Here is a 60,948-nt window from a genome sequence, read left to right as displayed (position 1 = left end):
CAAAAACTAGATATATTGTAACAGAGAAGACTATTTAACAGAGGTCCAATAATTAGGAAAAAATTAAGCCAGTATAACAGATTTGTTGATAAATGCCATATAAGTTGTAAACAAAGGCTCAAAATAGTATAAATAAATTACTGAAAAAGCATTTAAAATTGTACCTATCCAAAAAAGTAATCTGCAACAAAATCTTCTATTTTAGCTTTGGCCATGTTTAGAATGAACAAAAATTCTAGTTGAAGAATGGATCTCTCCTTTAAAACCATTAAATATGCCAATAGGCATTATCCTGATCCACTGGCTTACTCTCATACTTAATTATGATGCCCCTGGAATAATCATGGCAATTTGCTATTACAGAGCAGAGAGGGAGATGAGGAAATGTTCCCTTATGAAGTCATAGAGATAATATTTTTCAGTGAGCCAGGTGAGGGAACTTTTAAGAGAATCTACCCTGGTTGAGGCTAGGGTCATTCTTTCAAAAGTCACTTTATCCATCTGCAGCATTTAACATCAAATCCCATAGGGTTAATGGCTTCATTGGAATATTGTCTTTCTATTTTAACATACCTGGTATCAGGCAAATCAATTATCAATATGTTGTAATATAGCAATTACCTATAACCAGAGCAGGTGTCTTGAGGACTAAGGAGAACCAAGAGTGTGCCAAACTGTAATGTGGTATAAGAGATCCAGGGGAAAAAAAATCATAATTCAATTGTTGCTCATGTACCTAAGGACAGTGCTGTAAATGAAAAAGCAATAAATAGATTTTGAGATGTAAAACCAATAATCCTAATTCATATATATATATATATATATATGTAAATCAACTTTTTTGCAATGAACCCATTTAGTTACTGTGTTTCAAATAATTAAACATCTCCTCCTGACTAGGTTACCCATCATCTCCATACTTCTCACATAACAATGGGCTAGAGATTGCCACAGAGAAATCTCATATCATCATTTTTTCTTCCTCATGTTACGTAGGTGCTTTTCCCTCAAAGAACCACAGTTTAGTCCCAGTTTACATATATAGTTAGAAACTTCTACACATAAACTTTCAACTACTTGCCATCTTCAAAAATACAAATTATTACTTTCAGAATTCTTAAAAACCATTAGAACATCTTAGGTAACTTTAAATTTCTATCATGTGTTATTGATTCCAATGTAATAAAACAATAGTAAAAACTACCTGGCATTCAAATCAATTAACAACATGAATTATGCATGAATCCACAGATTTATCCCAGAGGGGAGGGTCATAATTTGTGATATTTCCCTTACCATCCCTTCAAAACAATCACATGTTAATTCTAGGCTTTAACATTATAGTATTCAAATAGCTTACATGTTCACAAGAGAACCAAACACTGTTAATATGATATGATTTCTTTGAAGTTACAAAAGAATATCACATAACTGATATATATATATTATATATATATATATATATATTCCCTTCCATAGACATGTGATGATAGATAAAAGACAAGAATTACAAACTTTCTTCCTTTACCAACAAAAGACACAATTATCAATATTGATTGAACATCAGAATGAATCAGATTTGTACTAAACAAAATTTAGTATAATATTTCTCTTTCCCGTGGGGCAGCTAGGTGGCCCAGTGGATAGAGCACCGGCCTTGGAGTTGGGAGTACCTGAGTTCAAATCCGATCTCAAACACTTTATAATTACCTCTCTGTGTGGCCTTGGGCAAGCCATTAACCCCATTGCCTTGAAAAATCTAAATATATATATATATATATATATATATATCTTTCAAGAAATCAGTAATTCTATGATTGAATATTCCCAAATTCCTTGATATAATTTATCCCAATTATATTTTCCTTCCTAATAACACATATAAATTCTCAAGACTTGCTACAAAACTTTCAAGGGTTACTAAATTACTCTCATTTAGCTCTCAGGTAGTTTCTTTTTAAACCCAAAATGGTTACCTTTTCCTCTCAAGGGCCTTCCTGCTCTCTTTTCAAAACCTCTTGAGGTCAGGGAGTCTACATTTTCTAACCTTAAAGTCTCAATTAACCTTAGTTGAATGCAACCTTCAATCATTATTAGGTTAATAAAAATCTAGCTCACAGCTGAAATCATTTCAAATTTTGCCACTTACAAACTTTCAAATGGTATAAGCAGATAGGCTCAGATCCCAGCTTCATTAATTACTTAATTTTAAATTAGACCTTTTTAAGCAATTAAATTCAAAACCCAAACTAAAAGGAGTAACATTTAACTCAGGTAACTGTAATTATTCCAGATTTGAATTACACACACACACACACACACACACATTAAAAGAAACAACTTTTTTGTATAAAGGTTTCAAAGGTCCAATTGGATACCCTGGCCAGCTTCCAACCTCAGAATACAGAAACATATATTTATTTTTTCAATGTACCAATTAAGACAGTCAGAAAATAAATTTTAGAATCAATCAGAATTTGAAGACCCTCATATATATATATATATATTAAGATCTTGAAATAGCCAATCAATAGTTAAAACTGAATGCATTCTTAAGTAACTTTGTAAAGTTCACAGTTACTCTATTACAGAAATATTAGTTATTAGCACAGGCTTAATTAAAAGATGAAATCTGAATTTCCTAGTCCCAGAAAAAGGTTCTTTTTTTCCTTAACTAATTGACCATGAAGCTTCCCAGTCAATCTACCCATTTCCCCTTCCCCCTCCCAAGGGTGAGGCTTTCTCAGCCCAGCTAATGTCTTTAGGGAACGGGGTTTGGAATTGAAAACGTGGTTGTTTCCCTGCCTCCCCCTCCCTAAACCAAGAAGGGCATTGGGGTCCCTTTTTCCTAAAACAAGTGTTTTGCGGGGGAGGGGTCTTACTCTTCCTGCAGTGAAACATGCATTCCATCTGAAACATAGGTTTCAGTTTCAAAGTTCTAAAAAGGAAGATTTCCTTCTCCCTCCCCACTTGCCGTGTAGAGGATGGGGGCTGCAGAGAATGAGAGAGAACATTTATTTCAAAGAGAAAAAGAGAGAGTTCCACGCAAAAATAATTTCCAGGAACTCAAGTGTTTTGCTTTTGTCATATCTAATTCCTTCCAAGGGGCAAACACACAGCTGGGGGAGGAGTATTATTTTTCCCATATTTTAATTCTCCATCAATTTCTAGGTAGACAAACACATCAATAGGACATAAACCCAACGTCCTTTCTTAACAACCCTCACTCCACAGTGGGGTATAAACCAAACACACCTCAGAACTGCCTTTTCTCTGGTCAGTCTGAAAACGGGGCAGGCCCACACCAGGGCTACTGCAAAACACCATATGGGATCAGCTTAGCTGACTCCCCACAAAACTCAACCTTTTTTCTATTTTCTGGAAAAGGGGAAACACAGAAGGAGGGTTAGTGGTCCAATAATTTTCCTGCTTTATTTTTTATAAAGATTTTATTTATTTTGAGTTTTGCAATTTTCCCCCTATCTTACTTTCCTCCTCCACCCCTCACAGAAGGCAATTTGTCAGTCTTTACATTGTTTCCATGGTATACACTGATTCAAAATGAATTTGATGAGAGAGAAATCACATCCTTAAAGAAGAAACATATAGTATAAGAAATAGAAAGATCAGACAATAAGGTATCAGTTTTTTTCCTACATTAAAGGTAATAGGGGGCAGCTAGGTAGCTTAGTGGATAAAGCACCGGCCTTGGAGTCAATCTCAAATCCAGTCTCAGACACTTAATTATCTAGCTGTGTGGCCTTGGGCAAGCCACTTAACCCCATTTGCCTTGCAAAAACCTAAAAAAAAAATAAAAATAAATTAAAGGTAATAATCCATGGTCTTTGTTCAAACTACACAGTTGTTTTTCTGGTTACAGATGGTATTCTCTATTGCAGACAGCCCCAAATTGTCCCTGATTATTGCACTGATGAAATGAGCAAGTCCATCACGGTTGATCATCTCTCCCATGTTGCTGTTAGGATGTGCAGTGTTTTTCTGGTTCTGCTCATCTCACTCAGCATCAGTTCATGCAAATCCCTCCAGACTTCCCTGAATTCTCATCCCTCCTGCTTTCTAATAGAACAATAGTGTTCTATGACACATATACCACAGTTTGCTAAGCCATTCCCTAATTGAAGGACATTTACTTGATTTCCAATTCTTTGCCACTACAAACAGTGCTGCTATGAATATTTTTGTACAAGTGATGTATTTTCCTACTTTTCTAAAAAATCTAGGATCTAAGGAAAAAAGGGAGTGTTGCTTCTCACCTATGGAGCTCAATCCAATTTCCCAGTCCAGGCAGAGTCCTTGCCATTTATGTAGCTGCTGGCTACTTGAGCTCGGTTCTGCATATGAGGAATCATTATTTAGAATTGGGGAAGCCAGGGTGGAAATAAAACAAAAATTTATTAAAAAGGTTACAAGACATAGGAAGGTCGGGGGGGAGGGAGGGGGGCAGAGAGAGAGAGAGAGAGAGAGAGAGAGAAACAGCCAAGCACTGGGCCATGGTCAGAGAAGACTGGCCCTGAACTAGGGTCCAACCCAGGTTTTTATGTCTTGTCTTTCATCCAGAGGGCAAAAGGTGAACTCCCTTCCCCTATACTGAACCTAGAATTAGGTAGAGGGTAAAACCTAAAGAAATCAGAATACAAATTTTACATTAAACAATGAATCAATGGTACATCAAGAATGGGGGATCTCCATCCAATCTGAGCAGCCTTTAAGATTACAATTGTTTGTAACAATTATAATTCTCTACTTCTAGTCAAATTACATCTCAAGAGTAGGTTTTACTCAATTTACATCTCCTCCCAATTTTGTTACATTCACAATTCTCTTCCTCTTTCCAGTGCATCAGTCAGATATTCTATAATTCTTTCTGGTTTGCATGCCCATGAAACTAAATCAGAACAAAAGATATGTGAGTGGATATTCACATAATCAAATTCCTGCCTTTATTATACATGTCCTTCTGGAACAAAACTCCTTTGCTTTGATGCTCTATTTCGACCAGAGCAAAATTCCACATGCTTCTTTATTTAAAATGATGAGGATGAGGATGACAAAATATTTTAAGGTTTACAATGCAATTTCCCATTAGGAAACCCAAAGTGCTCATATTATTTTGTGTTTGAGGAAACAGAGGTTTCAGAGATATTGTGATTTGCTCATATTTCATATTGGTGTTAGAGTGAGTCCAAATCTTGTGTTTAAGAAAAATTATTCCTTCCATTATATGGTATAAACGTGGATCAAATTGAGAAACTTTTTTGAATAAACATCCAAATTAAAATTTTTTTTTTAGGTTTTTTGTGAGGCAATGGGGTTAAGTGGCTTGCCCAAGGCCATACAGCTAGGTAATTATTAAGTGTCTGAGGCCTGATTTGAACTCAGGTACTCCTAACTCCAGGGCCAGTGCTCTATCCACTGTGCCACCTAGCTGCCCCCCAATTTTTTTAAAGATAAGGTGAAAGGCAAAATGGTATAAGTGGCTAGAGAATTGGCCTTGGAGACAAGAAGACATGAGTTCAACTCCCACTTCTGACACATACTGGCTGTGTGATCCTGAACTAGACATCTCTCTAAGACTATAGATTGCAACAAAGAGTGTCAGTTTACATCAGTAGAGGGAGTTTTTCTATCCATGAGTTCCCTAAACCAATGAAATCAGAGGGACAGTCCTTATCTATTTTCCTTTCTTGATATGGGAGAAAGAATATGGAGTGATAGAGAACCTTGGAGTCAGGAAAACCTGGAGGCTTCTGACTAGTGTACTTTCTCTCTGGACAGCATGGAAAGTGTGTGTCTCTAATCAGTAAGAAACTCCCTCAAATTACTAACCAGCCAGGTGGTGCAATTGGATGCAATATTGGACCTCGAGTTCAAATGCAGCTTCAGACACTCTTTAGCTGTGTGATCCTGGGCAAGTCACTTAACCCTATTTGACTTGATTTTCTCATCTATAAAATGAGAGGAATATTACAAACTACTCCAATGGCCTTGCCAAGAAAACCCAAAAAGTATCATGGAGAATCTGACAGGACTGAAAAAAACCCCACTAAATACAAATTGAACTACTAGATACGGTTTCTCTTACTGGACTAAACTTTAATTTTTTTCCTCTGCTAAGCTTTATGGTTGGGTGGTAGGTAGAGCCCTTTTAGCTCAAAGTTCACCTTTGACTTCTTGACTTTTTCTAACTCTCTTAACTCTTTCTTTTGACAGTCATCCTAGGTAGGGCCAATCATTAGTTGTCTAATTAATCAATTATTCTGTCAATCTGGGGAAGGTATTAATGCTGCTTAAAGAGGATAACAGGGATTTAACACCTTTTGTTGTTCAGTCATTTCAGTCCTGTCCCCATTTGGGGTCTTTTAGGCAAAGATATTAAAGTAGTTTGCCATATCCTCTATCCACTTGCACCTATCTCAAAAATACTTTGATACTTTATCATTTATGATTAAGTCCTGAGATTGTAAACTCTGAGCTAGGGCAGTTGGGGGGTGAGGTTAGAGAGGCAGTACCAAATCCCTCATTCCTTACCAAATTTTTCTCAGATTCTCTCTCCCAAATTCAAATCTCTGTCCTACCTTACAAGTTAAACTAATTCCTCTCAATCATCTACGCGATTTCCTTTTGCTTTTTATTCAGCTCAAGTTTTTTCTCCCTTCCTTTCTTCTACAGAAGGCAGAAGTAGAGAGTTAATAGTTCTAGCTGGACAAGCTTTTATTGAATTCTTGCTTATCAAGGTTGTAAACTCTTTTCCCTAGTTTTGTGTCATCTTCAAATAGGATAAATGTATCTCAATCAACAAGCATTTGTTAAGATCTTGATTATGTTTCAGATATTGTGCTAATTTCTGGGAATACAAAGAAAAAGCAAAAATTATTCTTTATGTCAAAAACTTTACATTCAATAAAAACTTTTTTAAAAGCTTATATTTTAATCAGAGATATGCATACACAATACATATCACTACATCTATAAACATGTATCATACATATAAAGTAACTTTAAAGAGGAAAAGGTGATGAATGTACAGAAATTTTGAAAGAATTCAGGGACAAAGGCAACAAAGTGGCAAAGTGAATAAGGTCCTGGAGTCAAGAGGTCCTGAGTTCAAATCCAGCCTCAGACACTAGCTGTGTGACACCTGGGCAAAGTCACTTAACCCTGACTGCCTCAAAAAAATGAAAAAAGAAAGAAGCTAAAATGGAGAAGAGAAGGGAAAGCATTCCAGGCATAACATAAACCAGCAAAAGACAATAAGATGGAGGACCATGTTGGAGACATAATGACAATGAACATCAGTACCCTGCCCCCAGGCATAAGATTAGTCTTTATCAACAAAATAATAAATCCTTGCCCTAGACTGAAAGAATTAGTTAACTGCTGGTTGTTGTCCTTTAATGGAAGAAAATAATTATTTGATTATAGTGAGGGGGAATGTTGGGCAGACATCCTTCTCACTGCCTTTTCCAGAACAGTCATCACCCCATTACTTCATCCAGTAGGAAATAGGACCTTTGGTGATGGTCTGTATGCTGTGGGAGTTCTTGGCCTTATAAATATGGCTTCCATCCTGTAACATCAAAGCAACTCTGGTATTTCTGACAAAGGACTCATTTCTAAAATATACAGAGAACTGAGTCAAATTTTAAAAAAAAGCCATTCCCCAATTGCCAAATGGTCAAAGGATATGCAAAGGCAATTTGCAGCTGAGGAAATGAAAGCAATCCATTTTCATATGAAAAATTGCTCCAAATCGTTACTTATTAGAGAAATGCAAATTAAAGCATCTCTGAGATACTACCTCACACCTCTCAGATTGGCCAATATGACCAGAAAGGACAATGAGCAATGTTGGAAGGGATGTGGGAAATCTGGGACACTGATACATTGTTGGTGGAGCTGTGAACTCATCCAGCCTTTCTGGAATTATGCCCAAAGGGAAACAAAAATGTGTATACCCTTTGATCCAGCAATACCACTACTGGGTCTATACCCTGAAGAGATGATGAAAAAGGGTAAAAACATCACTTGTACAAAAATATTCATTGCAGCCCTGTTTGTGGTGGCAAAGAACTGGAAATCAAGTGAATGTCCTTCAACTGAGGAATGGCTTAGCAAACTATGGTATATGTATGTCATGGAACACTATTGTTCTATTAGAAACCAAGAGGGATAGGAATTCAGGGAAGCCTGGAGGGATTTGCATGAACTAATGCTGACTGAGATGAGCAGAACCAGAACAACACCGTACATCCTAACAGCAACATGGGAGTGATGATCAACCTTGATGAACTTGCTCATTCCATCAGTGCAACAACCAGGGACAATTTTGGGCTGTCTGCAATGGAAAATATCATCTGTATCGAGAAAGAATTGTGGAGTTTGAACAAATACCAAAGACTATTACCTTCAAATTAGAAAAAAAAATTATATTATTATGTAATTTTACTATCTCATACTTTATTTTTCTTCTTATATGATTTCTGTCTCATCATATTCAACTTAGATCAATGTATACCATGGAAACAATGTAAAGACTAACAGAATGCCTTCTGTGGGGGTTAGGGAGAGGGAAGCAAGAATTGGGGGAAAATTATAAAACTCAAATAAAATGTTTCTAAAAAAAAGAAAAAGAACTAAAAGATGGTTGCCCAGTCATGTTGCCAATTGGTAGTGGATTTATAGTCTGATGGTATCTGATCATCTTTGAACCTTCAACTTTCATTCTTTTTTAAAATTTTTTTAATATTTTATTTTTTGCAAATTACATGTAAAAATAATTTATTTTTAAAAGATTTTATTTATTTTGAGTTTTACAATTTTTTCCCTAATCTTACTTCCCTCCCCCCACCCCCCACAGAAGGCAATTTGCCAGTCTTTACATTGTTTCCATGGTATACATTGATCCAAATTGAATGAGATGAGAGAGAAATCACATCCTTAAGGAAGAAACAAAGTAAAAGAGATAGCAAGATCAGACAATATGATATCAGTGTTTTTTTCTAAATTAAAGGTAATAGTCCTTGGTCTTTGTTCAAACTCCACAGTTCTTTTTCTGGATACAGAGGGTATTCTCCATCTCAGATAACCCCAAATTGTCCCTGATTGCTGCACTGATGGAATGAGCAAGTTCATCAAGGTTGATCATCACTCCCATGTTGCTGTTAGGATGTACAATGTTTTTCTGGTTCTGCTCATCTTGCTCAGCATCAGTTCATGCAAATCCCTCCAGGCTTCCCTGAAATCCTGTCCCTCCTGGTTTCTAATAGAACAATAGTGTTCCATGACATACATATACCACAGTTTGCTAAGCCATTCCCCAATTGAAGGACATTCACTTGATTTCCAGTTTTTTGCCACCACCAACAGGGCTGCTATCAATATTTTTGTACAAGTGATGATTTTACCCTTTTTCATAATCTCTTCAGGGTATAGGCCCAGTAGTGGTATTGCTGGATCAAAGGATATGCATGTTTTTGTTCTCCTTAGGGCATAGTTCCAAATTTCTCTCCAAAAAGGTTGGATGAGTTCACAGCTCTACCAACAATATATTAGTGTCCCAGATTACCCACATCCCTTCCAACAATGATCATCTTCCTTTCTGGTCATATTGGTCAGTCTGAGAGGTATGAGGTGGAACCTCAGAGATGCTTTAATTTGCATTTCTCTGATAAGTAATGATTCAGAGCAATTTTTCATATGACTATGGATTGCTTTGATTTCCTTAGCTGTAAATTGCCTTTGCTTATCCTTTGTCCATTTGTCAATTGGGGAATGGCTTTTTTTTAATTTACTCAGTTCTCTGTATATTTTAGAAATGAATCCTTTGTCAGAAATACTAGTTGTAAAGATCATTTCCCAGTTTACTTCATTTCTTTTGATCTTGGTTACAGTGGTTTTGTCTGTGCAAAAGCTTTTTAATTTAATGTAATCAAAATCATCTAGTGTGTTTTTAGTGATGTCCAACTTTCATTCTTGATTAATAAACATATTCTTGGCAAATGTTTTCCCTCTGGTCCCTCTTGCACTGGTGCAAGAATTTCACCCCTAGCAGCACAATACAAATACATCCCTCTTAATCATGGTCCCAGTTCTAAAAATCAACAAAATGAAACTGGGTCATATTACATTATTACTAGGTGGGGCAATCCTGGGCCTGGCCTGCTTTGAACACTAATTTTTTCAAAGTAAGTGCTTCTCAAACCCCTAGGAACACTCAGCTAAAACCACAGAGGGGGCTGGGAAAGTCAGTGATTGGTCAACTCTAGTCTAAGAGCCAAGTAGAAGGTTTTTAACTGCAGCAACTCCAATATACACTATTAGAGCTGGAATTACCTTGGCTGCTAGCACCAGCCTGAAAAGATTAAGTCTTTGAGTTACTGCCCCTCTTAATTATTATCTTATCTTTGCTCTCTGAACCACCACACGCCCCCTGTCCCCAGCTATGTCTCCCTAATTACCTCCTCTCTGCCCTTTAAAAGCTTACCCTCCTCACCTTAACTGAGCTGCTGTCTGCTCTTGGGGAGTGATTACCCCCAAATAAATACTTTCACTTGAAATTAAAGATAGCCTGAATTGTTGAATTTTTGGGGTCCTACCTCCCTGTACCTCAGCAATGTGGGAGTAACAGCAAGTGGGACAGTGTGTGCTCTATAGAACATATAAAGAGAAGTAATGTCTAAGAAGAGCAGAAAAATAAGAAGGGGCTATTTTTGAAGAGTTTAAAAACTAAATAATTATGTTTATATGAAATCCTAGCAGCTATGGAGAACACTGGGATTTTCAGAGTAGGTGTGTGTAATAGTCACCTACTCTAAGGAAAATCACTTTGGCATCAACATGGAGAATGAAACGAAGTGGTCAGAGATGAGGCAAAGAGATTTAGGACTATTGTTTGTTCTTCCTTCTCAAAGAGGACCAAGACATCAGAGAGGTAATGTCATAACATACAAATGAATTGGATTTAAGTGAGGGGGAGCTGTGCATTAGTCTTACTTTATCCTCCTGAGTCATTTGACTCAAGTATTCAGATATGGATCAAGATAAACTGTAGATGACTCCAGATGCAGTGGGAAAAGTTGGAATTTTTTGAGCTAATTCTTTAACAGGTGTCAGTTCGACTGAAGCAATGCCATTCAGTGATTAAGGCCAGATAAAAAAGATGATTGATGTTTGTCCTTCATTCTTTTTTCTTTTTTTCTTTTAAAGATTTTATTTATTTTGAGTTTTACATTTCCCCCCCAATCTTATTTCCCTCCCCTCAGCCACAAATAGAAAGTAATTTGTCAGTCTTTACATTGCTTCCATGTTGCACATTGATCCAAATTGAGTGTGATGAGAGAGAAATCATATCCTTAAGGAAGAAACATAAAGTATAAGAGATAGCAGGATCAGACAATAAGATCAGGTTTTTTTTTTTTCCTAAATTAAAGGGAATAGTCCTTGTACTTTGTTCAAACACCACGGTCCTTTATCTGGATACAGATGGTATTCTCCATTGCAGACAGCCCAAAATTGTCCCTGATTAAGTCCATCAAGGTTGATCTTCACTCCCACGTTGTTGTTAGGGTGTACAGTGTTTTTCTGGTTCTGCTCATCTCACTCAGCATCAGTTCATGCAAATCCCTCCAGGCTTCCCTGAAATCCTGTCCCTCCTGGTTTCTAATAGAACAATAGTGTTCCATGACATACATATACCACAGTTTGCTAAGCCATTCCCCAATTGAAAGTTTGTTCTTCATTCTTTTTTTTTAGGCTTTTTTCAAGGCAAATGGGGTTAAGTGGCTTGCCCAAGGCCACACAGCTAGGTAATTATTAAGTGTCTGAGGACAGATTTGAACTCAGGTACTCCTGACTCCAGGGCTGGTGCTCTCTATCCACTGTACCACCTAGCCGCCCCTTGTCCTTCATTCTTGAAGAAGACTGACACAGGGCGGTGATGCCATGACAAATACATGGATTAGATTTGAGTGAGGGGATACTGTGCTGAGTCACCAGCCTTACTTTCTCCTCCAGAACCATCTGAGTCCAATGGCCAGATATGGATCAAGATGACTGGAGATGGTCCTGCATTTGAAGCAACCAGAGTTAAGTGACTTGCCCAAGATCTCACACAACTAGTAAGTTAAGGTTGAATTGGAATTTCAGTACTTTGACTCCAAGGGTAGTGCCCTATCCACTGGGTCACCTATAGATAGGAGTAAAAAAAAAATGGCCTCTTTTATCTAATTAAAAAAAAAATCTAGGAGAAGACCCTTCACTTTGAGTCAAACAGGACCCAACAATGACCAACAGGGGCTTGGTCTTGGACATGTTGGCCAATCAACAAAAGTCAGAATGATTTAGGTTTAAGGCATGATCTGTAAGAAAGAAATTTTGAGAGGTTTCTGGGATCAAAAAAATTTTTTTAATCTTTTTAATGTTGCTTTATTCATAATACCTATTTCATCTTTTGAGTATTATGTTTTATTTTTTGAATATAATTTTACTTTTTTCAATTTCATGCAAAGATAGTTTTCAACATTCATCTTTTTGTAAACTTATGAATCCATTTTTCTGTCTCCATTCCCTCAATGCCATGGGGAATGAGCAATCTGATATAGGTTACACATTTGCAATCATGTTTAATATATTTCTATATTAATCTGGTTGTGATAAAAGAATCAGAAATAAAGGGGGCAAAAACCATGAGGAAAAGAAAAACAAAATAAATTTTAAAAAGTGAGAATAGTATGCTGTGGTCTCCACAGTTTTTTCCCCTGGATATGGATAGCATTTTCCATCACAAGTCTTAGAATTGTCCTTGGAATAGCTGAGAGGAGCTAAGTCCATCAAAATTAATGTTCTGTTTCTGCTCATTTCACTCAGCATCAATGCATGCAAGTCTTTCCAGGTTTTTCTAAAGTCTAACTACTCATGATTTCTTACAGAACAATAGCACTCCATAACATTCACATACTATAACTTCTTCAGTCATTTCAGTTGATGAGCATGCTCTCATTTTCCAATTCTTTGCCACTATAAAGAGAGCTGCTATAAATATGTACATGTGAGGTTTTTTTCCCCCTTTTTTTAATGATCTTTTTGGGATACTAGTAGGGGTAATAGGATACTAATAGGGGTAGTTGGAGACCTAGTAATGGTTTTGATGGAACAAAGTGTATGCACAGTTCTATTGCCCTTTGGGCATGGTTCCAAATTGCTCTTCAGAATAGTTGGTTCAGTTCACAACTCCACCAACAATGCATTAGTGTCCCAGTTTTCTGGAATTAAAATTTATATTGAGGAAAGTTCTGAATAGCAACATTTACTATGTGTCAGACATTGTGCTAAGCACTTTTACTATATGCTAAATACTCATTTGATCTTCACAATACCTTGGGAGGTTGGTGTTATTATTGTCCCCATTTTACAGAAAAGAAAACTAAGGGAAACACAGTTTACCCTGGCTCACACAGCTAGTAAGTATTAGATTTGAACTCAGGTATTCCTCATTCTAGGCCTGGAGTTCTATTCCCTAAGCCACCTACCTGTGCACCTAGCTCAGCCCTGAAGTGAGGAGGTTGTTTTTGGGGAAAGATAATGAGTTCTGTTTTGGATATAATGCATCAGTCAGTCAATGAATAAACATTATTTATTAAGCATTAAGCACCTATCGAATGCCAGAAATTCTGGGTGAGATCAATCATTATTTGTCTAATATATTTGATTTAATAAATTGTAGTAACCTATGTTAAGAGCTGAGGATACAAAGGCAAAAGACATTCCCTGTCCTCTGAAAAGCTAGTGAGGAGAGGGAGGACACCCATGGGGGTATGATGAAGTCCTGCAATTACATGGGATGTGATGAAGTATCTCTTCTGGCATCTCTTCTTAAATAGATCTGGGAAGAGCTATCAGATGCCCACCTTGTACTTTCTACAATCAGAGGGAGAGTTACCCAAGGAGGAAGGGGTACTGAGGTGTTAGTCTCAGAGTTGATTTGTTCTTGCTGGAAGAGGATTTCATCTGAGATAACTATTAGATCTCTTAATTCTAAAAGTGTAAATACACAGAATTCATGAAAGAGTCTAGTGCTTAAAGGGAGAAACTAAGGCTGGATAGATATGGATATGGAGTCATTTGCATACAGATGATAATTGAGCTGATGGGAGCTGATGAGATTCACAAGTAAGAGTATAGAGAGAAAAGAGAAGAAGGTCCAGGACAGAGCCTGAAGATCCAAGAGGATAAGGGGACAGCTGGATGGCAAAGTGGATAGAGCATTGGCCCTGGACTCAGGAGGACCTGAGTTCAAATCCAACTCCCAACACTTAATAATTGCCTAGCTGTGTGACCTTGGCCAAGTCACTTGACTCCACTGACTTAAATAGAATTTTTAAAAAGAAAATTGAAAAATAGGAAAAACTAAAAGAAAATCTCACCAAAGAAAAACAACAAACAACAAAAATGTGGTCAGGAGAATATGATCAACAATGTCATATGAAGCAGAAAAATCTATAAAGTTGAAGATTAAGAATAATTCTTTAGATTTAGCAATTAAGAAATTCCTGGTTCTCTTTTCCATGGCATCCAAAGGTGAAGGACTCAATCTTTCCTAGCAAGCACTCAAGTAAGGGAAGAAGGACCTTAGGCTCTGTGGCCATGAGAAACCATCTTGGGATTTTGCTTGTCCTTTTCAGCTGTTTGGGTGCTTGAGCAAGGGGGATCCTACATTTCCCAGGAAATTTCCCAGGATTCCAGACTGGATGTTGTAGTCAGACAAGCAGGGAATCCTTGAAAAGCCAGGGTGCCAGGAAGCAAACAGACTGAGGAAAGGGGATTTTTACATTTGGAATTTGAGAGAACTGACAAAACTAGAGCTAAGCTACCAGATACCTAGGTAAAGGGGAGCAGAGAAAGTCTGGGATTCTTACTTGACTACTTAAATAAGACAGAAATAAAGAAGAAAACCTAAATAATATGATTGAAAGAAGAAATTTAAAAAGGAGCTATTAAGTTGAAAAAATTTAAAAACTAAGGAAAGGGGGGGAAAGAATTGTGGGAAATAGGATTTTTAGAGATAAAATAATATCTTCACTGAGAAAAGGGAAAAATGAAGACAAAACAATAATGAAGGCAAATAGAAGAAAATACAAACTAATTCTCTTAACTTTAAATATGAATAGATTAAAAAATTTAATAAAATATAAAAGAATGATGCACTGAAAAACAAACCCATACAATCTGTTGCTATACCTCAAAACAAAGATACCCAGAATAAAAATGAGAGACTGGAAAAACTATATTTATTATATATCAAGTGAATTTAAAAAATCAGGAGTTGCAATCATGTTATAAAAGCATAAACAGAAATTCACAACATAAAAGGATAAAGAAGGAAACTACATCAGGTTGAAAGGAACTATAGACAACAAACCAGTAACAAAATTAGACTTCTCTAATCCAAGTGCATTAACATACAGACTATAAAGGAAAAATTAATCACAAGAAGATAGTAATACAGTAAGTAGATTTCGGTGTCTCAGTTTTGGATAAATTTAATAGAAAACTAAAAAAGGGAAAATAAAGAATGGAACAAATTACTAGAGAAACTATGTATGTGACAGTAAAGGTTTAACAACTAAGGGGAAGGAACATAATTTAGACACACTTTTAAGTTTTGTGCATTATTAATACTTTGTAGCCTCTGTTCATTTCTGAAGAGGAAATGATCACATTAAAAAATTTTTAATCAATCAGCTCTCTAGCACACTCCTGAAAGAGGGTAATAAGTAGTTTCCTGGAAAGGTAGTAAAAGGACACAATGTAAGGGATTTTAAAAGGGGGGGGGGGAAATTGAGGATTTTATATTTGATCCTGGAGATAATAAAAAGCCACTGAGGTTGATTGATAAGAAGGTGGCATGTTTAGACCTGCATTAGGAAGATCACTATGACAGCTTAGTGGAAAACACAATGGAATGGGAAAACCTGAGGCAGGGAGACCAACCAGAAAGGCTACAACAGTGTCAAAGGAAAAAAAAAGGATTATACAATAGGAATATGGACAGTGAGAATGAGAAGATGAAGATGTTACCTAAAATTGGAAGAGGCTGATAGTGCCCTCTCTAACAATAGCGAAGTTAAGAAGAGGGGTAGGGTGTCTGGGAAAAGATGACTTTAGTTCATAGTGTTATGAACTCAGTCTTTTTACTACAGATAGAAAATCAAGGTAGAAAAAAAAATCAGAAAAAAACATCTAATCATACCATGTGCTCTGCAACCAATAGGCTCATTTTTTAACTGTTCTGGATTTCATTTTATGTAATTCTACAATATTAACATATAGAAGTGTTGACTTATAACTCATCTGTTCAAACCATGGCATATTTGATTTTGACTTTGTAGGGAAGGATCTGTTATGCCTCACAGCATTGTATAACTATTCACTGTAAATAAGTTCTATGAAAAAGTTACAAAATTATTTTGCAGTATCATACTTTGCAAATTCTGGAACTATCACAGATTCTAGAATCTGCAATTCTGGAACTAGAATCAAATAAACCATCACAGATTCTAGAATCTAGATAGAGTGAGTCCTTCATACTCTCTCCTGGCCTTCCCCTTTTCTGTTCCCTCCCCCCCTCCCACGGGATCTCACTTTCCTTCCCAGTAATTTTTTTTGTTTTTTGTTACAATTTTAAAGTCTTCTTCCTCTCTCCCCAACATGCACCCGATGTCACCATTTGAAACAACCCACTAACATTCTGAAACAAAATGCCCCACAAAATAAAAATACCCCACCCTGGTCATCACTATCCCAGGTTTGTTTTCTCCCCTATTTTAGAATTGGCAGTTTCTTAAGGATGGAGGTTATCTTGCTAGTGGGAATTTACTTATGTCTTCAAGGGCTTGGTTCATTGTAAGTGATGAATAAATGTTTTTTTATTCCTTCTTTCATTCTAAAGTTTGGCCTTCTAATTTCACATCTTATCTCAAAAAAACACAGTCACCGTTCAGAAAAAGTTTAGTAAATTGTATTTACTAATTAAATTTTTTTAAAAAACTGCTTTTTCAAATAGTCTTAGACCAGAGGTAATGACACTGATCTTTTCCCTGAGAACTCCACAGAATATTATCTGGTTATTATCATTTGACCTTGCATTAAATAGATTTTCTCCAACTCTTTTGACTCAAAACCTGTCAAGAATTTGGCTAAAATCCCATATTCTGCAAGTAGAATTAATTCTGGTCTCTTCCTTCTGATAATTATCTCTGATTTATCTTGAAACTCCTTCGTGCATAATGATTTTCATCTTCTCTCCCCCCATAAAACTGTGAGGATAGGAACATTCATTTGCCTTGCTTTGTACCCTTCCCAGCCCTTAGTCGAGGTCTGACTCATAGGAGCTAATATTTATTGACTGACAAACCAGTTGTCCTTCCTAAACTATGAAGTCATACAATGTGGATGAATAGTGTACTGTCTCATAAAAATTTTCTAGTCCTCCTTTTTCAAGCCCTGCTTTTATTTTCTCTTCTGAGGCTAGTTCAACTTTATTGCACCTCTTTCTTTAATCCTTCACTAAAAAGTCATTTCACAGGCAGAAAGTAAGTTGGTAGGGTAGAACTTTGATTTCAGAGTCAAGAGACCAGATTTTGGCCCAGGCATACCCAACTTAGTTGGGTAACTTTGGAGAAGTCAAAGGAGAAGTTTGGACTTGGTCCCTGAAGTCCCTTCTGGCTGTTTGATATTTGCATTGTTACATAAAATTCTAGTACTATTATCCTTTGGTAAATTCTCTTCCAAACAAATGTGTCTTCAGTTATTATCATTCCTATATGACAGCTTAAAATGGGGAGGATAATGTTACCCAGGATAGTTGTGACAATTTAATGACATTTATTAATAAATGCTTATTTCTTTCTCCTCAACTTCTAGCAAATTGTAGTGTTTATGCTCTTGGGAGTGATCCATACCCTTTGAAGAGAGGTTATGTCGTTGGCCTGGTTGACAGTCTGATAAAAACTGGACCCATTCTCAAAAAAATTTTTAAAGTTCACAATTAAAGGAAATATTAAATGTTAGTGAGAGGTGACTGAAAATAAATTTGTTAAAGGTTAAAAAAAGAAAATTTGTTGAATTTATTTTTTGCCATTCAACCTCCAAGATACTCCCCACTCCCCCACCCCTCACCCCAATCTGAAGATTCCCTTACTAGGTTGATTGACTAGTTTGTCCTATCTTTCCCCATACTCCACATTTAACAGATCATCTGTGCTTTCTTCTTGCCACCTCAACTACTGCCCCTCCATCTGCTCTTGAACAGCTTTCCTTCTCCCTTCATGGCTCATGGTGAGCTTGTTTTATAGCCCTTGCCAAGCAGTAAGAGTATTCATTTTCTGTTAGGAGTAAAGGCTCACCAACCTGGTCACAAGTCAATTAGAAGCTTTAGTCCCTATGCTCTTGTCTGTCATTGTTTCTTGCTTAGACTCTTTTTGTTTTCTGTATTTAGGTTCTTCTAGAACAAAGTTGCCAGAAGTGTAGGCACCAAAAAAGGTGGATCTTTTAATATACGGTAACCTCTTTGGGAAGAAAGGAAGTTCTCTGCCCACCTGCCTCTTTTCCCTGTTAATCACAATCTTCTCTGAGATAGCCATTAGTTTTCATTCATTACTTGCTAACACAATAGTGATGTTATAATTTCTGGTCAGGCCTCCCCATACCTCTAGTTTTGTTTTTTTTTTTTTTGTATTAATAGACAATCTCTGTAAGAGTAATTAAAAAGTGTGGTTGCCAAAATTGCTAGAAAGGGAGGGTTATAGGGACAAATGCCAATTTTAAAAAACGTAAACAGGTGCTTACATGCCCTTTCTTAGTGTTTTAAGAATTTTATGAAAATATTTGTCTTGAAAAAGTGGAGCCATTACAAAAATGTACTTAAATTGGCAGAGACCTTTCATAGTGCTAGGTAATCCAGGTATTACTTAACTCCAAATTAGAAATGAAGATCTGGGGACCAGAATTAACAAATTCTAAATGAATGGTACCACTCCTAGGTTTAGAATTTTACTTTTGCTCCTTTGAACAGGTGAGTTGATAGAGGATCCTATATAGTCTAGAATCTACATTACTTTGGACATTTGAATACCCTTTTACCTTTGGAGTTGAGTATTTCTGTTAGTTTGTTAATTAAAATTTATTTTTTTAGTTCCTTAGATCAGACATATCGCAAAGGACCATTAACACTGGATTCAATTTAAGGAATGGTGGCAAACACAACTTCCTGAAATCAGAGTTCAGCTGAAAGATGTCAGCATTAACCTGCCACCTGGATATTAGACCAAGGATGTTTTTCTGTAACCAAAAACCATAATAAACAAAACTCCACAGCTAGTTTTTTTTTTTAACTAAGTGAGCAAGCAGGAAGTTTTCAAAGAGAATATTAGACAGGGAAATCAAGAAACCTAGGTTCTACAGACAATTTTATTATTAAGTCTTTATTGTCTTTAGGCAAATCATTTTTACTGTAAAATGAGGCTAATATCTCTGATCTCATGTATTTTTTAAAGATTATTCCTTCAAGAGCTAGTTGCTTATTTACCTTGCATATATATATATATATATATATTTAAGTCAGGAACACAGCGATCTGGATCTGGTCATAATCACTATCTTTTGATTTTAATTTTGTTTTAACATTCAGAATAAAAAAACAAAACAAAAGCTGGACCTGACTGGAAGCAAATTTCTTGCCAGAAATATGCTACCACTGTTGAAAAATCATTTCCTGTGGTTGAATATAAGTTCTGTGGCCAATTTAACAAATAAGCAATCTGGTTGATTTGTTTTTTTGGTCCTTCATTCTTGAAGAGGAGAGTTGGGTTTCAGTGAAACAGAACTGCTCACTCTGTTAACAACAAAAATCTTCTTTGACTACAAATTAATTTCAAATAAGAGCTTCTAGTTTGACTCTTCAGAGATGCCAGGACTTCAAATTCTATTTCGAATGCAGAAATTTTTTAATTGGCTTTGGTGAATAGTTTTAAAAAATATTCTGATGACCATTTTACAATATCATTGGTTTTCTTTCTAATTCTCTGTATTTTATTTTATGCACTTTAAAAAGACATTATTAGGGATCCTTAAGTTTTATTAGATTGCTAAAGAAGTTCAAGATATAAGAATGGTTCAGAACCTCAGATCAGTACAAAAGTCAGTATTAAGATCTAGCCTCTTAAACTGTTAGAATATATGCTGAATAACCAAAGATCACCCTAGGTCAAATACTACAATGTTTTTGAAAAGAATCATTATTTATAAATAACATTTATTCAATGTATAATTTATGTCCCTTAAAATATTGTAGCAAGTGAATTAAAGAGAAAAGACCTCAGAAGATAAAGTAGCAACTACACTTTGGTCTATTTAGAAGAGGGAATTTCTTTCTGAAAGAAGTATATCCTTTGTGGTTTCTTTTACATTATTCTTTCCAGAAGAATTAAAAAAAGGGGGGGAATACATGGTTCAGAGAATTAACATAGTAATAACCCTAATAAAAATCCAAAACATAATCTTTTTAAGAGAGTCTGCGAGGGAATACTCAAAAGGAAAAATATGAATCAAAAAACCCCCCATTATCCAGGTTGTATTCTTAAATTGTCAACTTTTAATAGAAAAATAGCGTATAGCTGATAATCAAGAACTTTTATAGTGTTTTTACAAACCTGGTAGAGTAATTTTGTCAATACTACAGGAAAACAAGCCTTATACACAGCGTTTTTTTTAAAATGTTCATATTTGCTGGCACTTGATGTTATAGTCAATAGACACAATTACTACTAAATTCATTAAAATACTTATACACACACCTTCACATTCAATATTCTCTGACATTAACCATAAAGTAACAATCCACCTTTCACTGAAAAGCTTTCTAAAACCACCACCAAAATTGTATATCCAAAGTCTCTCAGTTCAAGGAATGACCACTGCAATAAAATTCAAAATACCCTAACTACCCTCTTTTGAAAAAGCTGTTGCTGTGATTCAAATATATATATATACGCACATATATATGTATATATATACATATGTATGTATATATACATATATATATTTGTGTATGTATAGCAGAGAATTCAAAAATATCAAGGTTTTTACAAGGCAAATTAATTTTTGGCTTAGTTTTTTTAATGATTTCTTGACATTAATGGAAAGGAATGTCATTTTAAAGAAGGCAAGTGTCATTTGGCAAATTCACAAACTTTCACATTTCACAACTCATCTCAAATTGCTTTTCAAACTCGAGTCCTGATTTTTTTTCCCCCCCTTAGGCTAGTAAGAGGTCTATTCTAACCTCTGTGGCAAATCAAATCACCTTTTTCATGGCCTGAATTTGAGGGAATTAATCTAAGATTTTGAAGATTTCATTTTGCTTTAAAATATCTAAGAAAGACATCCCATCGGTACTTTGGAGGATTCACTATTTTTCATTATTTGAAGGGGGGGGGAAAGGATCCCTTTAGACATTCTTTTCCATCAAATCCTATTTCCACCAGGTTCCTAATGATACAAATCACAATTCAATCTTTCAAAAGTCACAACGCTTATGGCAATTCACAGTTTTAAAATAAGCATCAACGTAGAAACAGAAATCAAATCGGTTCCGCCAATGCGAGGACGGATGATTAAATACTGGGGGGAAAAAAAAAACAACTGAGAGCTTTGTTAAGTTACCGTCTAGCTTATCTTGCATAGCATTTTACTGTTAAAGGTAAACCCTGGACTTCTTTCTTGAGCACAGTTGCATTTCTTTGATCTGTCACATTTTTTTTTAATATTTAATGTTTAAATCTTGTGATGATAATACGTGACTATTTCCAGCGTCCCCTAGGAAACCAAATCGGCTGCTTCGACTTTTTTTTTTTAATTGGGGGATAGAGGGGGGGGGAAAAAAATGGGTGGGTGGGTGAGTTCTTCAAAATCGATTCCGCAGCAAGGAGCGTCCGCACCCCTATAAGGAGCCCTGCTGCACAAAGGCGTTCCCCCTGGGCGCCACCTGCACCCAGACTTCGTCCTCCGAGAAGGAGCTGGAGCTGCCGGACTCCGAGTCCAGCTCGCTGAGCCCCTCCAGGTCCCAGTCGGCGCTGGACTCGCTGCGCACGTCGTCCTCCTCCGTGATGAAGCTGTGGCCCGGCTCCAGGCAGGACGGGTAGACGCGGGCCGACAGGCAGATGAAGCCCGAGTCGTACTGCAGCAGCCCCAGCATGGTGCCCACGTTGACCCAGCGGTCGTCGCCCGGCTTGTACTCGTGCACCGTCACGCGGTTCTTCTTCCACTGCGGCGTGGTGGAGGTGATGAGCAGCAGCTTCTGGCCGTGCCGCACGATCTGGTAGTTGTGCGTGTCGGCGTCCAGCGGGATGTTGCTGATGCGGCGCCACTCGCCGCGGGCCGGGTTGTACACCTTCATGACGGGGATGTCGCAGATGCAGTAGATCTCCTCGTTGAAGACGCAGGCCTCCTGGAAGTCGCTGCGCTTGAGCGAGGCGCAGTTGAGCCACTGGTTGCGGCTGGGGTCGTAGCAGAGCATGCGCTTGTTGTTGACGGCGTACAGGTAGTCGTGCACCATGATGAGCTCGAACGAGTAGAAGGAGTGCGGCACGGGCGCCACCAGCACCCACTGGTTCCTCTGGATGCTGTAGCACTCCACCTCCTTCAGCTTCGCGCCCGTCACGGGGTCGCGGCCGCCCAGGATGTAGATGTAGCCGTTGAGGTAGGCCAGGTCCATGCCCTCGCGGCACATGAGGCGGTCGGCCAGCTGCCGCCAGCTGTTCTGCGCCGGGTCGTAGACCCACAGCTGCTTCTTGGGCTGCGCCGCCAGGTAGATGTCGTTGTCCGGGGACACGCACACGGCCGAGGAGGTGATGGTCTTGTTGTGCGCCAGGCTGGTGAGCGGCGACGGCATGGTGTAGATGTCGCCCAGGTACGGGTCGTAGCACAGGAAGGGGTCCTTGGGGTGGCCGAAGAAGATGACCATCTCCTTGGCCATCATGCCCACCCTGCGCGCGGGGCTCTCGGCCGGGGCCGCGGCCAGGGCGTCCCCGTAGCGCGCGCGCAGCGCGGCCTCCACCAGCCCCGGGCAGTAGCGCCGGACCCAGGGCTTGGCGCGCAGCGCCTCCAGGTAGGCGCGGTCGCGCTCGCCGAAGTGCGCCCAGCGCACGCAGCGCAGCACCTCGGCGGCGCAGGGCCCGCGCTCCAGCGGCGCCGCCTCCAGCCACTGCACCGCCACGGCGCACACGGCGCGCTCGCTGTCCACGTCCAGGCTGTCCAGGCGCAGCACCTGCTGCAGCTGGGCCAGGCTCAGCTCGGCCAGCGACTCCTCGGCCGCGGCGGCCCCCGCGCGCGGCGCGGCGCTCAGCCGCGAGAAGTGGCGGGCCACGAAGGCCAGCGCCTGGGCGCGCAGCCGCGGGTGGTCGAAGGCGTCGGCGAACTTGAGGATGGAGGCGCAGTTGGCCAGGTCCAGGCGGCGGGCCAGGAAGGCGGCGCAGGCCTCGCGCACGTAGTCCAGCTGCAGCATGTCGGCCGCCGCGTACAGCCGCTGCACGTTGGCCTCGCTCACCGACACGCGGCCCGTGTAGCAGTAGTCCAGCAGCAGCGCCAGCGACTCGGCGTCCACGTCGTGCATGGTCACGCGCGGCTGCTGGCTCTCGAACAGGCCGCCCGTGAACATGCTCTTGAAGTAGGGGCACGCGGCCGCCAGCACGTTGCGGTTGCAGGCGAAGAGGCGGCCGGCGCCGGGGCCGCCGCCCGGGGCCGCCACCTCGATGGTGACGTCGCACAGCAGGCGCGCGTCGTACAGGGCCTTGAGCTGGGCCAGCAGGGCCGGGGCGTGGGCCGCGTCCTCCAGCTCCTCGGGGCCCGAGAAGAAGGAGGACACGGAGGGCCCGGCCATCTTCCTGGGCCGCCTTCCCCCGCGGGGGTTGGGCAGGCGGCGCGGGCGCGGAGGCTCCTCCCGGGACTGCGTGGTGGCGGCGGCGCGGGGCCGGGGCCGGGGCCGGGGCCGGGGCCGGGGCCGGGGCCGGGCTGCGGGCTCGGGTCCCGGGGCCGGGCTGTCCGCCGGCTGCTGCGTGCCGCTGGCGTCTGGGCGCCGCCGCCGCCGCCGCCGCCTCCTCCTCCTCCTCCTCCTCCTCCTCCTGCGCCTTCTCCGCCGCCGCCGCCGCCGCCCCTGCTTCCGCGCTCTCGGCAGCAGCCGGGCTGGGAAAGCCGCAGCGGCTGTCCTGGTGACGGGGGCGGCCCCCGGGAGACTACACTTCCCAGGTGCCTCCGGGAGGCGCAAGGCATCATGGGGTCAGGGAAAGGTCGGGGGAGGAGGGCAGGCCGGGAAGTGTAGTCGGCGCGGGTGGAGCCCCTGGGCTGCCGGGGGCAGGGCGGGGCTCCGCCTCTGGGCTCTCCTTTGGGCTCTCTCTTCTCCTTCTTTCCGGGCACCGTCACTATCAAACACTATCAAACACCTGCTTTTTTTTGGTCAAAATTCTTTTTAAAACTAGGGATGGTCCGCTAGGCAGGGCAGGGGCAAGACTTGCATGAAATATGACGTCACCGCGGAAAACACAACCCAACAAAAGCGCCTTTAAGGGTATATCCTCTTAAGATTCTCTGAAGGATTTGGTAAATATTTTTTTTTGGTGTTTTTTTTTTGCAAGGCAGTGGGGTTAGGGGACTTGCCCAAGGCCACACAACTAAGTAATCATTCAGTGTCTGAGACTGGATTGGAACTCAAGTCCACCTGACTCCAGGGCTGGGGCTCTCTATCCACTGCGGTACCGTTAATCGTTAATCGCTCTCTGATAATTACCTAGTGTCTCTTATTTCTTTCTGCTTTGGGGGTCTAGGATGGTGGTGATCTGAGGCTTTAAAACTTCCACCAGCAGCTGCTTATGAGCTAAGAGTACCTGAAGATTTCTCCTAATTTTCGATTTTTATTATTATTTTTTTCTAATTTTAGAAATTAATAGATTCTTTTATTTTTTTATTTTTATTTTTGTTTTTTTGCAAGGCAAACGGGGTTAAGTGGCTTGCCCAAGGCCGCACAGCTAGGTCATTATTAAGTGTCTGAGACCAGATTTGAACCCAGGTCCTCCTGACTCCAAGGCCATGCTTTATCCACTATGCCACCTAGCAGCCCCAATAGATTCTTTTAAAACTCTGAAATGTCTTCACCGTGGGAAGCTGAAAAAATTTCCAAGGAGAACACAAAGTGCAATATTGATAAGTCTGACTTGAGATATGAGATAGCTAAGAATGCCCATTTAAGGCGCAGCTAGGTGATGTAGTGGATAAAGCACTGGCCCTGGAGTCAGGAGGACCTGGGTTCAAATGCAGCCTCAGATACTTAATAATGACCTAGCTGTGCGGCCTTGGGCAAGCTACTTAACCCTGTTTGCCTTGCAAAAAAAAAAAAAGAAAAAACTAAAAAAAGGCCCATTTAACTATAAACTTATTGATTGCTGGGGGAATATCTAACAAATGAAACAGGTGATGAAGCCTGAAATTTTTTTTTAAGTGGCTCTGATCAAGCTATGACATTCAAGCCCCCCTTTCATTCACTCAAAGCTTTTGCTTATAAAAACCGACCTAACTGTCTGGCCTTGTGCAAGCCACTTAACTCCACTGCCTTGAAATATCTAAAAAAAAAAAAAGAATTCAAATTCGGTCCCAGCCACTTACTAGCCATGACCCTGGGCAAGTCACTTGTCCTGTGCCTCAGTTCCCTCATCAGTAAACTGGGGAAAAGAATGTCCTTTATATCCTAGCTTGGTTGTGAGGATGAAATGAGACATATATATATATATATATATATGTATATATATATATATATATATATATATATATACATATATATATATATATATATATAGCAATTATCAGAGTACATGAACATAGAAAGCAAAAATATAAATATCAGCAAATGTTATTACTATTATTTTGACTTCCAGTGGGACAGTTAGTTATTTAATCCCCTTAAGTCTGGAGTCAACAGAGGAACCAGCCTTCAACCTTAGCATGCCAGAAAGAAAAGGTGGTTGCTTTTTAAAAGTTCCCAGTTCCTTTTTAACATGATTTAGTCTTAGCTAAATTGCTTCTCAAACTGTCATGCACTTTCACAAGTAGACCTTTTTATATAACCTGTTCATACTAACTTTTTAGAAATATATTTCAAAATATTGTTCAGTAATTCACATGGTTTCAAAGTCAGGTTTTTGTTTTTTTGTTTTTTACCAAAAATGTTTAAGGTTTATTTTTAAAATGAAAGCTTATTTCCACATGATATCCTGAAGGTTTTGCATTGTTGGATGAAGTTGAGTTTAAGAAATGTATTTTGATGTTTCCAATTTCATGAGTATTCCCTATCTGATGTCATTCTGGACAAGCTTGGGAAAAAAAGGCAGCATAATAAATTTGTGAACTGAAAACATAATAGAATTTTTCAAGATTCAATAGTTAAGACCTTCCTCCTGAGTAAAGTAGGGCTTTTAAAAATCCTTTCAGAAAAATATTTTTCTTTTCAGACAGATATTTTAAAAGGTGTGTAAAAATATGAGAGGTACTATGGCACGAGGGTTGACAGCTAATTCCCCAAAAATAATTATTTCAAATCCCACCTCAGACACATTGGCTGTGTGAACCTGGGTTAATCTCAAGTCTCTCAGTTCTCCAGGCAACCCTATGATTCTAAATTGCATCTCTCCCAAAGAAATCACAGACCCAGTCCCTAACCCTTGTAAATATTTGAGGTGGTAAATAAAAATATTATAAACATAATTTAATTATAAGAGGAACAAAATATCTATAAAACCTAAAACAAGAGATAAAATGGTGTTTCCATAACCATACAACCAATTCAATTCCAAAAAACAGTGAAGTGTGGATTCAGTGCCAGGCTAGAAGGGATAATGTACATAAATATAGTACAGATATAAAGGATGTTCTCTTCCCCATTTTACCGATGAAGAAACTGAGGCAGAGGATAAGTGACTTGCCCAGGGTCACAGCTACAAAAAATATAGTACAAAAAGAAGTGCTAGAATTAACAGTTGGGAAGAGAGATGGGGTGTACTGAAATTATTTGTCTTCTCAAGGAAGGGGGAAGAGACAGGGAGAGAATTTGGAACTCAGTTTAAAAAAAATTGTTAAAAAGGGAAGAGAGAGTGGCCAACTGTAACAAAAATTGAAGAGATCAAAGAGAACAAGGGCTGAGAAAGGACCGTTGGTTTTAGCTTTAATTAAATCTAATTTAGTTAAAGAATTCGTGAACATGGAGAGAGCAATTTCAGTAGATTGGTAGGCTGGAAGTTATCTTGGTAACTGGTGCTGAAAAAGTGGAAGTAGTGATTGTTGAGGAATCTACTCTACACATGAAAAGAAGGAGAGGTACAGGATGATCGATTGAGTTTTAAAGGACAAGGAAAGATCAGAGAAACTAAAAATGAAAACAGTGCTTTGAATATAATGTTTTTAATAAAATGTTGCATTGTTCAGTGGTCTGAGTAGGGATAAAAAATCAATTAACTATATGATTATTAATTAAACTTGAAATCACATGATTAAAACTTGTAACCATATGAACTATATGATTGATAATGAAAATTGTAAACTTTTGTAACCAAGGAAATAATTTTGGCCTGCTTGCTTGATGCATACGTGATTCTGAGACTATAAAAATAAATTCCAGCAGCTGACAGTCAGTCAACCTGCTCCTGCCTTTACCCCTGTGTTGACTCAACTCATTTCGCCGACTCTATCCCTCTCGTCAGGTTCCAAGGACCTTGCGGAGGCTGGACCCCCACAATACTGGATAAATGATTTCAAAGTGTATTTGAATCCAAAAGGGAAAAGAAAATACTTAGATATAAAGTGACATTTTAGCTGCATTTTCTCTGAATATTTCTATTGAACTTGGCTAAATCAACCTACTAAAGCAGCTAAGTGGCATAATGGATAAAGATGACTCTTCCTAAGTTCAAATGTAGCCTGGGATACTTTTTTTTTAGGTTTTTGCAAGGCAAATGGGGTTAAGTGACTTGCCCAAGGCCATACAGCTAGGTAATTATTAAGAATCTGAGGTCGGATTTGAACTCAGGTACTCCTCATTCCAGGGCTGGTGCTGTATCCACTGAGCCACCTAGTCATCCCAGCCTGAGATACTTACTATTGATATGTCTTTAACCAAGTTTGATTCAGTTTCCTCATCTGCAAAATCAGCTGAAAAAGGAAATGACAATCTTCTCCAGTACCATTGTCAAGAAATCCTCAAGAGGGTCATAGAGAGTTGGATACCACTGGGGAAAAAAACTGAAGTAAACAAAACAATCAAGTTTCAGTATTTCAGTATATTCAGTATTCAGTGTCATGTCACTTCTTTTATTCAGAAGATTTAAAGTGATTTTCCAAAATTTCAGCAAGGGCTTCTTCATTTGCTGACACTAGTAGTCTTTGGATCAGTGTGTTCAGAGGTCTCCCACCACATAAAAATTCCTGACAAAAGAAATATTATTTTGAAAGTTATTTATGAAGAATTGAACAGGAAAAAGATAAAAAATCAAAGGGAAAAGTGACATTAAATTTTTCCTCCCTCTGGTGTTGTCACATAAGATCAAGACAAAATTATGAATAAAGTTGACTATAATTTTGTAAAATTATAGAACACTAAAAGTGCTTCATAAAAAAGCAAATCCGGATTCTAAGTAGTTCTTAAAAATTACAAATTGGCAGTCTTGTTTGTCAGTCAGTTTTTTTCTGATGTTGTGCATAAAATATAACTTGCAAAGTTGAGGATCAACTATTTGCTGCTGGTTCAAAGGTGGGAGTCAGCAGCCATAAAGCTCAGAACATTTGGTCCTTTCTGTTCCCGATTACCTGTGTAACTTTGGGCAAGCTATTTATCTTCTCTGGATCATCAGCTTCCTTATCTAGAAAACGAAGGATGCATTCTAGGCATCTATCCAGCTTTTTAACATTCTATGATTCTGCCTCTGAATAAAGTTAACCTTTCTTAAGCACTCATCCCAAAAATTTGATTTCTGTCTGAGATCCCTCAGGATTCACTTCTATTCTACCTCTATTCCCAATAGGGATCTCCCTTCAACCACACACCCACTATTATCTCTATCCTTTTAAACTTTTTCCAGTTGTCACAACTAGTATTCTAAGAGGTCACTGTCTATTATCCAAATTCAGATACATAAAATATATAATAATAAAACCTTATGGTTTCTGTTGTACATAAAAAGCCCCTAATTTTCTATAAACTGAATTTGTAGAATAACAATAATTTGGATTTTCATGATTTGTTTCAATTGTAAGATTTAAAAATGTATAAAGTTTGTATAACCTTCACTGACAGCTGAAATTAAGAATGAATTGGAAGACAGAGGTTAAGTCTCTGATTCTAAGAGAATTTACTAGTCAATGAATGACCTTTAAAAAAGTCATAGTTTCTTAGCAAGAATTTTCCTTGTCCTTACTGGCTATTGCCCATTATGTGATGCACACAGTTAGATAAACTTCAGTATATATATGCAAGTGTATGCAACATCATGTTCAGATGAAACATATGCATATATAATATACACTATGCATATTACATGTGCATAGACACATATATGTATATACACACATAACATACATATCTTGAGCAGAGAGAATCACAAAAGAAAAGCTATTTCTTACAAAGCAATTTTGGTAAGAGTGCGTACAGCCAAGTAGTGAAAAAGGTAGTTAAGGAAACAAGAAGAGGATGGCTAAATTGTTACAAGAATGTATCCTTGTTAGCCTAGCCATCTCCCCCTTCTTATATGTCCTGGACAAAAGTTGCTTTACTTGTACATTCCTCAGACAAAGAAACCTATGCGTGCATCACAATTTTTATTCCAGTGTCTATGATGCTTTCCAGATCTCTTTAGCCTTGAGCTCTAAATTGTCAGAACTTTTGAGACTTCTATTGCTCAGGATTAATACAGTATCTGAATAAGGATTCACAGTGTTACATTTTCATATTGGACAGTAAAGAAGCTGGCTATATACCAATATATAAAGTCAACAAACAGGTTTTTTTAAACAAAAAGCACTGATACTTAGCCAGGGATGTTGGTGAACACCTGTAATCCTTGCCTGGAGGCTGAGTCTGATGAATCACTCAAAGTCAGGTGTCCAGAACTATTGAGTTAACCCACAAGGAACAGAAGACTACCAAACCTGCCTAAGGAGAGGTGGACCTTTCCAGGTCAGAAAAATGGGGCAGGTTAAAACTTTCTAACTAATCAGCATTAATGAGGTCCACAAAATGGTCTCTGCATCTCTGACCAGTCTTAGACAAGACAAAAAAAAAGGGCATCTAATAAGCCTTTGTTTTTTGAGACTAATGAAAGCATTCACAAATTGGGGGGGGGGGGGGGGGCACTGATAAAATGCAAACTGGCATATTGACCAGATCATTTGTGAACATTTAGAATATAGCCACATAAAATCTGTTTAACTGGAAATGAAGAGTAGATAAAGCAAATACAGAGGAAATACCTTAATATCTCGAGCTTCATAAGATATTCTATGGTCAGTGACTCTATCCTGGGTGAAATTATATGTCCGAATTCTTTCTGACTGGGATCTTGTTCCCACCTGTGTCACAACAAATAATAATGTCTTAATTATAAAACAATAGCATTTTCATCTACATATGCTACAACTTGGCTACTCCTTGTACTTGGATTTTCTTTTTCAGAGATCTTAAATTGGTCTTAAAGAGCTACATTAAAACATGAAGTCTTAAATCTTGAATGGACCTTAGAAATCACTTTTAATTTTTACACATGAGGAAACTGAAGCTTGGTGAGGGTAAGTCATTTACCCAAAGTCTCAAGGCTGTGGCAGAACTGGATCAAAGCCTAGATCTACAAACTCAGCCTTTTTTCCTGTAACGTGACAAAAACAAGGAATGAAAAGCAACAGCGACTTCTTGTTTAAAATTGTTTTATTATTTTAGCAGAAACTTTCTTTTAAATACTTCAAGGAATTTATGATTTCATCAGCAGGGGCACTCTCCTGTACTAATCATCAACCCCTTTACATCTTTGAAAATCTTCGTGAATTATTTTGCGAGAAAAAAAAATCCTCTGCTGGTAAAAGCATCGTAAGAAGGGAAAAAAATCAGTTTGAGAAAGTAGCCAGTTTACAATCTGAAAATCAACTTAATAAAATTAACTAGCAGAAACAGGTACAATTCTGGACAGTGTTGAAATAAACCTAGGTCAGGGGCAGCTAGATGGTGTAGTGGATAAAGCACCGGCCCTGGAGTCAGGAGTACCTGGGTTCAAATCCGGTCTCAGACACTTAATAATTACCTAGGTGTGTGGCCTTGGGCAAGCCACTTAACCCCGTTTGCCTTGCAAAAACCTAACAAAAAAAAAAAAAAGACTTCTTTTGGGGCAGCTAGGTGGTGCAGTGGATAGAGCACCGGCCCTGAAGTCAGGAGTACCTGGGTTCAAATCCGGTCTCAGACACTTAATAATTACCTAGCTGTGTGGCCTTGGGCAAGCCACTTAACCCCATTGCCTTGCAAAAACCTAAAAAAAAAAGCAATAAACCTAGGTCAAAGAAAGGCAACAGAGTCTAGGTGAAAACAAGTATTCAGCAAAGAAGTAGAGTTTATCACTTTTGGATGAAGGCAGAACTTTCAATCCTGTGAAAAATTGAGGGGTTTGTTGTTGTTGAATTATTTCAGCTATATCCAACTCTGTGTGACCTCCTTTGAGGTTTCCTTGGCAAAGATACTGGAAGGATTTGCCATTTCCTTCTCTAGCTCATTTGAAGATGAGGCAACTGAGGCAAACAGGGTTAAGGGACCTGTCCAGGGACACATAACTAATCAGTGTCTGAGGCCTATGATGATCTATCCACTTCAGGCCAGATGATCTATCCACTGCACCACCTGGCTGCCCAAACAGAAATGCTAGAAATGTTATTATTTATATTTATATATATTATTTATTATTGTATATTATTTGTATATAATACCATAGGCCATATATAATATCTATAATATATAATTATCATCCTGTTTACAAATGGATTTCCTGTTAAAAGAGCATCACATTAACATTCAATATGGGAAAAGTAGTACATTTGATAAAAACTTAAATATTTAATTTTCATGAAGTAGGGTATCTTACCTGCAGTTTTCGAACAGTCTGTCTTTTACTGTGTTCTCTCTCAACAGTCTGCTGGTAGAGCTTAGCTCTTAACACACGCAAAGCTGTGTCTTTATTTTGGATCTGTGATCTCTGCTGCTGACATTCAACTACTATTCCTGAAAAACCAGAGATCCTGGAAGTGAACAAGGGTCACGTGAACCCATATTAAGCGTACTGTACTATTCAGTTACAGTATTTTGTAAAGTGCTAGACTACAAAACTTTGGAATAGAAAGAACACTAAGGACTATGTCCTCCAGTCCTGAGCAACTCTGGAGCAAGTCACTTCCCCTTTGTGTCACCTATAAAATGAGGTGATTGGATTGGATGATTTATAAGTTGTCTTTCAGCTCTAAATCCTACACCCTTTGAAGTCTTTTCCAAACCCCTGGAACCTCTGATAACAGAAATTCTTTCTCTAGCATGCCTCCCAAGCGAGCATCCAGCCTCAAGGTAAAGGCTCCAGTCTCCAGTGACAGGGAATGTTTCCTCCTTGGACAGCCCTCCCCATGTTTAGACCACCCCAATTGTTAGAAAGTGTTTTCTTCCACAGAATGCAACCTATTCCTTTGCCAGTTTAGTTCTTTTTTTTCTTTGTTTAACAACTGATATTTTATTTTTCTAATTACATGTTATGGAAGTTTTTGAACATTCATCCACATGCATCCATTTTTCTTATTGGATACAGGGAAAATTAGTTAATATAAAAACAAAAGATATTAACAAAAACTTCCTTAAAAAAGAAAAGCCCTCTTTTTTAAAGTTCATATCAAAACAGTCAATTTAAAAAAAAAATTTTGTAACTAAAGGACCAATGTAGAGGGGGGGGGGGGGAAAGGATGAAAAGAATCTCTAGCACATAAAGTTCTGAACTCTGTTTTTCAAACTAATTTAAATTCTGAGCCATAGACATTCTGGACAGTGTATGTTTGAATGGGTCTTCACCTACCAGATCCCATTGCCTGACCCTAAATAGCTGGCTCACATGTCATTTAGCACCCACTTCCTCCTGCCCTTTTCATCCCTTGCTGGCACAGACTGGTGGTGATCATTTTGCTGATCATGGGACATTCCATTTCTGGCATGATTTCGTTTCTTTTTTCTAAGCATATTGATCATTTTGCTGCTTGAGGCTAGCACTGCTCTTCTGGGGAACCAAGGTTTCCCTCCAGTATTGTTCTCTACCAGCAGCTAGATCAGAGGTTCTTAGCCTCAGATTCATCAGTCCTCTGGTGTATAAATTTCAGGGGAGTCCATTAATGTAGAAAAAAAATTGCATCCTAAATTTGCATTAAACTTCAGCAGAAATTTAAAAGCAAACAAACACTATTCTGAGAAGAGGTTCTTAAGCTTTACAAGGTTGCCAAAGGGGTCCATTACCCATAAAAGGCCAAGAACCCATGCTTAAGATTCTACCTGCCATATGGTCATGGAGTTGGATCAGAGGCAGTCTTGCCTACCCTAGGCATGGAGTTAATTGAAACTCTTTTGCATTTTGCATGCTCTTTTACTTTTTTTTTTGAAAATTCGAGAGTAATGAACTTTCCTTGACATCCTCTAAATTCCATTTTTTTTACTTGACTTTTTTCTGCTTCTGGATGTGAATTACCTAAAGCTTCAATGACATCTATGCCTACTCATTTAGGTGCAAATTGAACAAATGACAAGCTCAGTTATTTTCAAAGAGAGGAGAATCCCAGAAGTCACTTAATATTCTTTTACAATACAAAATTCTCTAGAACAAACATTGAAAGGAAATAAAAATCATCTCCAGGAAGGACAGTTCATCCCAAGTACTTTAGCCAGGAGCAGATGATATTAGAAAGAAAAAATTAGGTGACAGCTATGTAAATTTAAAGATTTTTAGTCGATACAGAATCTTTAAAAAAAAATTGGGGTAAAAATGACTTTGTTAGACTTTTTTGGGTTTTTTTTTTTGACAAGGCAGTGGCGTTAAGTGACTTGCTCAAAGTCACACAGCTAGGTAATTATTAAATGTCTCAGGCTGGATTTGAACTCAGGTCCTCCTGACTCCAGGGCCTGAGCCACCTTACTGCCCCCTTTATTAGCCTTTCTTACAAGAAACTGGTGCCCATAATTTAGTTAAAATAAGAAAAAAATCTTATTATAATAAATGAGAATAACAGAATTTTTGAAGACCAAATGGAATTCTGCATTCTAATGATAAAAAAAAGTTAAGGAACTTAGAAACAATTAACTCTTAATTTTCTAAGACAGTATAGCAGGGCATGATAAAAAAAAGAATTGTGAATAAAAGTTTAGTTAATCTCTTCTTTAAAAATAGATTTGTTGGGGTGGCTAGGTAACACAGTGGATAGAGCACTGGCCCTGCAGTCAGGAGGACCTGAGTTCAAATCCAGCCTCAGACACTTAATAATTACCTAGCTGTGTGGCCTTGGGCAAGCCACTTAACCCCATTTGCCTTGCAAAAACCTAAAAAACAAACAAACCAGATTTGTTTTGTTTTGTTTTGTTTTGTAGGCCATCAGGGTTAAGTGACTTGCCCAGAGTCATTCAACTAGTAAGTATCTGAATTCAGGTCCTCTTGACTCCCTGGCCAGTGCTCTCTTCACTGTATCACCTGTTCCCAAAACAGTTTTTATTTCATCTTTCCAACTTGTTTAAGCCAAAACAAACATTTTAACCCATCCCTATATAAGTATACTTGAGGGAAAAAAGTTTGATAGATAATAAAGAGTTGTCAGGAACTCCAGATCCAACAGGAAGGAATGAGGGAATCACAGGAGCAGGGCTAGAAGGGGTCGACTTCAAACCTCTCACTTTACAGATGAAAAAACTGATGAGGGGGGAACCAGAGAAAGGAAATGACTTGCCTATCTTTATATAGATAGTTTATAGCAGAGTAGTTTTGATGTTTCATTCCCAGGAGGAAGAGATTATAGTAGACACTCTCCATAGTCTTCCACCCCAGGACCTTAAAAGTGCATAAGAAATTGCTTTTCTGTTTCAAATAAGAGATGACAAACATTGCAGTCCTTCCAGTATAGATATTTGGTCAAGGGCTTCAAATTATGAGCTAGCAGACATTGAGGACATATTTTCTTTTTAGAGAGAGCAAAGAATAACTTTAGGAATTAAGAGTGGGTGGTGGAGGTGGAGAATGAATGTAGAGAATGAATATTAGTGTCAATTAGGCAATTAACTGTGACCTAGAAAAGTCTTTTAACATCTTTGGAATTCTATTTCCTCATTTATAAATGAAGATTTTAGGTGAGATGATTGATCTTTGAGAACTCTTCCAGGTTGATATTCTCTAATACCTAAAATTAAAAGCCTTGTTATCATAAATACTCATTGGAACCAATTTCCAGAATTAGGAAACAATTCAGGAAAGTTAGGAACAAAAGTTCAGGCAATCTTCCAAGTCTTGGTAAAAGTCAGGGATGTGGGATCACAGCTAAGGAACTGTATTTCAAGGGTTAATCCATGAGGGCTTAAGTCTAGAAAGTAGTTCATCAAGGAAAGGAAAGCTAGAAGGTGAGTGCTATTAGCCAGGATCCAAAAAGGTCCACACTCAGGGACATTCCTACAAGCAAGAATAGGGCATGAGATTGGCTGAGGTTTAAGGGAACAGATATTTTGAGGACTTCAAACAGATATATAGTCTATGTCAGAAAAGTCAGGCAGAAGTCTAGCCAGAGAAGTCAAGAGGTCCAGCCATTGGGAGACTGAAGTTCACAGATAGGAAAAATAATCCTTTAAAGAACTGGTGTGCTACGATCGAAGTCAGACTATGAATAAGATTATGTTGATGGTGAATCATAAGAACTCTAGATACACAGGACTCCTTATAGCTTCCTTGCCTAGGATTGGTATTTTACAAGCTTGGGACAGATCTAAGCCCCTGGTTAGAGGCCAGAGAAGATACCACTATTTTAGGGTTTGAAACTTCGAGTTAGTTTAACAAATGGGTTTTTGGCTAGATTTAGAGGGTTTGGTGTAACTGGTTGGGGAAAAAAAAGTATTTTCATTAACTTTTGGTCTCCTTTATAATCAAGCCTATGTAACTTATTATATTATATGCATTTAAAATGATCATCTTAGAAAGGGTCCATTGACTTCACCAGACTACTAAAGGTAACTGTGACAAAAAAGCTAAGACTCTAATCCTTAGAAAGAATGCCTAGGATAGTTTCTAGAAAGCCTAAAATTTAGGGACTAGGTCAAATGGCAGGTATAGAAGATGCATTTGGAGCCAAGATAAGTAGTCATAGCCAGAGATGCTCCAATAACTGCCAGAAAGACTCAACTGCCATTTCAGCTGCAGCTGAGGCTGCCAACCTTTTCGTTGTCATGTTGCCACGTCAATACTTCTAGAATTAAAGGGCCTCTGTGGGTCACTGATCAGCATGCTGTCTATATCCTTTGGCAAAGGTAATCTTCCTGGATCCTGATACCATGCCTTGATCATAGTTGGTGGATAATAAATATTTGCTGAATTCAGTTAACAAGAGAGACCTTCAAGAAGCCCAAACACCTTGGCAGTTCACTGGATTCTAACTGGGGAAAAAAGTAAAACATCCAAAAGAGCAAAGATATACTCACCTGTGGGAATATGAACAATTCGAACAGCACTGTCTGTTGTGTTAACATGTTGCCCTCCAGCTCCTTTGGATCGAAATGTATCTATACGCAAGTCCTTGGGGTCCACTTTAATATCTACCTAAGATTAAAGGCATTTATAAGTGCTGCCCTTAGTGAAAATTTAAGAATAATAATAACTATTATATACTGAAACTTTTAAAAAAATTATGATTTGCAATAAAATAATTTATTATCACTGCCAAAGATTAAGGAAAAAAATTCATCAAAAATTATTATCAATGTTTTCCAGCTTCTTGCTATTTAGTGATGCTAATTCTGAAGGTTATCGAGTCATAGGTAATCCAATATTTTCATAAAATTTATTTCTCTATCACTAAGAGTTATTTGAAGAAGAATGTTTCGTTATACTACCAAATATAAAAGTATTTTTGGTATATCAATATTTTTCTAATGATATTATTATAGTGTCTAAAATGCAAAGTAAGCCCTTGATAAATGCTTGTTTCTTTCCTTTCTTCCTTGCTGCCTTCTTTTCTTCCTCTCCTTGCTTTTCCCCCCTCCTCCCTCCTTTCCTTCTTTCCAAAGAACTGAAGCGAAGGAGAGTACAAAAGGCAATAAAGAGGTGAATGATGATCCTGAGCAGTTTGCAACACATTACAAATGAAAGAATAGAAGAAGCAATGTAAAACAATAGGTTTCTTCTTGCTGGCCAGGATTAAGTTTAATATAGCAGTGCCCCTCAATACTTCTTCCGTCTTTTGAAGGATAAATTTTTCATTAAGGAAGGCACAAATTTATTAGTTCCTCTGGTTTTTTGGCAGAGAGAACACCAAGCAGATGCCTGTAGTTGAACTTCTGTATCACTACAATATTGTCTTTCCTGTCCAAGTTTATAAATCTTTCCCAAGTTCTTTGTCTCATTCCCTCCTTTCTCAGCCAGTACAGGGTACTGTTCTTGTGAAAGATCTTGCTCAGTGGAGAGGTGGAATACTATGAGTATGGAGTATTGTATACATGTTTCTTTGTTATAAAGGACTGTTTAGTAGGAAGATCTATCTGATAGTAACTGTAATGTAAATAAAGGGAGAGGGGAACAAGGGAACAAATATTTTAAAATGTTAAGTTCTTTGTAAAATATTATTTCATTAGCTCCTTACAACAACTCTGGGAGGTATATACTATTATTTTGAGGAAACTAAGACAAAAGTTAAGTGACTTTCCTAGGATCCCACAGCTAATTAGTGTCTGAATCTGAATATTTGACCTCAGGTCTTCCTAACTTTAGGCTTTAGTACTACATTCACTGTACCACTTAGCTGTCTCAAAAAAAAAAATCTAAAATACTTCACAAAAACTTTTTAAAAACTAAATTAAATGATGCACCCAGGGGCAGCAAGGTGGTGCAGTGGATAGAGCACTGGCCCTGGAGTCAGGAGGACTTGAGTTCAAATCTGACCTCAGACACTTAATAATTACCTAGCTGTGTGACCTTGGTCAAGTCACTTAACCCCATTGCCTTGCAAAAACCTAAAAAACAAAAATTGCACCCAATCTAAAAGGATGAAATTTGCATCAATGCTTAAAATAACCTGTGGTTTTGCTGGTGTGGATTCTCTTCACCTAGGCGATTCCAACCCTCAGTTTAAAAGCAGATTTTATTAGTTGCTGTGGACATATCTTCTTCATCTGGTGGCTCATCTTTCAGGGGTGAACCTCAGTGAATTTTGCTCCACTGGTCCATTGCTGGACCTCCACTTAATCTTTTCAGCTTTCCAGGGCTTTTCTAGACCCTGGTCTATAAAGTCTGGTCTAGAGCCTTTGAAAGAGGTCATATCCAAACTACGATCAAGCATCTAAACAAGACCTCAATGGAAGATAAATATAAAATCTTAAACTGGGCTTAAGAAAATCAATGGCACAAGCACAGCCCAGGGGAGACATCACCTGAGCACATTTTACATGAAAAGACAGTGGGTTTAAGCCAAAAGGAAACAAGAGGATAGCATGGCAGCCAAATGAGTTTAGAAGTGTACCAGTCAAGAGTTAAGAGGGTGATGCTCGCTCTACTCTGGCATATTTGCAGGATTACATTATGTTCTGTGAGTCATATTTTAGGAAGGAGATAAGCTGGAACATTTCCAGGAAGTGGGTGTGTGTGACCAGAAGAGTCAAAGTACTTTAAATTATGCTATAAACACATCTTTTGAGAAACAGGGCATGCTGACCCTGGAGGAAAGAAATATTTGGGAAACATGACAATGGACTTCAAGTATTGAAAAGGCTATGACATGTTTGCCCCCAAAGATGGAACTAGAAATAGCAGACAAAATTAAGAGAAAAGCAAATTTAGTCTTGATACAAATATAAACTTTATTCTCTTTAGAACTGTTCATGGGGCAGCTAGGTGGCTCAGTGAATAGAGCATTGGCTGGGGAAAGTCAGGAAAATCTGAGTTCAAATCCAGTCTCAGTTTAATATTTACTTAGCTATGTGAACTTGGGAAAGTCACTTAATCCCACTGCCTTGCAAAAACAAAAAAAAAAACTGCCCAAAAAAGTGGAATGATCTCACTCTGGTAATACTGAGTTAGCTGTCATTGGAGTTTTCAAATTGTGACTCAGTCACTACTTGGGCTGGCAAGTCAGAGTTATCTAGTCAAAAGGAGGTGGTTTTTTATAAATATTACTTCATTTGATCCTCACAACAACCTTGGGAGGTGGAAGTTATTATTATCTCCATTTTGTAGTTAAGGAAACCAAAGCAAGCTAAGTTAAGTGGCTTGCATGGTCACACAGCTATTTGTTTGACACTGGGATAAACTCCAGCATCCATTCCATTTATTCCAGGAATAAATTCACTCCTAATAGCAATTGATTTGAGACTAGATGGCTCTTATCCAAAGTCTGGTTGAGTGGAGAGGAAACCCTTAAAAAACAGAGCTTTGTCTGAATTGAGGTGCTCTATTGAATGGGGGCTTGCGTACAAAAGTGATGCTAAGTAACATTAGTCGAACTTGGATCTTCCAGACTTTAGTCTCAGCATTCTATTCATTGCACCACCTATCTGCCTCTATACAAAAGAAAACATTAACATTAAATTACAGTTATCAAAAAATGTCTTTAAGTTCATAGAACCAAAGTCAAGACCATATATTCTTTAAAAAATTTTTAGAGACAATTAGAATTAAGTGACTTGCCTAAGGTCACAAAGCTAGTAAGTATCTAAGGCTGAATTTGAACTTAGGTGCTTTTGACTCTAGAGCCTGTGTGCTCTTTCTACTGCACCACCTAGTTGCCCCATGGCCACACATTCTTAAGATACAAGAAACCTGCTATGTTATTTGTCACCTATAATACCCCATCTCCAATTTTGGTGCCTGGGATGTTCTCCCTACCTCTTAGCTTTTCTGACTTCCCATACTCAGGTCAAGTCTCATCTTCTTGTAAAGGGCTTTCCTCATTCCCTCCACTTCTGGTGCATTCCCTCTGAGATCTCTCCCATTCACACCAACTAGATTTTGGATGTGTGAAGCCCTTGGCTTGTTGTCTCCTCCACTGCAATGCAAGCCCCCTGAAGATGGGGGTCATGTTTTTGCCTTTCTTTGTATCTTGAGAATTTTGCCTTACGTATAGTGGGAACTTCATAAAATGTTTCTTGGATCCCTGACAATATCCTACATACTGGGAAAAGCTGAAGGCTCCTATTCAGTATTATGGGACATACTCTGAGATCATGAAAACAACCAATTCTCCCAGAAAAGGAAGATCTTGTACATAATGCCCATTTATACTGGTTTCTTAGGGAGCTTACCTCATCTGGCTGAGGAAGAACAATAACTGACATTGTTCCAGTATGAATCCGCTGCATCCTTGAGGAGAGGCCAACTTCAGGAATTCGCTGAACTCGATGAATCCCACCTTCATACTTCAAATACTGGTAGACACTGTTACCAGAAATTCGAGCCGCCGCATGGTGCAACCCACCTTCAGATACAAAGAAAATCAAAGCTTAGGAATAAATTCACTCCTAATAGCATATTGATTTGAGACTAGATTGCTCTTATCCAAAGTCTGGTTGAGTGGAGAGGAAACCCTTAAAAAACAGGGCTTTGTTTGAATTGAGGTGCTCTATTGAGTGGGGGCTTGCATGCAAAAGGGATGCTAAATAACATCAGTTGATAATATTTGGGGCAGCTAGGTGGTGCAGTAGATAGAGTACCAGCCCTGGAGTCAGGAGGACCTGAGTTCAAATCAGACCTCAGACACTAAATGATTGCCTAACTGTGTGAGACCCTGGGCAAGTCACTTAATCCCACTGCCTTGCAAAAACCAAAAAAAAAAGGGTGATGTTGACTAATCTGATAAATTTTAAAATACTTAAATGAACTACTATACCATCAACTCCCCATTATTTCCAGGTAGATCATCAATAGAACATTTAACAGCATTTAGCTTGGGCTGACTTCTTATACTACAAGATGGATCCAAATGCCTCCCCCTACTTTCAGTTTTAGCTTATGTCAACAATTGACAGAAACATCATCTTAAATAATAATATTAATAAGTAAATAAAGTGTATTTAAGTTTGCAAAACACATAAACATCTCATTTTATCCTCACAACTCTTAAGAAGCAGGTGATACACACATACACACACACACACAACCTATTTTACAGGTAAGGAAACTGAGGCAAACAGGTCACACAATTGGTAAATGTATGAAATCAAATTTTAATTCAAATGTTCCTGTTATAATTTCATATATACAATTTAGCACATAGCTTACATTATGTCTAGAATTGTTTTCCATGGTTTCATAGTAGTCTTGTTTTTACAAATAAAACAAAGGAGAAGAGTAGGAACTGGAGCTGCAATTTTAGCCAGATGGTGCAGTGGAGAGAAAATAGGCCTGGAGTCAGGAAGACCTAACTTCACATCTAGCCTCAGACGCTCACTAGCCGTGTGACCTTGGGCAAGTCATTTAACCTCTTTTTGCTTCCATTTACCCAACTGTAAAATAGGGATAGTAACAGCATGTATCTCTCAGAGATACTGTGAGGATCAAATGAATTAAAGTTTATAAAATGTTTAGTACAGTGGTCTGGCACACAGGAACCTCTATACAAATGCTTTCTGTCATTATTATTATTATTATTATTATTATTATTATTATTATTACTAATATTTCATTAGCCCTAGGATTTCATTAGTGTAGAACCCTCCTGAAAGAAACAAATCAGCATCTTACTATGTTTTAGACATTGACTAAGTGTTAGAGACACATACACTAATAAGCAATACAGTCCCTGTCTTTGGGAAGCTTGCAGTCTAATTGGAAGACCTTTAATGCATACTGGGGAGGCCTGGTATAAGGGGGTAGACAGGCAGGTAGTGAGATATCCTGGGTGGGAAAGAGGCTGAAGTGCTGTTTACTGTTTGGAGCCAGCTGACAGGTAGAGGGACATTAAGTGAGTATGAGGAATGTACGGTATTGGTCTTCACAGGGTGGAGGGGAGCCCCTAGGGAATCCATTACAAAGGGGGAATGGCCCAGCCAATCACAAAACTTGGAGAGTTTTCCTAATCCCATTCCAGAGATGGCAAACCCAAGATTAGAAGAATCTGGTTCTCAACAGGTCAAGAGTGACCTAGAGATCTTGACAGATGCAACTGAGTCTGCACAATTAGGCAATTGAATATTAACCTACACACCCACTGGGGTCCATCAACATGTTGTGTTGTATGATGTGGGGGAGATCATATTAGGGGCATGTCATGGGATGGACAGACCTCTTAGATTGTAACTCAAACTCTGAGAGCCTATGAAAATCCAAAAGGGAGGAGAAAGAGTTTCTGAAGACCATATAATACCTGCTAACCCCACTTCATGACTCATATTAGGTGAGGTACCTGTATCCTGCAGGATTCGTGAATAAAATCTACAGTTTTCTCTCATTCTAGCAGGTTTTTCTTTCATTCATTTATACCATGGGCAAATTTGCTCATATTCAAAATTTCTTAGATCTTTGAGAGGTGAGTGACTTGTCCCAGGGTCACTCTGTCAGAAAATGTAAGATAAAGGACTTGAATCCAGGACTTGCCATAATGTCTGTCACTAGACTCGAATAAGCACTTAATAAGGTTTTGGTTTTCATTGAATTTTAAGTTTCTGGAGGGAAGGGACCAGACTGTACATGCATTCCTTGTCTCCACAACCTCTGGCACAATGCTAAATACATAATGGTCATTCAACTCATACTTATTTTATGTCTTTTCCATTCAAATTATAAATGCCTTGAAGGCAAAAATCATATTTTTTTTCTTGTCCTATAAAACCTCATATGTAACTCTCCTGCTGGGGATAAAAATCAGAGAGAGGCTGTCCAGATTTCAGCGTTCATACCATAGTCAGCTGAGGTGTAGTTTAAAATCTCAAAGTTCCAACCCTTGTAACACGAATATCCCTGGTACATATCAAATATTTCTCTGGTAAATTGTTGGCAGATGTCACCTGGAAAAAAAAAAGGACCTTCAGTTTTTTAGAAAAAACAAAACAAACCCTTTTTCTGTCTTTCTCTGAAAGCCACTCATCTGAAAAAACCAACGTTTTGCTGGTGGGAGTACCTGGTCTACCTGTGCAGATTGCAATCTTTAATGGACTGGGAGGTGACTTGGCTAAACTACCCATCATTCTGCGGCCAAACTGTAATGAGTGTCTCCAGAGAGCCGGACTGTCCTCAGCCTCCAAGGCAAGGCAATAAATGTTTCTGAAGGGGATGGCTAGGTGGCGCAGTGGATAAAGCACTGGCCCTGGAGTCAGGAGTACCTGGGTTCAAATCCGGCCTCACACACTTAATAATTACCTAGCTGTGTGGCCTTGGGCAAGCCACTTAACCCCATTTGCCTTGCAAAAAAAAAAAAGTGTTTCTGAAGAGCCTACTGTGTGCTGTGCTCTGGACAGCAGACACAAAGCACATGACTGGGATGGGCCTGGAAGCCTTTCTGGTGTGGCTAGAGCTTCTAGAACCTGTGCTCCGTCAGGGACTGCCAGTGGCAAATGTGCTTAGCACAGACCCAAAGCGTAGTAGGTCCTACAGAAATGCTAACTATGATTATTATTCTACTGTTGTTTTTAGCTTTTGTACCTCTATGCTTTTTCTAGTGACACAACTCCAGTGAAGATCAAAGAGGTAGATCAGGGGGAAAGGTTTTTGAAACACAATGAAAGTTCTAGAAATTTTATGTGAGAAAAATGATAAAACCAGAAACATCAAGAGGACTGTGCTTCAAGGGAGCATGTCTCGTTTGCTCAGGAAAGGTGGTGGACTATGGGTGTTGAATCTGATTTTGCCTCTTTGTTGCAAGGGGGTGGTTTTCTGAAGTTAAAGCAATGTTCCCCCAAAAATCATTAATACAATTATTTTTTAAAGAAAAGAATAAATGTTGAGGAAACATCTGAAAGGGGAGTCCTTAAGGTTCCTTTGCTCCTGTGAGAAGTAATGTTAAGTATGTTTCAGATAGCATTTCCCTCCCATACTACTGGTGAAGCAAAGCAAAGCAGAGCCCAGGGAGGAGGGTTGGAAGGGAAGACTTAGGCGGGTCAGCTGGAAAACTGCTGTCACCCTCCTCCCTAGACCAAAGTGTTCCCCCTTTTATTTCATTCTCTTACTCCTTGGAAAAAAATTCCTATAAATTAAATGTTTTTAAGCCCATTCTTTTAAATAAGGATTCAATTTAAATTTGAGTGCATATTAAATTCGTAGTACGTTCAAAAAACACAAACTTTTTTTTAAAAAAGAATTGGAGGGGCAGCTAGGTGGCATAGTGGATAAAGAACCGGCCTTGGAGTCAGGAGTACCTGGGTTCAAATCTGGTCTCAGACACTTAATAATTACCTAGCTGTGTGGCCTTGGGCAAGCCACTTAACCCCATCTGCCTTGCAAAAAAAAAAAAAAAGAAGAATTGGAGAGAAACCTTAGTATGCTAAAAAGTACAGGCCTTGCCCAGGACCATGGGGCCAGGTGGATTCTGGGCCTAAGGGGTGGTATGGGGGCTCAGGGCTTCTTGGCCCCAGGACCAGGGATCTGTCTGCTGTGCCACTCAGCAACCCTACAGCAGAGTCAGAGTGAAAGGAGAGAGAAAATATAGTACATGGTAGTGGAGAAATAAGAAAGGAGGGAGTTGCGATCAGCAATGGCAACAGTGGAAAAATATGGAAGTAACTTTTGCGATGGACTTATCATAAAGAATGTGATCCACCCGTGACATAGTTGTTGGTGTTGGAACAAAGACTGAAGCACATTTTTTATTATTATTATTTTGGGGGGATGCAGGGCAAGTGGGGCTGGGTGGCCTGCCTGGGGCCACATAGCAGGGTGACCTTTGGGTGTCTGAGGCTGGATTTGGACCTGGGTGCTCCTGGCTCAAAGGCTAATGCTCTGTCTACCACCCAGCCACCCCTATTATTATTACTATTTTATTTATTTTGGGTCTTTTTTTTTTCTTCTTTTTGGTTTTTGCAGGGCAGTGGGGATCGGGTGGCTTGCATGTCACATGGCTGGGTGATTGTTGGTTCTACGGGGCTGGACGTGGGCTTGAGTGCTCGTGGCTCCAGGGCTGGTGCTTTGTCCATTGCGCCACCTGGCCATACCTACAATTATTACTATTATTTTTTTTTAATTTTAATTTTTTTTCTCTCCCCTTTACTTTATCGCCCAAGCAAGTCTATATTCATGGGGAGGAGGGGTATTTTGTTTACTCTTAAACAAGAATATTTTATTAATGTAAAATAAAAAAACATTTGCACAAAATGAAAATAAAAAAAAAGTACAGGCTTGAGGAAAAATTTGGTTACTGTTACTCAGCACCATGAAAAGGGGTAGGAGTATCCTGACTGATCAGAAAGGGCCCTGAGGCTGTGAGCTTGCTCATTCTATCCTCAAATGAAATTTTTATTCCTTTCTTAAACTAAAAAACAATGGTATTAATAGAAACTAATCCATACAATTTAGGATGCAATAACAAGAATTAGCTGTTTCCCACACCCTCTGTTTATCCCTAATTGAATATAGAAAATAGTCATCTGCTATTACATATTATAATTGTCAGATACATTATTCCTAGACACTTTCCTTAAACATAATTCTAAAAGTGTCATTTCGGCTTAACTCCCCCCAAAATGATGGGGCCATTTGGCATTTCCCTAGGGTACAACTTCAGCTGGCCAACGTCCTCCCCGTCAGTCTTCTTCAGGTCAGCTGTCTCATCTCCATGGCTGGTTCCAGCTGAGCTCTAGTTCTTGAGCAATCTCTAACAAAGCCCAAAAGAAAGCAGATGACCCTACCTTTCCTTGTACCCTACGCACCATTCAGGATGCCCCTTTATTATAAAAGTGCCCTGAATACAAAAGGCACTCTATCACAAAATGGTATTTAGTCTTTTTCTTGTTCCCTCTTCAAAGATGCCCTGTGTGTTTATTTTAACCTGATTTCGAATACATTAAAATGTTGCAATGTAGGAAGAAACTGCAGAACTTCCCATCAGTTTTCACAAATCATATTTTGCCTTGATTTCTATTTAAACTCAAAAAATTTATTTGGTCTTTAAAAAAATTTACCTTTCTTCAAAGAAATATTTAAAAAGTCTTGAGTGAAGGCAAATGAAAGAAAAATAGAACTGATATTATTCTTCTTCATGAAATGATTTTACTGACCTCCAGTTGTTCTCCCAGATGTTACTTCTAAAATAACATCATTCTTGTCATCTCTCTCCTTTGGCACAAGAGCTTGGAAAAGCTAAAAAAGGGGAAAAACACATTCTAATTTTTATGCACCATGAATAATATGTCCATTTTCCTTTGTTCACCTTGAATAACACTTGTGCTTGATGCTACACAAAAATCTCAAAGAACTTAGTAAGAGTTCATGATCTCTAAGTGCCATATAGACTGTGATAAGGATGATACTGGACAGGAAATAAGTGATCATTTTAATGTAGAGAATTATGAATGTATGTGAGTTAGCTGAGGTCATACAGGCAGTAAATGACAGAGCCAGGCTTCAGGTCTAGGGCTGCCAACTCAAAATTCATAATGCTTTCCACTAAATCAAACTAAAGTCACCCCACTGCCCTTTTATTCTCCTCTTGAGTAAGCTCCATGTGGCATCTGAAAGACCTGAGTTAAAACCCTTCATCAGATATTTAATAGTTGTGTGACTGATCAAATAACTTAACTGCTATCTACTTCAGTTTCCCCCAAATGTAAAGTGATGTCAGTCAAAGCACCAACCTTCCAGGGTTTTTGTGAAGATAAAATGAGACATTTGTAAAGCACTCTGTAAACCTGCAAATACTACATAAACCAATTATTATTATTATGACCATTACTAACAACAACAATAATAATGATAAACCATTTTGTAAGACTTACTGAAGTAATCTCTAGAAAGTAATGTGAATTTATTCTCAGTAAAAGCATTGATCTGTGTGATAACTCTGAAGAGTAGAGATTACCTCTTGGCATAATCTGTTGATCTTTTGATCAATAGTTTCTCTTTCTTCTAAGGCAAGTTCAAGGAGTTGTTTCTCATCTGGTTTGTCTAAACCTAAAGAGCAACAACAGAAGTGAAGGTTACAACTTTTCTTTTGTGTGGAGAAACCATAAAAGGGCTCATTTCACCTGTTAGATTGGTTCTAGTTCAATGGCTGTAGAAAGGGATTCAACTTTTATTAAGTGGATTCCACCCCACCCTACATGCTACAGATTCAAAAAGAGCAGGGAAAATACTCCTGATCCTCAAGGGACTTAGACTCTATTAGAGACTTATCTTAAGGTCAGGATTTCTTTGGATTTGGATTTGTTGAATAGATTTCTTTGACCACAGCCTTGGATGGGTCAGGTACCATGCAAAGTGCTTGAACAATTATTTAATTTTATTCTCACAGCAGTCTGGGTGGGAGGGGTGCTTGTTTTCTTCCTTCCTTCCATTTATAATTTCTTACAAGCCTAATATAGTTCCATGAACACAATGGGCAGTCAGTAAATTCAGTTAACAGTTCACATGTAAATATTTAAATTCTTTGTACAAACAAGTAGTTTTTCCTCCTATGAATATAGTTTAGAACAAAACCCCAATCTCATCATCTCATTTTAATCACATCATGTAATAAGGTCTAGATTGTGATAGCTCCCACACAAACAGGTTGACACCTCCTCTGCAAAAAATGTAGCCTTATACCATGATCTTATTATACTTGGCTAGAGGAAATTATAATGAATCACAACTGCTTCTCTACAGCCCAGCCCTGCCCATTTTCTTTCGGGCTCCATTATCTTCAGAGTGACTGATCTATGTGGAATGGACAATTTGGAATGGGGTCTTGGATGCAATACTTTTTGGAAGGTAGTTCTTTTCTCAGCTATGGACAGAAGGAGGGAATTATCAGCATATGGATCAGAGAGGAAATATGTATTTCACAGGGAAGAAGGGATATAAAAAAATTTATGTTTCTTAAAGGTTTGTTCCCATCATGTTTTATTGGATGCTCCACTCTGATCATAAAGCGCTCTTTTACTGCAAAAAAAAAAAATGTAGCCTTAAGAGAGTTGTCCGAATGTCACGTCTGCATCGGATGCAGGACTGGACCCTGGTCTCTCTGGATCTAAGCCCAGCTCTTTTAACTATGCAACACTGCCTATCACCTAATTCCACGTGGGAAGACAAATTTCTAAGAAATCTTTTCAAATACTGAAAAGGAGTCAAGTTTAAACTTCTTTGGGGAATGGGAAGGTATTTGATGCTTTTACCTTGGAAGTCTTTATTGTCAAACTGCATATACTTACATCTGGACTTTAAAATGTTCAGGACCTGATAACCAGAAGGACTTAGTTCACCAGAAGACCTCTGAGTTTAGTTGCCACACATAGAGGCTCATGATGATATACACAGAAAAATGCTCACATATATATACACAGTGTTGATCATGATGATAATCTAGATGCCTATAATAGTAAAAATGTCTAAGGAAAGTGAGTTTTTAAAAACTCTGGCAAATATTTAAATCTAACAAATTCTAAGAATTTTCAAACAATCTAAAATTATGTATATATATGTATAAAATATGGATAATAAAATATTAAAAATAATTATATTACTAGAAAAAATGCAGAAAACCTAATAAAGCTTCTGAAAGCATCAGGATTAAGTTAAACAGAGCAGAGATAAGAATACTCTAACCATTCCAGCTAGTATCAGTAGTGAACTATATTAACTGGGAAAAAAACAAAATAAAAACCCTATAAAGCATTTTTAAGTTTGAAAATTTTTCTTGCCTAAAAATCAACAAAACAATAAATTAAGTCCTTATTTGTAGCATTTGCTTATTTCCAAAGGAGCAATGCTCACACTGACAAAGGTTTCTACCAGCTCTAATGCATCGCTGCCTAGTAACATCCTATCTCCTACTGCCTGCCTTGAATATCTCTATTGATTCATCTCCACACTTTTGAGGAAGCTCTGATGTCAAGCAGGCTCACTTCAAATTTGGCTCAGCCCATGACTTTCCAAACTATTTCTCCCACTGTCCCCTTGCTCCCTTGCATGGGAGGTCTTCCTACATTAGAATTTGAGCACCTTGAGGGCAGAGATTGTCTTCCTTTGCATTTGCATTACCAATGTATTACCAACTGATATAGAGTGTAATAAATGCTTTGACTGAGTTCAAAGCCAGCTTCAGACACTTACTAGCTGTATCACTCTAGGCAATTCACTTAATTCTGAATGCCTCAGTTTCCTCACTGTAAACACTATGTAGGGGGATCATAATAGCATCTGCCTCCCAAGGTTGTTAGAGGTTTAAATGAGATATTTGTAAAGTATTTAGTACAGTGTTTGGCCCATACTCCATTATGCTTAGTCAATGATTATTCTCTTCCCCTTCTCTGTATTAAAATGTTTAAATGACCCAAAATAACTGCATTAAGATTATGGGCATATGGTGGCATTCAACTAATCCCCAAAGAATTTAGATATCAAATCTCAAAAATGCTTTTTCCAATTATTTTTCATATGCTCTATGACCCCAGTGACAAATACACAAGAAATAAATGGTTATTTTACATTAACAATGAATTTCTGTTTCAGAATATCTTGGCTGGCTATTAATATACACATTTTGAATTACCCCATTTTGGTCAAAATTTCCCTGGAAAGGCAAAATAATATCAATGAAGCTCATTAAAAAAAGTTCCAAGTACCTTAAATGTGAAATTTTAGAGTTGGGACACCTGTCCTATAACCTCCTGAAGCATGGTGCTGTAGTAATAAAAGTGTCTTAACAGTAAATCAGAAACATAGTACAATGGAATGCATCTGCCACAAGAGAACCTCTGAAATAGAGGAAAGGTAGGAGGATAGAGAATTAGAGTGGGGAAGGTTTGGTTCAAATCCCACACTGCACACTTATTCATTGGCTAATCCTGGGTAAGTCACTGACCTTTTTGAGTTCTGTATCTGTAACATGAGAGAGTTGAACATGTCTTTGCAATATCTGATCTTACATTTTCATAGCTCAGGCTTCTCCTACTTGGATCTTGGGCAAGTTACTAATCCTCTTTAGTTTTCAGTTTCCTTATCTGTAAACTAAAGAGGCTGGACTGAGATAGTCTCTTCCATTCCTCCATCTATGAGGCTTTCAACCTCAGTTCTAATTCCAGTTCAGCTCCTGGCTCACTGAGAAATCTTGGCAAGTAATTTCACCTTCTGAGGTCCTAGTCTCCTTATCTATATGTAACATGAAGAGTTTGGACTAGAGGGGTCCAACTCAAACAGAAACCTGAGGCATATTGATTGAGAAAACCAAAATTAAAATTATCCATGTTGTCTTGTACTTTTACTTATTTTTTTTATATGTTTACTAATTACCTATTGATCTGGTTTGGGTCACATGAGTTTGACCCAAACTTATCTTTGGTTAGATGAGTTCTAGAACCTTTCTAGCTCTTACATTCTATGAAATATGCAATTAGAAACCACTGCCAACATGGATAATTGACCCTCTCCCTCCCTCCCCCCTCCCCCCCCAAAATAGTGATGTGCATGTACAGATGTTGGCCAAGTTGAACTAAGAAGAGAACAGAGATTAGACTATTGCACTTGGTTTGAAAAGGTCTCTTAAGGTCAGTTTTCAATGTGGGGGGGGAGGAGAAAATGAAATTCATCTTTCTGTGTTAGTTCAAACTGATATTTTAGGGTTGAGTTTCCTCTTTTTGGAAAGACCTGAAGAAGAAAACATTATAACTCCCTATATTCTTTTGTAGTTGTTTTGTTTGTTTTTAATTTTCTGGGGTTTTGTCCAAGATCATAACAAAATCTAGTATAGCACCAGTTTTGTCAAATCATGCCAACACAGCTATTATCAGTCCCACTGGTTCCATTTCTTACCAATATCTAAATTTCTATGGTTCAGCTAGGTGGTACAGTGGATAGAACTCTGACTCTGGAGTTAGGAGGACCTGAGTTCAAATTTGACCTCAGACACTTAATAATTACTTAGCTGTGTGACTTTGAGCAAGTCACTTACCCCTATTGCCTTTCAAAAACAAGCAAATAAACATCTAAATTTCTATGTAGAGGCCATGATTTAAGATGTTTAAACTCTCCACAATATTCTTTGCACATGATATTCTGTCTACTGACCCTGTGTCCATTAAGCCTGGAATTCTCTCCCTTCTCATCTCTATCTCCTGACTTCCCTAGCTTCCTTTCTGTCCCAGCTAAAAATCACACTTTTTGCAAAAAGTCTTTTCTCTGTTTCTTAATACTAATGTCTTCCAAAATTATCTCCAATCTGTACAAAGTTTGTCTTTATGAAGTTGTTTGCATGTTGTCTTCCCCTTATACTATGAGATCCTTGAGAACAGGGACTGTTTTTTACCTTTCCTTATCCCTGGGATTTAGCACAGTGACTAAAATATGGCAAGCTCTTAATAAATGTTTTTTTAATTCATTTGGCTCAATTCAGTCACAGAATCAATCATAGGATCTGAACAGCTGACCACAAAGTATGCAACATTCATGGAGTTCTGAATCTTGGTAAATAAAATGGAGTCTGACTTTCCCAGGTTATGATGCCTGCCATCCAGATGGAAAGCTGGGAAAACATCTGACTCTACCACAGTAATCATCAGCACCATCCCAGGTAATGCAGAATATGTATACTGTGATGGAAGACAAGGTGGTGGTGTTGTTGAGAAACATCTAATTCTCTGTGACCCTGTGGATCTGCATTCCACACTGTCTCTGAGTTCCCTTGGCAGAGATCCTGGGGTGGTATCTCCAGTGGATTAAGGCAAACAGGGGTTAAGTGACTTGCCCAGGGTCACACAGCCAGTAAGAATCTGAGAACAGAACTGAACTCAGATCTCCCTGACTCCTGTGATCCAGAGCTTATTATCAATATGTTAATCAGAGAACACAAGCTTCTTTACTGTCAGAATTTACATTCTCTCCACTTATTTTAACTTGGAAGCTTTTTAACAATTTTGCTACTCTGGGGCATTTTTTTTAAAGGTTCTGTATCTGACTAAGAAAGCAACAGTGAATACAACACTGCTCTTGGAGTCAGGAAGATCTGAGTTCAAGTTTGTCTTCAGACATTAGCTGTGGCAAATCACTAGGTAAGTCACTGAAACTGTTTGCCCTCAATTACAAAAAGGGCATAATCAAAGTACTTACCTCCCAAGTTGTTGTAAGGTTAAAATGAGTTTTGTGAAATGCTTTTCAAATATTAAAGCTCTAATATAGGCATATATATGTGTATGGATATGCATAGATATATACATACATATATATATGTATATATATATATATATATATATATATATATATATATATAAAATTTACTTACTTTTACACATTGATTCTAATTCTTCAATTGTTCTTTCACACTCCTGAATTTCTTTATAGATGGCAGCAAATTGAGCCAATTCGGCATGTCTTCTGCTCATAGTCCTTCGATCACCTTCACCCACAGAGACGTGATGCAACAATCCATCAAGTCTCTGATATTCTCCACTCAGGTCCTCCACATATTTCTGTAGTGCTTTATCTTTCCACAATATCCTGGTGTCTTGCTGACAATATCTCCTTAACCAAGCTTTATGAATTGGAGAATAATATATGTGGTTCCAGTTTGGCCTAAAAATATACTGCTTTGGGTTAAGCCTGATCTTTCTAGATAGATGAGAAAGATGGTGGTAGAAGCAACATTGCTGATAATGATTCATCGAAAGGGTCCAGACAGTCAGGTAACGTCTCATCTTGGTATCTGAATTATAGGCACAATTGTTAAAATCGATTACTTCTATTACATTAGCAAAATAATTATATAAGGTTGTATATTCTTCATTAATATAACAAATAATCTTATATATAATAACTCATAAAAGATGGACCTCAAAAATCTCCTCTAGTCTTCTCACTCACCAAAAGTTTTAATATTCACCAACATATAAAACAATCCCTCCACACTTTTTCAAGTAGTAAAATGGGGGCAAAGCAACATCATTTTGTCTCGCCCAGACTTCTTTTAGAAGAAGAATAGATGCTTTTTATTTATATATATATATATAGCACTTTCTCTATTGTGACCCTAAGTAACAAACTTATGAAAAGAAAAGGTTAGAAATGGCCATTTTAAAATCACCTCCACTCTTAAGCTTGGATCTTACAGTGCCAACAAACAGCTGGAAAGTATCTGACATAAAACAATTATCTAAACTTATAGTGGCAGAATTTTCAGAGCTCTTTCCTCTCTACTGTAATGATTTTCTGCTTCTTTGATTTCTTCCATTCTGTTATCCATATTCCATGATGAGAACTCTCTCTGTTCCTTAGCCCTTATTAAAATTCCAGTGAGAATAGTCCTGGTAGATCTGTGAAAGGTAACTATCACTTATTACTATAAGAGGTAACTAGTATATAGCATATAATGGTTTCAAAGGAAAAGGAATAAAATTTGATAGAAATGGAGAATATAAGAAAAATATGTCTAAAACCTAGAAGTTCATATGTTGATAGAGTTAATAAACATATTTAGACTAATTTGAATTACAATAAAAATATTATTTAGAAATACAAAGTAAACCAGAAATCTACATAGGGCTATGTGATTAACACAGAGTACTAGTTCTTATTTATATAACATTTTATATAATACCTTATATACTAAATAGCAATCAACATAATAATAGAATTTTTAATAAACTGATTGATTGAACAAATATTAGATTACCATAAGAACTCTGTGGGATAGATATTACCTACCATCCCCAATCTTAAAGATGGGGAAATTGAGCATGAGTTCAATCCAGACTATGTGATTCCAAGCCCAGAATTCTTCTAATACCACTATCTCTCACTGAATTTCACTTAGAAAGAGCCTATAACCACTAATGGAAAAAAGAGATAACAGAAAACAAACTGAAAACAAAACAAAAAAAACCTTAAAACCCATAACTGATGTTTCTATGTAGCCTTACACTTCGGCCTCAAGCATATTTGAATAACAATTGTCTCAAATATGCTTAGACAATTGTTGCACTGGAGAAAAAAGGAGGAAACCATACATATTTTTTTTAGTTTTTTTTTTTTTTTGCAGGGCAATGGGGTTAAGTGGCTTGCCCAAGGCCACACAGTTAGGTAATTATTAAGTGTCTGAGACTAGATTTGAACTCAGATACTCCTGACTCCAGGGCCAGTGCTCTATCTACTGTGCCACCTAGCAGCCCCCAAACATATTAAAAATATTATTTCTGCGGGCAGCCCTGGAGTGGGGAGGACTTGAATACAAATCCGGCCTCAGACATTCAATAATTACCTAGCTGTAAGACCTTGGGCAAGTCACTTACCCCCCACTGCCTTGCAAAAAACAACAAAAAAGTAGTTAACCCTTGATTTAAAAAAAATGTTATTTCTGATGTTCAGGAGAGGTTGCAGGTCTGGAGATTCCTCAAAGTCATGAACCTCCGTTGATGAGAAACACAAGCAGATTACTCTAAAATCTTGAGCAGGGTTTTTTCTGTTTTTTTATTTTTGTTAAGGGTTCCTTTGGCAGTCTATCATTTCTCGAAATAATAAAAGCTGCAAGGCTCATAAATGAAGACAATTGTATAGAAACAGCTGTGTTCACAGCACCCCCTCCTCCCAAGTGAAAAGAAGTCCTGATTCTAAAGAATACATCAGTTTTCATACTCTAGGATCAAAGGTTCTGTCCCATGGCCCAGTAGTAGAGTGGGCAGGGCCAGCTCTCAGTTCTGCTGCGCGTGCGCGGGAGGAGGCGCAGGGGGTGAGGCTTACGTTGCCTAGGAGACGTCACTCCGGGACTGACAGGAGGTCACTTTCCTTCCGGAGCCGGAAGAGCCGAAACCGTAACCGCGCGGACTAAGGCGGAAGCTCTCACGGGACGGGGCGGGGCGCGGGAGGGGCACGTGACCCGTCTCCTGGAGGGACGGTGGCCCGCCGTCCGCCCGAGCTCCCTTACAGGGCACACTCCTCTTCTTTTACCCGTGCCTTGCCCACTGGGTTAGAAATCTGCGGGCATCTTGGCAGTTCACCCCCCCATGAGTGAGCAGAGGGAAAAGGATTGAGCCCCCAAAGAGATATAAATGCCAAGGACGTCCCCGAGACTGTACCTTTATGTGAGCGCAGCCATGGAACAGGAAGGGGGAGCGGGGAGGTAAACTACAACTCCCAGAATTCCTGCTTTGGACCCGTGAACTACAAATCCCAGCAAGCCACGCGAGAAAGGAAAAGGGAGACTAAAAGGGATAAGGGATCAGTGAGCGTAAACAAAGGATGCCTGTAGTTTTAGAGGAGGAGGCAGCTTACAGTAATATTAGAATAGTCTTATTTATGGTTACTAAATACTGTAATGTCAGGAAATTATGTTACTTGGAATGTATTTTTGCAATATTGTGTCATTTAACTTCAGTTTTTCCATCTGAGAATATGCTTTACTATCAATATCAAAAGGATATCTGGCTATAATATAGAAACATTGGAAGAAAAAAATTAGTTGGGTTTATTTCCTGTGAATAGATAGTTGTGCATAGCACAACTCTAAAGTGCTTAGTGTTTGACTGATTTTACTGGTATAGGGAACTCCATCTCCCAATACTAGTCAGGCACTCTTTCTGATTTAATCTTGAGTGTTTTTGTTGTTGTTCTCTCATTTCAGCGGAGTTCAAGTTTTCATGACTCTCATTTGGGGTTTTCTTGGCAAAAAATACTCTATCTGAGCAACTAAGTCCAAAATACATTTTTCCCTGAAATATTCAAATAATTAGATCATCTTTTGTGAATTATCTAACAAATTGTCTCAGTTCATTTCATTTTGTTTTTGTGGATCTTTGATCAAGAACTAAAAAGTGTAAAAGATTCAGATATAGGGATTTTGAAGAAAGGGTGAATGAGAGTGAAAGGGATGACATTCTATAGTGTGCCTTTGACTGTCAATTCAATAGCCGTTTATTAAATGCCTCCTAAGTGTAAAGCTTAGTAGTATTATTTATTGTAAGGGGTTCAGACTATCTTGCCTTAATTATGCCTATTGTAGGGTTACATACCATAAAGAATATGGAGATACTAAAGAAAGAGGGGCTCATACCAGTTCAGCAACTAAAGATTTTATCAGTGCTAATTAGGTTAAATGGATTGTTTAAGGGAATTTATTCCTGAAGAGGCCAGTTATCTTGAGCAGCAACAGGATAAAGTAACAACATGGATCCCTGCACCAACCCAGTTAAGGTTAGGTATTCTATAGAAACAGAACAAAGAAGGCAGAGTGCCAGGATACCCCAGGGTCACATGCAGCTTTTCCCAAGGGATAGTTATAGTTTCTTTTGCTGTTTACATTTACTCAAGGTAGTTTACATTCTCAGTGAGACCCAAGGTCACTTTTTCACTCTGGCCTACCCTCACACAATAAGGCAGGTACTGGCAATACAAAGACTAACAAAAAGGATTTTACCTTCTATTCTGGGTCACAAGGTGTAAACATGAATGAATATAATGAATAAAGATAATTTAAAAAGACAAAGTATGGATGTACTTATTTTTTTGTGAAAGATTTTATTTATTTATTTTGAATTTTACAACTTTCCCCCCCAATCTTGCTTCCCTCCCGCCACCCCCCCACAGAAGGTAGTCTGTTAGTCTTTACATTGTTTCCATGTTATACATTGATCTAAATTGAATGTATTGAGAGAGAAATCATAATGGATATACTTCTTGAGAGGTAGATCCTAAACTGGGAGCCTTATGGGAAATTAAAAACTCTGAAGAAGGTAGAGACAGAAAGGGAATATATTCCAGAGGAGGAGGCCAGAGAACAAAGGAGGGAAACAGATTACCAAGAGAAATTAAATAATTTTGACTTCCAGATTTAACACACCCTAACTTCTCAGAATGCATTCATGCCTCAATTCTTCCTTTTAAATCCTCAGCTTCCCTCAAAGGTCAGCTAAGGTGCTTCTTCCTACCCAAGGTCATGTCTATGTTCCTTTTAGATCTGCTCCCTCTAGAAAGCATATTTACTCCTGTTTCTGAATTTTATTCCCCCACTCTCCAGGATTATGTAAACTTCTTGGGAAAAGGGATTGGACTCTAATTGTCTGTTTCCCCAGGGCCTATCAGTGACTTATTCAATAAATTTTTGCTTCCTTAAAAACCCAGAAAAAATATTGACATTATTGATTTGACACATGGAAAAGATGAAAACCTCCAGACACAGTAGTAAAAGCAAGTCCACTTAGGACAGAAGTGGCACTTTGATTAAATTAGTAACAAGTACTGCTACACCTATCACATCCATTTCTTTAAATATATATAGTATTTTTTTATGTTCTTTATGGAGCAAGAATATGGGTTCTCTATCTTTTTAAAAATTTGAGTTTAAATTCCCTCTAGGAATTCACAGTCCAACGTGGGAGACAACACACAAGAAAGTATATACAAAATTAATTAGAATTGGGCTTTACTGGCTAGATTTCTTTCTTAAGAACCAAGCTTTAAACCCAAATCACTCTGCCTCTCATCCATTGACCAACAATAGATCCCAGGCCAAGCCTCAGTTTGGTCATTGTCTGTGTCCTGATTGACTCAAGAGTTCAATTGTTTCTATTTTGACCAGAAACACTGAGGGTCTTCCCAGTCTGGATTGATTTTTCTTTTTCTTTTTTCTTATTTTGGTCTAGGGTAAAAGATCATTCTCTGTCTCATTTCCTAGCTTAATCATTGAATGGGCTTTGCTTAGGTCAAACTGAGACCTCTTTAAGACCTTAGCTTAAAAAGGTCAATGTCTCTCACTTCATCTAGGGCCATCTCCAGTTGTCCTGATCTATATCTTGCCACTGGACCCAGCTGCTCCAGAGGAGAAAGTGAGTTTGGTGATTTTGCACAGCCCTCTCTCACTTAAATACAGCTCACTTGTAAGTCATGACATCACCTCCCTGATGTTATAGACCTCTTCAGGAATGAAGGACAAACACAATAACTATTCTATCCCCCCCCCCCGCCCCCCCCAAATACATAGCACACAGGTTTTGTCTATTTTCTCCACACCCTCTTAGGAAGGGAATATACTGTCTAAACCACTCCTAGTAGGGTCAATCCTGTGGCATACATATTGGAGAATACCTGGAACCAGGTGCTAAACCACTCCCCAACCCCCACCTTTGTCCAACCCACTAGGATAATACATTTAAGTAAGATCTACCTGAAGGGAGGGCCCTTTTCTTTCTTTCCTTTCTTTGTAGAATGATTGCTTTCTCTCTCTCTCTCTCTCTCTCTCTCTCTCTCTCTCTCTCTAAACTAGAGCCATGTACTAGACCTTTGTTATTCAACCTGTCCTCAAGTCTCTTTGTTACTTATGTCTGTCCAGGAAAAAAATTTAATCTGTGAACTTTGCAGGCTTGTGAAATAAAAATCCTGAGCCTTTCCAACTCCAGGGCTACTCTGGGAGTTTTTCACTTTCAAGAGCTCTCTCATCTTTATGACAGTGATACCAATTTCTCCCACCATAGTATTGCGGTATCAAGATATAGGCACAGTTTTATAGCCCTTTGGGCATAGTTCAATATATCATTTGTTCATGGATAGGCTGAGTTAATATAACAAAAATGATAATTTAACCTAAATCAAACTACCAAAATTTATTTTATATAGCTAGATGAAATAGGACTGGCAGTGTGACCCTGGACAAATCACTTAACCCTGTGTGCCCCAGTTCCCTCCTCTGGAAAATGTGCTAGAGAAGAAAATGGGAAATAATTCCAGTATCTTTTCTTTCTTTCTTTCTTTCTTTTTTTAGGTTTTTGCAAGGCAAACGGGGTTAAGTGGCTTGCCCAAGGCCACACAGCTAGGTAATTATTAAGTGTCTGAGACCGGATTTGAACCCAGGTATTCCTGACTCCAGGGCCAGTGCTTTATCCACTATGCCACCTAGCCATCCCCAGTATATTTTCTTAAAAAAAACCCAAATGAGATCATGAAGAGATAGACACTACAGAATAACAGAATAAAGTAATTTAGGTTCTGTCCTAAACAAGGGAAAAGATAGATCTGCTTTTAAGGAGTTTATAGGTCTAACAGAGATTCAATACAAAGAGTTATGTGCTGTTGACCTCTGATAAACAAATCAATTGTCACTGGGTGGCACTGATATCTCAAAGATTCTCATGCTTTGTGGTGGTCTTAACATAACTGATGAGGCTTAAGGTTCCAAAGTTGGGAGGAGACATGAGACACCCTTGACAGGCATCTTTAACCTTAATGAAATTTTTGATAAGTAAGCCTATCAACTTCAAGTTAAAGGTCCCTTCCTTGATGGACAGTTTGAAGCAGCTTTTTTGCATCCCTCCTTCTGAGATTGGAATTATATAAGAGTTCCTCTTCAAAACTCTATTTGGGGGCAGTTAGGTGGCACAGTGGCTAGAGCATGGGTCTTGGAGTCAGGAGGACAGGAGTTCAAATCCAGCCTCAGACACTTAATAACTGTCTAGCTGTGTGACCTTGGGCAAGTCATTTGACCCCATGCTTTAAATAAAAAAATTAGGGGAAAAAAACTCTATTTGAGGGTTTTTTCCCCTAGCCAGGCCCCAAGATATGCCTGGGAAATCAGCAAGCTTAGAGAAATTTTAAGAAATGTGTATATTAACCTAATTCTGTTTGTTCTTTCTTGAAACCAAACTCTAGAGGCTAGGCCCTCAATAGAACAAACTGGAAGTTAATACCATGTTTCATTGAATTGTTTACTGAATGGCTAAACTCATGGAGGTCATCAGTACAAACAAACTATAAGGAAGTAATGAAATTGTAGTATGGATGAATTCTGTGAATTTTGCTTTTATAATACACATATAATCTTTTCTTTTCCAATAAGGAAGAGCATAGGATCAAAGATTTAGAGACAAAAAGGACTTCCGAGTTCATTTAGTGTGAACCCATCATTTTATAAATGAGATCTGAGACCCAGAGCAAAGTTACTTGTCCAGAATTGCAGTTAAGTCTTCCATCTGGAAGTGGACCAATGACATCACAAGGTTGATGACTAACAAGTAAATTGGATTTAAGTGGGGCAGAGCTACACAAAGTTAATAGCCTCACTCTCTACTCTGGATTGATTAGAGTTCAGTGGTAAGACAAAAAGTCAAATCACTGCCAAGGGCCCAGATGGGTTAAGTGGTATTTTAGACAAAAGATGGTTTAATTTACTATTACAAAAATATTGGTCCATGAGGGGAGGACCCTCAAAGCTTCAGACCAGAACAGTAAATAATTGCTATTTATACTCATTTTAAACCATCAAAACCTAAATGATCCATAGAAGCTTGGGTTAGGGGCTATTATTGGTCATTCACAACCAGAGTTATTTGGGTTTAAAAGTCAAGTAGCTCCATTTAAAACATAATGGGTTGGTACAGAGAATCTCTGATTCCTTCAAATCTATTATTTTTTTAAAGGCTTGATCCCCCCCCCCCAAGAAATCATAAATGAAAACTGCATAGGATAAAAGAGCAAATTGTCCCACCTTTTAGAAAAAAAAAAATCCAGTCCCTAA

At 38.5% G+C, this 60,948-nt stretch overlaps 2 protein-coding genes across 4 annotated transcripts; both read right to left on the bottom strand.

The window, feature by feature from the left end:
- Window positions 1–21,937: 21,937 nt before the first annotated feature.
- On the bottom strand, window positions 21,938–24,060 carry KBTBD7 (kelch repeat and BTB domain containing 7). The gene has a single exon (XM_074191752.1). The coding sequence runs from the start codon at window positions 23,951–23,953 to the stop codon at window positions 22,016–22,018; it is 1,938 nt and encodes a 645-aa protein (XP_074047853.1). The 5' UTR covers window positions 23,954–24,060; the 3' UTR covers window positions 21,938–22,015.
- A 4,311-nt stretch (window positions 24,061–28,371) lies between these two features.
- On the bottom strand, window positions 28,372–55,568 carry MTRF1 (mitochondrial translation release factor 1). Of its 3 annotated transcripts, XM_074191751.1 has the most exons (11): window positions 55,188–55,568; window positions 52,738–53,157; window positions 47,344–47,435; window positions 46,544–46,625; window positions 43,235–43,342; window positions 40,643–40,815; window positions 36,833–36,950; window positions 32,226–32,362; window positions 30,577–30,675; window positions 28,918–28,970; window positions 28,372–28,536 (listed from the first exon to the last, which is right to left on the bottom strand). In XM_074191751.1, the coding sequence occupies exons 2-10, from the start codon at window positions 53,147–53,149 to the stop codon at window positions 28,941–28,943; spliced, it is 1,251 nt and encodes a 416-aa protein (XP_074047852.1). In that variant the 5' UTR covers window positions 53,150–53,157; window positions 55,188–55,568; the 3' UTR covers window positions 28,372–28,536; window positions 28,918–28,940. The 3 variants fall into 3 exon arrangements, with proteins under 3 accessions (XP_074047852.1, XP_074047850.1, XP_074047851.1); XM_074191749.1 differs by lacking the exon at window positions 28,918–28,970; XM_074191750.1 differs by lacking the exon at window positions 28,918–28,970 and having other exon boundaries at window positions 55,523–55,551.
- Window positions 55,569–60,948: the final 5,380 nt, after the last annotated feature.

The sequence above is a fragment of the Macrotis lagotis genome, chromosome 6, assembly GCF_037893015.1.
Source record: "Macrotis lagotis isolate mMagLag1 chromosome 6, bilby.v1.9.chrom.fasta, whole genome shotgun sequence".
In the NCBI taxonomy this organism is placed as follows: domain Eukaryota; kingdom Metazoa; phylum Chordata; class Mammalia; order Peramelemorphia; family Peramelidae; genus Macrotis; species Macrotis lagotis.
Note: the sequence above shows the minus strand (reverse complement) of the source record. Positions and strands in the feature narration are given on the sequence as shown.

Excerpts from the sequence above, each read along its gene's own strand:
- KBTBD7 (XM_074191752.1), bottom strand. The coding sequence starts at position 23,953 with ATGGCCGGGCCCTCCGTGTCCTCCTTCTTCTCGGGCCCCGAGGAGCTG.
- MTRF1 (XM_074191749.1), bottom strand. The coding sequence starts at position 53,149 with ATGAGACGTTACCTGACTGTCTGGACCCTTTCGATGAATCATTATCAG. Across the intron at positions 47,436-52,737 it reads ATTAGAATCAATGTGTAAAA|GTTTAGACAAACCAGATGAG; the intron begins GTAAGTAAATTT and ends GTTGCTCTTTAG. Across the intron at positions 36,951-40,642 it reads TTCTTCCTCAGCCAGATGAG|GTAGATATTAAAGTGGACCC; the intron begins GTAAGCTCCCTA and ends CTTTAATCTTAG.